The sequence below is a fragment of the Lathyrus oleraceus genome, chromosome 2 (genome assembly GCF_024323335.1).
Source record: "Lathyrus oleraceus cultivar Zhongwan6 chromosome 2, CAAS_Psat_ZW6_1.0, whole genome shotgun sequence".
NCBI lineage: Eukaryota > Viridiplantae > Streptophyta > Magnoliopsida > Fabales > Fabaceae > Lathyrus > Lathyrus oleraceus.
Window position 1 is genome coordinate 247,303,574 of NC_066580.1, and position 72,089 is coordinate 247,375,662.

Consider the following 72,089-nt stretch of genomic DNA (forward strand, 5'->3'; position numbering starts at 1 on the left):
AACACTCCAAGTGCATGGTTTTGAATTAAAATGACATACAGATATACATATTACTCAGCTACTTAATATATTTGTTTAACCTAGAAGCCTTATCTACATTTATTACACCAAATAAACATTGGTAGAATGATTTATACACTTTTTTTTTACATTTTTATAAACTCAAATATATGTTTTAAACACTAAAACAAGAGAATATGTTGATTTTTTATGATTAATTTTATTGACTTAAATTGTAATATATTGATATCTGAGTTTTTTTTAAATCTATAATTCTAAAAAATAATTTTTTGATATTATTAGATGTTGTTTTAAAAAGATGACCGTGAAAAAAAGAAATAAAGAAAATGACAGTTTATATAGAAAAAAATTGGTTAAACTTATGAAAAACAAAACAAATTGTGAAAATAACGAAGAGTTACTTTTATTAGAAACACGGATCCTATTACATGGATACATGACAAAAGAGATAAATTTACTTTGAAAATTATAGGATGGGTTGAAACACTCGAAATGCATGTCTTTGAATTAAAATGAGATATACATATACATATTACTTGACTACTTAATGAATTTGTTTAACATAATAATCATCTCTATATTTTCTTCACTAAATCAACATTGGTAGAATTAGTTATACTTTTTTTATACATTTTTAAAAAATCAAATATATGTTATAAACCCTAAAACAAAAGAATATGCTGCTTGTTATGATTAATTTTACTGACACAAATTCTAATGTATTGATATCTGAGTTTTTATTTTAAATCTAGAATTCTAAAGTATAATTAATTGATATCATTATATGTTGGTTTATAAAAGTGACCATTAAAAAAGAAATAAAGAAAACGATAATTTATATGGAAAAAGATCTTTTCAACTTATGAAAAACAAAACAAATTGTGAAAATAACATAGACATAGGTTTATTATAAACATGAAACCTTTTAGATGGAAACATGTAAAAAGATATAAGTTTGCTTTGAACATTATTGGATGGGTTGAAACACTCCAAATGCATGGTTTTGAATTAAAATGACATACAGATATACATATTACTCAGCTACTTAATATATTTGTTTAACCTAGAAGCCTTATCTACATTTATTACACCAAATAAACATTGGTAGAATGATTTATACTCTTTTTTTTACATTTTTATAAACTCAAATATATGTTTTAAACACTAAAACAAGAGAATATGCTGATTTTTTATGATTAATTTTATTGACTTAAATTGTAATATATTGATATTTGAGTTTTTTTTAAATCTATAATTCTAAAATATAATTTTTTGATATCATTACATGTTGTTTTAAAAAATGACCATGAAAAGAAGAAATAAATAAAATGACAATTTATATAGAAAACGATCGGTTAAACTTATGAAAAACAAAACAAATTGTGAAAATAACGTGAGTTACTTTTATTAGAAACACGGATCCTATTACATGGATACATGACAAAAGAGATAAATTTAATTTGAAAATTATAGGATGGGTTGAAACACTCGAAATCCATGTCTTTGAATTCAAATGAGATATACATATACATATTACTTGACTACTTAATGAATTTGTTTAACATAATAATCATCTCTATATTTTCTTCACTAAATCAACATTTGTAGAATAATTTATACTTTTTTATACAATTTTAAAAAATCAAATATATGTTTTAAACCCTAAAACAAAAGAATATGCTGCTTGTTATGATTAATTTTACTGACACAAATTCTAATGTATTGATATCTGAGTTTTTATTTTAAATCTAGAATTCTAAAGTATAATTAATTGATATCATTATATGTTGGTTTATAAAAGTGACCATTAAAAAAGAAAACGATAATTTATATGGAAAAAGATCTTTTCAACTTATGAAAAACAAAACAAATTGTGAAAATAACGTAGAGTTACTTTTATTAGAAACACGGATCCTATTACATGGATACATGACAAAAGAGATAAATTTAATTTGAAAATTATAGGATGGGTTGAAACACTCGAAATCCATGTCTTTGAATTCAAATGAGATATACATATACATATTACTTGACTACTTAATGAATTTGTTTAACATAATAATCATCTCTATATTTTCTTCACTAAATCAACATTTGTAGAATAATTTATACTTTTTTATACAATTTTAAAAAATCAAATATATGTTTTAAACACAAAAACAAGAGAATTGCTTATTGTTATAAATAATTTTATTGAGTTAAATTCTAATGTATTGATATCTGAGTTTTGCTTTTAAATCTAGAATTCTAAAGTACAATCAATTGATATCATTATATGTTGGTTTATAAAAGTGACCATTAAAAAAGAAATAAAGAAAATGATAATTTATATGGAAAAAGATCTTTTCAATTTATGAAAAACAAAACAAATTGTGAAAATAACGTAGAGCTACGTTTATTCGAAACATGAAACCTTTTAGATGGATACATGTAAAAAGATATAAGTTTGCTTTGAACATTATTGGATGCGTTAAAACACTCCAAGTGCATGGTTTTGAATTAAAATGACATACAGATATACATATTACTCAGCTACTTAATATATTTGTTTAACCTAGAAGCCTTATCTACATTTATTACACCAAATAAACATTGGTAGAATGATTTATACACTTTTTTTTTACATTTTTATAAACTCAAATATATGTTTTAAACACTAAAACAAGAGAATATGCTGATTTTTTATGATTAATTTTATTGACTTAAATTGTAACATATTGATATCTGAGTTTTTTTTAAATCTATAATTCTAAAAATAATTTTTTGATATTATTAGATGTTGTTTTAAAAAGATGACCGTGAAAAAAGAAATAAAGAAAATGACAGTTTATATAGAAAAAATTGGTTAAACTTATGAAAAACAAAACAAATTGTGAAAATAACGAAGAGTTACTTTTATTAGAAACACGGATCCTATTACATGGATACATGACAAAAGAGATAAATTTACTTTGAAAATTATAGGATGGGTTGAAACACTCGAAATGCATGTCTTTGAATTAAAATGAGATATACATATACATATTACTTGACTACTTAATGAATTTGTTTAACATAATAATCATCTCTATATTTTCTTCACTAAATCAACATTGGTAGAATTAGTTATACTTTTTTTATACATTTTTAAAAATCAAATATATGTTATAAACCCTAAAACAAAAGAATATGCTGCTTGTTATGATTAATTTTACTGACACAAATTCTAATGTATTGATATCTGAGTTTTTATTTTAAATCTAGAATTCTAAAGTATAATTAATTGATATCATTATATGTTGGTTTATAAAAGTGACCATTAAAAAAGAAATAAAGAAAACGATAATTTATATGGAAAAAGATCTTTTCAACTTATGAAAAACAAAACAAATTGTGAAAATAACATAGAGCTAGGTTTATTATAAACATGAAACCTTTTAGATGGATACATGTAAAAAGATATAAGTTTGCTTTGAACATTATTGGATGGGTTGAAACACTCCAAATGCATGGTTTTGAATTAAAATGACATACAGATATACATATTACTCAGCTACTTAATATATTTGTTTAACCTAGAAGCCTTATTTACATTTATTACACCAAATAAACATTGGTAGAATGATTTATACTCTTTTTTTTTACATTTTTATAAACTCAAATATATGTTTTAAACACTAAAACAAGAGAATATGCTGATTTTTTATGATTAATTTTATTGACTTAAATTGTAATATATTGATATTTGAGTTTTTTTAAATCTATAATTCTAAAATATAATTTTTTGATATCATTACATGTTGTTTTAAAAAATGACCATGAAAAGAAGAAATAAATAAAATGACAATTTATATAGAAAACGATCGGTTAAACTTATGAAAAACAAAACAAATTGTGAAAATAACGTAGAGTTACTTTTATTAGAAACACGGATCCTATTACATGGATACATGACAAAAGAGATAAATTTAATTTGAAAATTATAGGATGGGTTGAAACACTCGAAATCCATGTCTTTGAATTCAAATGAGATATACATATACATATTACTTGACTACTTAATGAATTTGTTTAACATAATAATCATCTCTATATTTTCTTCACTAAATCAACATTTGTAGAATAATTTATACTTTTTTATACAATTTTAAAAAATCAAATATATGTTTTAAACACAAAAACAAGAGAATTGCTTATTGTTATAAATAATTTTATTGAGTTAAATTCTAATGTATTGATATCTGAGTTTTGCGTTTAAATCTAGAATTCTAAAGTACAATTAATTGATATCATTATATGTTGGTTTATAAAAGTGACCATTAAAAAAGAAATAAAGAAAATGATAATTTATATAGAAAAAGATCTTTTCAATTTATGAAAAACAAAACAAATTGTGAAAATAACGTAGAGCTATGTTTATTCGAAACATGAAATCTTTTAGATGGATACATGTAAAAAGATATAAGTTTGCTTTGAACATTATTGGATGCGTTAAAACACTCCAAGTGCATGGTTTTGAATTAAAATGACATACAGATATACATATTACTCAGCTACTTAATATATTTGTTTAACCTAGAAGCCTTATCTACATTTATTACACCAAATAAACATTGGTAGAATGATTTATACACTTTTTTTTTACATTTTTATAAACTCAAATATATGTTTTAAACACTAAAACAAGAGAATATGCTGATTTTTTATTATTAATTTTATTGACTTAAATTGTAATATATTGATATATGAGTTTTTTTAAATCTATAATTCTAAAAAATAATTTTTTGATATCATTAGATGTTGTTTTAAAAGATGACCGTGAAAAAAAGAAATAAAGAAAATGACAGTTTATATAGAAAAAATTGGTTAAACTTATGAAAAACAAAACAAATTGTGAAAATAACGAAGAGTTACATTTACTAGAAACACGGATCCTATTACATGGATACATGACAAAAGCGATAAATTTACTTTGAAAATTATAGGATGGGTTGAAACACTCGAAATGCATGTCTTTGAATTAAAATGAGATATACATATACATATTACTTGACTACTTAATGAATTTGTTTAACATAATAATCATCTCTATATTTTCTTCACTAAATCAACATTGGTAGAATTAGTTATACTTTTTTTATACATTTTAAAAAATCAAATATATGTTATAAACCCTAAAACAAAAGAATATGCTGCTTGTTATGATTAATTTTACTGACACAAATTCTAATGTATTGATATCTGAGTTTTTATTTTAAATCTAGAATTCTAAAGTATAATTAATTGATATCATTATATGTTGGTTTATAAAAGTGACCATTAAAAAAGAAATAAAGAAAACGATAATTTATATGGAAAAAGATCTTTTCAACTTATGAAAAACAAAACAAATTGTGAAAATAACATAGAGATAGGTTTATTATAAACATGAAACCTTTTAGATGGAAACATGTAAAAAGATATAAGTTTGCTTTGAACATTATTGGATGGGTTGAAACACTCCAAATGCATGGTTTTGAATTAAAATGACATACAGATATACATATTACTCAGCTACTTAATATATTTGTTTAACCTAGAAGCCTTATCTACATTTATTACACCAAATCAACATTGGTAGAATGATTTATACTTTTTTTTTTACATTTTTATAAACTCAAATATATGTTTTAAACACTAAAACAAGAGAATATGCTGATTTTTTATGATTAATTTTATTGACTTAAATTGTAATATATTGATATTTGAGTTTTTTTAAATCTATAATTCTAAAATATAATTTTTTGATATCATTACATGTTGTTTTAAAAAATGACCATGAAAAGAAGAAATAAATAAAATGACAATTTATATAGAAAACGATCGGTTAAACTTATGAAAAACAAAACAAATTGTGAAAATAACGTAGAGTTACTTTTATTAGAAACACGGATCCTATTACATGGATACATGACAAAAGAGATAAATTTAATTTGAAAATTATAGGATGGGTTGAAACACTCGAAATCCATGTCTTTGAATTCAAATGAGATATACATATACATATTACTTCACTACTTAATGAATTTGTTTAACATAATAATCATCTCTATATTTTCTTCACTAAATCAACATTTGTAGAATAATTTATACTTTTTTATACAATTTTAAAAAATCAAATATATGTTTTAAACACAAAAACAAGAGAATTGCTTATTGTTATAAATAATTTTATTGAGTTAAATTCTAATGTATTGATATCTGAGTTTTGCTTTTAAATCTAGAATTCTAAAGTACAATCAATTGATATCATTATATGTTGGTTTATAAAAGTGACCATTAAAAAAGAAATAAAGAAAATGATAATTTATATGGAAAAAGATCTTTTCAATTTATGAAAAACAAAACAAATTGTGAAAATAACGTAGAGCTACGTTTATTCGAAACATGAAACCTTTTAGATGGATACATGTAAAAAGATATAATTTTGCTTTGAACATTATTCGATGGGTTGAAACACTCTAAACGCCTGGTTTTGAATTAAAATGACATACAGATATACATATTACTCACCTACTTAATATATTTGTTTAACCTAGAAGCCTTATCTACATTTATTCCACATAATAAACATTGGTAGAATGATTTATACTCTTTTTTTTTACATTTTTATAAACTCAAATATATGTTTTAAACACTAAAACAAGAGAATATGCTGATTTTTTATGATTAATTTTATTGACTTAAATTGTAATATATTGATATCTGAGTTTTTTAAATCTATAATTCTAAAAATAATTTTTTGATATTATTAGATGTTGTTTTAAAAAGATGACCGTGAAAAAAAGAAATAAAGAAAATGACAATTTATATAGAAAACGATCGGTTAAACTTATGAAAAACAAAACAAATTGTGAAAATAACGTAGAGTTACTTTTATTAGAAACACGGATCCTATTACATGGATACATGACAAAAGAGATAAATTTAATTTGAAAATTATAGGATGGGTTGAAACACTCGAAATCCATGTCTTTGAATTCAAATGAGATATACATATACATATTACTTAACTACTTAATGAATTTGTTTAACATAATAATCATCTCTATATTTTCTTCACTAAATCAACATTTGTAGAATAATTTATACTTTTTTATACAATTTTAAAAAATCAAATATATGTTTTAAACACAAAAACAAGAGAATTGCTTATTGTTATAAATAATTTTATTGAGTTAAATTCTAATGTATTGATATCTGAGTTTTGCTTTTAAATCTAGAATTCTAAAGTACAATCAATTGATATCATTATATGTTGGTTTATAAAAGTGACCATTAAAAAAGAAATAAAGAAAATGATAATTTATATGGAAAAAGATCTTTTCAATTTATGAAAAACAAAACAAATTGTGAAAATAACGTAGAGCTACGTTTATTCGAAACATGAAACCTTTTAGATGGATACATGTAAAAAGATATAAGTTTGCTTTGAACATTATTGGATGCGTTAAAACACTCCAAGTGCATGGTTTTGAATTAAAATGACATACAGATATACATATTACTCAGCTACTTAATATATTTGTTTAACCTAGAAGCCTTATCTACATTTATTACACCAAATAAACATTGGTAGAATGATTTATACACTTTTTTTTTACATTTTTATAAACTCAAATATATGTTTTAAACACTAAAACAAGAGAATATGTTGATTTTTTATGATTAATTTTATTGACTTAAATTGTAATATATTGATATCTGAGTTTTTTTTAAATCTATAATTCTAAAAAATAATTTTTTGATATTATTAGATGTTGTTTTAAAAAGATGACCGTGAAAAAAAGAAATAAAGAAAATGACAGTTTATATAAAAAAATTGGTTAAACTTATGAAAAACAAAACAAATTGTGAAAATAACGAAGAGTTACTTTTATTAGAAACACGGATCCTATTACATGGATACATGACAAAAGAGATAAATTTACTTTGAAAATTATAGGATGGGTTGAAACACTCGAAATGCATGTCTTTGAATTAAAATGAGATATACATATACATATTACTTGACTACTTAATGAATTTGTTTAACATAATAATCATCTCTATATTTTCTTCACTAAATCAACATTGGTAGAATTAGTTATACTTTTTTTATACATTTTTAAAAAATCAAATATATGTTATAAACCCTAAAACAAAAGAATATGCTGCTTGTTATGATTAATTTTACTGACACAAATTCTAATGTATTGATATCTGAGTTTTTATTTTAAATCTAGAATTCTAAAGTATAATTAATTGATATCATTATATGTTGGTTTATAAAAGTGACCATTAAAAAAGAAATAAAGAAAACGATAATTTATATGGAAAAAGATCTTTTCAACTTATGAAAAACAAAACAAATTGTGAAAATAACATAGACATAGGTTTATTATAAACATGAAACCTTTTAGATGGAAACATGTAAAAAGATATAAGTTTGCTTTGAACATTATTGGATGGGTTGAAACACTCCAAATGCATGGTTTTGAATTAAAATGACATACAGATATACATATTACTCAGCTACTTAATATATTTGTTTAACCTAGAAGCCTTATCTACATTTATTACACCAAATAAACATTGGTAGAATGATTTATACTCTTTTTTTTACATTTTTATAAACTCAAATATATGTTTTAAACACTAAAACAAGAGAATATGCTGATTTTTTATGATTAATTTTATTGACTTAAATTGTAATATATTGATATTTGAGTTTTTTTTAATCTATAATTCTAAAATATAATTTTTTGATATCATTACATGTTGTTTTAAAAAATGACCATGAAAAGAAGAAATAAATAAAATGACAATTTATATAGAAAACGATCGGTTAAACTTATGAAAAACAAAACAAATTGTGAAAATAACGTGAGTTACTTTTATTAGAAACACGGATCCTATTACATGGATACATGACAAAAGAGATAAATTTAATTTGAAAATTATAGGATGGGTTGAAACACTCGAAATCCATGTCTTTGAATTCAAATGAGATATACATATACATATTACTTGACTACTTAATGAATTTGTTTAACATAATAATCATCTCTATATTTTCTTCACTAAATCAACATTTGTAGAATAATTTATACTTTTTTATACAATTTTAAAAAATCAAATATATGTTTTAAACCCTAAAACAAAAGAATATGCTGCTTGTTATGATTAATTTTACTGACACAAATTCTAATGTATTGATATCTGAGTTTTTATTTTAAATCTAGAATTCTAAAGTATAATTAATTGATATCATTATATGTTGGTTTATAAAAGTGACCATTAAAAAAGAAAACGATAATTTATATGGAAAAAGATCTTTTCAACTTATGAAAAACAAAACAAATTGTGAAAATAACGTAGAGTTACTTTTATTAGAAACACGGATCCTATTACATGGATACATGACAAAAGAGATAAATTTAATTTGAAAATTATAGGATGGGTTGAAACACTCGAAATCCATGTCTTTGAATTCAAATGAGATATACATATACATATTACTTGACTACTTAATGAATTTGTTTAACATAATAATCATCTCTATATTTTCTTCACTAAATCAACATTTGTAGAATAATTTATACTTTTTTATACAATTTTAAAAAATCAAATATATGTTTTAAACACAAAAACAAGAGAATTGCTTATTGTTATAAATAATTTTATTGAGTTAAATTCTAATGTATTGATATCTGAGTTTTGCGTTTAAATCTAGAATTCTAAAGTACAATTAGTTGATATCATTATATGTTGTTTATAAAAGTGACCATTAAAAAAGAAATAAAGAAAATGATAATTTATATGGAAAAAGATCTTTTCAATTTATGAAAAACAAAACAAATTGTGAAAATAACGTAGAGCTATGTTTATTCGAAACATGAAACCTTTTAGATGGATACATGTAAAAAGATATAAGTTTGCTTTGAACATTATTGGATGCGTTAAAACACTCCAAGTGCATGGTTTTGAATTAAAATGACATACAGATATACATATTACTCAGCTACTTAATATATTTGTTTAACCTAGAAGCCTTATCTACATTTATTACACCAAATAAACATTGGTAGAATGATTTATACACTTTTTTTGTACATTTTTATAAACTCAAATATATGTTTTAAACACTAAAACAAGAGAATATGCTGATTTTTTATGATTAATTTTATTGACTTAAATTGTAACATATTGATATCTGAGTTTTTTTTAAATCTATAATTCTAAAAAATAATTTTTTGATATTATTAGATGTTGTTTTAAAAAGATGACCGTGAAAAAAGAAATAAAGAAAATGACAGTTTATATAGAAAAAAATTGGTTAAACTTATGAAAAACAAAACAAATTGTGAAAATAACGAAGAGTTACTTTTATTAGAAACACGGATCCTATTACATGGATACATGACAAAAGAGATAAATTTACTTTGAAAATTATAGGATGGGTTGAAACACTCGAAATGCATGTCTTTGAATTAAAATGAGATATACATATACATATTACTTGACTACTTAATGAATTTGTTTAACATAATAATCATCTCTATATTTTCTTCACTAAATCAACATTGGTAGAATTAGTTATACTTTTTTTATACATTTTTAAAAAATCAAATATATGTTATAAACCCTAAAACAAAAGAATATGCTGCTTGTTATGATTAATTTTACTGACACAAATTCTAATGTATTGATATCTGAGTTTTTATTTTAAATCTAGAATTCTAAAGTATAATTAATTGATATCATTATATGTTGGTTTATAAAAGTGACCATTAAAAAAGAAATAAAGAAAACGATAATTTATATGGAAAAAGATCTTTTCAACTTATGAAAAACAAAACAAATTGTGAAAATAACATAGAGCTAGGTTTATTATAAACATGAAACCTTTTAGATGGATACATGTAAAAAGATATAAGTTTGCTTTGAACATTATTGGATGGGTTGAAACACTCCAAATGCATGGTTTTGAATTAAAATGACATACAGATATACATATTACTCAGCTACTTAATATATTTGTTTAACCTAGAAGCCTTATCTACATTTATTACACCAAATAAACATTGGTAGAATGATTTATACTCTTTTTTTTTACATTTTTATAAACTCAAATATATGTTTTAAACACTAAAACAAGAGAATATGCTGATTTTTTATGATTAATTTTATTGACTTAAATTGTAATATATTGATATTTGAGTTTTTTTTAAATCTATAATTCTAAAATATAATTTTTTGATATCATTACATGTTGTTTTAAAAAATGACCATGAAAAGAAGAAATAAATAAAATGACAATTTATATAGAAAACGATCGGTTAAACTTATGAAAAACAAAACAAATTGTGAAAATAACGTAGAGTTACTTTTATTATAAACACGGATCCTATTACATGGATACATGACAAAAGAGATAAATTTAATTTGAAAATTATAGGATGGGTTGAAACACTCGAAATCCATGTCTTTGAATTCAAATGAGATATACATATACATATTACTTGACTACTTAATGAATTTGTTTAACATAATAATCATCTCTATATTTTCTTCACTAAATCAACATTTGTAGAATAATTTATACTTTTTTATACAATTTTAAAAAATCAAATATATGTTTTAAACACAAAAACAAGAGAATTGCTTATTGTTATAAATAATTTTATTGAGTTAAATTCTAATGTATTGATATCTGAGTTTTGCGTTTAAATCTAGAATTCTAAAGTACAATTAATTGATATCATTATATGTTGGTTTATAAAAGTGACCATTAAAAAAGAAATAAAGAAAATGATAATTTATATAGAAAAAGATCTTTTCAATTTATGAAAAACAAAACAAATTGTGAAAATAACGTAGAGCTATGTTTATTCGAAACATGAAATCTTTTAGATGGATACATGTAAAAAGATATAAGTTTGCTTTGAACATTATTGGATGCGTTAAAACACTCCAAGTGCATGGTTTTGAATTAAAATGACATACAGATATACATATTACTCAGCTACTTAATATATTTGTTTAACCTAGAAGCCTTATCTACATTTATTACACCAAATAAACATTGGTAGAATGATTTATACACTTTTTTTTTACATTTTTATAAACTCAAATATATGTTTTAAACACTAAAACAAGAGAATATGCTGATTTTTTATGATTAATTTTATTGACTTAAATTGTAATATATTGATATATGAGTTTTTTTAAATCTATAATTCTAAAAAATAATTTTTTGATATCATTAGATGTTGTTTTAAAAAGATGACCGTGAAAAAAAGAAATAAAGAAAATGACAGTTTATATAGAAAAAAATTGGTTAAACTTATGAAAAACAAAACAAATTGTGAAAATAACGAAGAGTTACATTTACTAGAAACACGGATCCTATTACATGGATACATGACAAAAGCGATAAATTTACTTTGAAAATTATAGGATGGGTTGAAACACTCGAAATGCATGTCTTTGAATTAAAATGAGATATACATATACATATTACTTGACTACTTAATGAATTTGTTAAACATAATAATCATCTCTATATTTTCTTCACTAAATCAACATTGGTAGAATTAGTTATACTTTTTTTATACATTTTAAAAAAATCAAATATATGTTATAAACCCTAAAACAAAAGAATATGCTGCTTGTTATGATTAATTTTACTGACACAAATTCTAATGTATTGATATCTGAGTTTTTATTTTAAATCTAGAATTCTAAAGTATAATTAATTGATATCATTATATGTTGGTTTATAAAAGTGACCATTAAAAAAGAAATAAAGAAAACGATAATTTATATGGAAAAAGATCTTTTCAACTTATGAAAAACAAAACAAATTGTGAAAATAACATAGAGATAGGTTTATTATAAACATGAAACCTTTTAGATGGAAACATGTAAAAAGATATAAGTTTGCTTTGAACATTATTGGATGGGTTGAAACACTCCAAATGCATGGTTTTGAATTAAAATGACATACAGATATACATATTACTCAGCTACTTAATATATTTGTTTAACCTAGAAGCCTTATCTACATTTATTACACCAAATCAACATTGGTAGAATGATTTATACTTTTTTTTTTTACATTTTTATAAACTCAAATATATGTTTTAAACACTAAAACAAGAGAATATGCTGATTTTTTATGATTAATTTTATTGACTTAAATTGTAATATATTGATATTTGAGTTTTTTTAAATCTATAATTCTAAAATATAATTTTTTGATATCATTACATGTTGTTTTAAAAAATGACCATGAAAAGAAGAAATAAATAAAATGACAATTTATATAGAAAACGATCGGTTAAACTTATGAAAAACAAAACAAATTGTGAAAATAACGTAGAGTTACTTTTATTAGAAACACGGATCCTATTACATGGATACATGACAAAAGAGATAAATTTAATTTGAAAATTATAGGATGGGTTGAAACACTCGAAATCCATGTCTTTGAATTCAAATGAGATATACATATACATATTACTTCACTACTTAATGAATTTGTTTAACATAATAATCATCTCTATATTTTCTTCACTAAATCAACATTTGTAGAATAATTTATACTTTTTTATACAATTTTAAAAAATCAAATATATGTTTTAAACACAAAAACAAGAGAATTGCTTATTGTTATAAATAATTTTATTGAGTTAAATTCTAATGTATTGATATCTGAGTTTTGCTTTTAAATCTAGAATTCTAAAGTACAATCAATTGATATCATTATATGTTGGTTTATAAAAGTGACCATTAAAAAAGAAATAAAGAAAATGATAATTTATATGGAAAAAGATCTTTTCAATTTATGAAAAACAAAACAAATTGTGAAAATAACGTAGAGCTACGTTTATTCGAAACATGAAACCTTTTAGATGGATACATGTAAAAAGATATAATTTTGCTTTGAACATTATTCGATGGGTTGAAACACTCTAAACGCCTGGTTTTGAATTAAAATGACATACAGATATACATATTACTCACCTACTTAATATATTTGTTTAACCTAGAAGCCTTATCTACATTTATTCCACATAATAAACATTGGTAGAATGATTTATACTCTTTTTTTTTACATTTTTATAAACTCAAATATATGTTTTAAACACTAAAACAAGAGAATATGCTGATTTTTTATGATTAATTTTATTGACTTAAATTGTAATATATTGATATCTGAGTTTTTTTAAATCTATAATTCTAAAAAATAATTTTTTGATATTATTAGATGTTGTTTTAAAAAGATGACCGTGAAAAAAAGAAATAAAGAAAATGACAATTTATATAGAAAACGATCGGTTAAACTTATGAAAAACAAAACAAATTGTGAAAATAACGTAGAGTTACTTTTATTAGAAACACGGATCCTATTACATGGATACATGACAAAAGAGATAAATTTAATTTGAAAATTATAGGATGGGTTGAAACACTCGAAATCCATGTCTTTGAATTCAAATGAGATATACATATACATATTACTTAACTACTTAATGAATTTGTTTAACATAATAATCATCTCTATATTTTCTTCACTAAATCAACATTTGTAGAATAATTTATACTTTTTTATACAATTTTAAAAAATCAAATATATGTTTTAAACACAAAAACAAGAGAATTGCTTATTGTTATAAATAATTTTATTGAGTTAAATTCTAATGTATTGATATCTGAGTTTTGCTTTTAAATCTAGAATTCTAAAGTACAATCAATTGATATCATTATATGTTGGTTTATAAAAGTGACCATTAAAAAAGAAATAAAGAAAATGATAATTTATATGGAAAAAGATCTTTTCAATTTATGAAAAACAAAACAAATTGTGAAAATAACGTAGAGCTACGTTTATTCGAAACATGAAACCTTTTAGATGGATACATGTAAAAAGATATAAGTTTGCTTTGAACATTATTGGATGCGTTAAAACACTCCAAGTGCATGGTTTTGAATTAAAATGACATACAGATATACATATTACTCAGCTACTTAATATATTTGTTTAACCTAGAAGCCTTATCTACATTTATTACACCAAATAAACATTGGTAGAATGATTTATACACTTTTTTTTTACATTTTTATAAACTCAAATATATGTTTTAAACACTAAAACAAGAGAATATGTTGATTTTTTATGATTAATTTTATTGACTTAAATTGTAATATATTGATATCTGAGTTTTTTTTAAATCTATAATTCTAAAAAATAATTTTTTGATATTATTAGATGTTGTTTTAAAAAGATGACCGTGAAAAAAAGAAATAAAGAAAATGACAGTTTATATAGAAAAAAATTGGTTAAACTTATGAAAAACAAAACAAATTGTGAAAATAACGAAGAGTTACTTTTATTAGAAACACGGATCCTATTACATGGATACATGACAAAAGAGATAAATTTACTTTGAAAATTATAGGATGGGTTGAAACACTCGAAATGCATGTCTTTGAATTAAAATGAGATATACATATACATATTACTTGACTACTTAATGAATTTGTTTAACATAATAATCATCTCTATATTTTCTTCACTAAATCAACATTGGTAGAATTAGTTATACTTTTTTTATACATTTTTAAAAAATCAAATATATGTTATAAACCCTAAAACAAAAGAATATGCTGCTTGTTATGATTAATTTTACTGACACAAATTCTAATGTATTGATATCTGAGTTTTTATTTTAAATCTAGAATTCTAAAGTATAATTAATTGATATCATTATATGTTGGTTTATAAAAGTGACCATTAAAAAAGAAATAAAGAAAACGATAATTTATATGGAAAAAGATCTTTTCAACTTATGAAAAACAAAACAAATTGTGAAAATAACATAGACATAGGTTTATTATAAACATGAAACCTTTTAGATGGAAACATGTAAAAAGATATAAGTTTGCTTTGAACATTATTGGATGGGTTGAAACACTCCAAATGCATGGTTTTGAATTAAAATGACATACAGATATACATATTACTCAGCTACTTAATATATTTGTTTAACCTAGAAGCCTTATCTACATTTATTACACCAAATAAACATTGGTAGAATGATTTATACTCTTTTTTTTACATTTTTATAAACTCAAATATATGTTTTAAACACTAAAACAAGAGAATATGCTGATTTTTTATGATTAATTTTATTGACTTAAATTGTAATATATTGATATTTGAGTTTTTTTTAAATCTATAATTCTAAAATATAATTTTTTGATATCATTACATGTTGTTTTAAAAAATGACCATGAAAAGAAGAAATAAATAAAATGACAATTTATATAGAAAACGATCGGTTAAACTTATGAAAAACAAAACAAATTGTGAAAATAACGTGAGTTACTTTTATTAGAAACACGGATCCTATTACATGGATACATGACAAAAGAGATAAATTTAATTTGAAAATTATAGGATGGGTTGAAACACTCGAAATCCATGTCTTTGAATTCAAATGAGATATACATATACATATTACTTGACTACTTAATGAATTTGTTTAACATAATAATCATCTCTATATTTTCTTCACTAAATCAACATTTGTAGAATAATTTATACTTTTTTATACAATTTTAAAAAATCAAATATATGTTTTAAACCCTAAAACAAAAGAATATGCTGCTTGTTATGATTAATTTTACTGACACAAATTCTAATGTATTGATATCTGAGTTTTTATTTTAAATCTAGAATTCTAAAGTATAATTAATTGATATCATTATATGTTGGTTTATAAAAGTGACCATTAAAAAAGAAAACGATAATTTATATGGAAAAAGATCTTTTCAACTTATGAAAAACAAAACAAATTGTGAAAATAACGTAGAGTTACTTTTATTAGAAACACGGATCCTATTACATGGATACATGACAAAAGAGATAAATTTAATTTGAAAATTATAGGATGGGTTGAAACACTCGAAATCCATGTCTTTGAATTCAAATGAGATATACATATACATATTACTTGACTACTTAATGAATTTGTTTAACATAATAATCATCTCTATATTTTCTTCACTAAATCAACATTTGTAGAATAATTTATACTTTTTTATACAATTTTAAAAAATCAAATATATGTTTTAAACACAAAAACAAGAGAATTGCTTATTGTTATAAATAATTTTATTGAGTTAAATTCTAATGTATTGATATCTGAGTTTTGCGTTTAAATCTAGAATTCTAAAGTACAATTAGTTGATATCATTATATGTTGTTTATAAAAGTGACCATTAAAAAAGAAATAAAGAAAATGATAATTTATATGGAAAAAGATCTTTTCAATTTATGAAAAACAAAACAAATTGTGAAAATAACGTAGAGCTATGTTTATTCGAAACATGAAACCTTTTAGATGGATACATGTAAAAAGATATAAGTTTGCTTTGAACATTATTGGATGCGTTAAAACACTCCAAGTGCATGGTTTTGAATTAAAATGACATACAGATATACATATTACTCAGCTACTTAATATATTTGTTTAACCTAGAAGCCTTATCTACATTTATTACACCAAATAAACATTGGTAGAATGATTTATACACTTTTTTGTACATTTTTATAAACTCAAATATATGTTTTAAACACTAAAACAAGAGAATATGCTGATTTTTATGATTAATTTTATTGACTTAAATTGTAACATATTGATATCTGAGTTTTTTTTAAATCTATAATTCTAAAAAATAATTTTTTGATATTATTAGATGTTGTTTTAAAAAGATGACCGTGAAAAAAAGAAATAAAGAAAATGACAGTTTATATAGAAAAAAATTGGTTAAACTTATGAAAAACAAAACAAATTGTGAAAATAACGAAGAGTTACTTTTATTAGAAACACGGATCCTATTACATGGATACATGACAAAAGAGATAAATTTACTTTGAAAATTATAGGATGGGTTGAAACACTCGAAATGCATGTCTTTGAATTAAAATGAGATATACATATACATATTACTTGACTACTTAATGAATTTGTTTAACATAATAATCATCTCTATATTTTCTTCACTAAATCAACATTGGTAGAATTAGTTATACTTTTTTTATACATTTTTAAAAAATCAAATATATGTTATAAACCCTAAAACAAAAGAATATGCTGCTTGTTATGATTAATTTTACTGACACAAATTCTAATGTATTGATATCTGAGTTTTTATTTTAAATCTAGAATTCTAAAGTATAATTAATTGATATCATTATATGTTGGTTTATAAAAGTGACCATTAAAAAAGAAATAAAGAAAACGATAATTTATATGGAAAAAGATCTTTTCAACTTATGAAAAACAAAACAAATTGTGAAAATAACATAGAGCTAGGTTTATTATAAACATGAAACCTTTTAGATGGATACATGTAAAAAGATATAAGTTTGCTTTGAACATTATTGGATGGGTTGAAACACTCCAAATGCATGGTTTTGAATTAAAATGACATACAGATATACATATTACTCAGCTACTTAATATATTTGTTTAACCTAGAAGCCTTATCTACATTTATTACACCAAATAAACATTGGTAGAATGATTTATACTCTTTTTTTTTACATTTTTATAAACTCAAATATATGTTTTAAACACTAAAACAAGAGAATATGCTGATTTTTTATGATTAATTTTATTGACTTAAATTGTAATATATTGATATTTGAGTTTTTTTTAAATCTATAATTCTAAAATATAATTTTTTGATATCATTACATGTTGTTTTAAAAAATGACCATGAAAAGAAGAAATAAATAAAATGACAATTTATATAGAAAACGATCGGTTAAACTTATGAAAAACAAAACAAATTGTGAAAATAACGTAGAGTTACTTTTATTAGAAACACGGATCCTATTACATGGATACATGACAAAAGAGATAAATTTAATTTGAAAATTATAGGATGGGTTGAAACACTCGAAATCCATGTCTTTGAATTCAAATGAGATATACATATACATATTACTTGACTACTTAATGAATTTGTTTAACATAATAATCATCTCTATATTTTCTTCACTAAATCAACATTTGTAGAATAATTTATACTTTTTTATACAATTTTAAAAAATCAAATATATGTTTTAAACACAAAAACAAGAGAATTGCTTATTGTTATAAATAATTTTATTGAGTTAAATTCTAATGTATTGATATCTGAGTTTTGCGTTTAAATCTAGAATTCTAAAGTACAATTAATTGATATCATTATATGTTGGTTTATAAAAGTGACCATTAAAAAAGAAATAAAGAAAATGATAATTTATATAGAAAAAGATCTTTTCAATTTATGAAAAACAAAACAAATTGTGAAAATAACGTAGAGCTATGTTTATTCGAAACATGAAATCTTTTAGATGGATACATGTAAAAAGATATAAGTTTGCTTTGAACATTATTGGATGCGTTAAAACACTCCAAGTGCATGGTTTTGAATTAAAATGACATACAGATATACATATTACTCAGCTACTTAATATATTTGTTTAACCTAGAAGCCTTATCTACATTTATTACACCAAATAAACATTGGTAGAATGATTTATACACTTTTTTTTTACATTTTTATAAACTCAAATATATGTTTTAAACACTAAAACAAGAGAATATGCTGATTTTTTATGATTAATTTTATTGACTTAAATTGTAACATATTGATATCTGAGTTTTTTTTAAATCTATAATTCTAAAAAATAATTTTTTGATATTATTAGATGTTGTTTTAAAAAGATGACCGTGAAAAAAAGAAATAAAGAAAATGACAGTTTATATAGAAAAAATTGGTTAAACTTATGAAAAACAAAACAAATTGTGAAAATAACGAAGAGTTACTTTTATTAGAAACACGGATCCTATTACATGGATACATGACAAAAGAGATAAATTTACTTTGAAAATTATAGGATGGGTTGAAACACTCGAAATGCATGTCTTTGAATTAAAATGAGATATACATATACATATTACTTGACTACTTAATGAATTTGTTTAACATAATAATCATCTCTATATTTTCTTCACTAAATCAACATTGGTAGAATTAGTTATACTTTTTTTATACATTTTTAAAAAATCAAATATATGTTATAAACCCTAAAACAAAAGAATATGCTGCTTGTTATGATTAATTTTACTGACACAAATTCTAATGTATTGATATCTGAGTTTTTATTTTAAATCTAGAATTCTAAAGTATAATTAATTGATATCATTATATGTTGGTTTATAAAAGTGACCATTAAAAAAGAAATAAAGAAAACGATAATTTATATGGAAAAAGATCTTTTCAACTTATGAAAAACAAAACAAATTGTGAAAATAACATAGAGCTAGGTTTATTATAAACATGAAACCTTTTAGATGGATACATGTAAAAAGATATAAGTTTGCTTTGAACATTATTGGATGGGTTGAAACACTCCAAATGCATGGTTTTGAATTAAAATGACATACAGATATACATATTACTCAGCTACTTAATATATTTGTTTAACCTAGAAGCCTTATCTACATTTATTACACCAAATAAACATTGGTAGAATGATTTATACTCTTTTTTTTTACATTTTTATAAACTCAAATATATGTTTTAAACACTAAAACAAGAGAATATGCTGATTTTTTATGATTAATTTTATTGACTTAAATTGTAATATATTGATATTTGAGTTTTTTTTAAATCTATAATTCTAAAATATAATTTTTTGATATCATTACATGTTGTTTTAAAAAATGACCATGAAAAGAAGAAATAAATAAAATGACAATTTATATAGAAAACGATCGGTTAAACTTATGAAAAACAAAACAAATTGTGAAAATAACGTAGAGTTACTTTTATTAGAAACACGGATCCTATTACATGGATACATGACAAAAGAGATAAATTTAATTTGAAAATTATAGGATGGGTTGAAACACTCGAAATCCATGTCTTTGAATTCAAATGAGATATACATATACATATTACTTGACTACTTAATGAATTTGTTTAACATAATAATCATCTCTATATTTTCTTCACTAAATCAACATTTGTAGAATAATTTATACTTTTTTATACAATTTTAAAAAATCAAATATATGTTTTAAACACAAAAACAAGAGAATTGCTTATTGTTATAAATAATTTTATTGAGTTAAATTCTAATGTATTGATATCTGAGTTTTGCGTTTAAATCTAGAATTCTAAAGTACAATTAATTGATATCATTATATGTTGGTTTATAAAAGTGACCATTAAAAAAGAAATAAAGAAAATGATAATTTATATAGAAAAAGATCTTTTCAATTTATGAAAAACAAAACAAATTGTGAAAATAACGTAGAGCTATGTTTATTCGAAACATGAAATCTTTTAGATGGATACATGTAAAAAGATATAAGTTTGCTTTGAACATTATTGGATGCGTTAAAACACTCCAAGTGCATGGTTTTGAATTAAAATGACATACAGATATACATATTACTCAGCTACTTAATATATTTGTTTAACCTAGAAGCCTTATCTACATTTATTACACCAAATAAACATTGGTAGAATGATTTATACACTTTTTTTTTACATTTTTATAAACTCAAATATATGTTTTAAACACTAAAACAAGAGAATATGCTGATTTTTTATGATTAATTTTATTGACTTAAATTGTAATATATTGATATATGAGTTTTTTTAAATCTAAAATTCTAAAATATAATTAATTGATATCATTATATATTGTTTTAAAAAAATTCCCGTGATAAAAAGAGATAAAGAAAATGACAGTTTATATTGAAAAAAATCGGTTAAACTTATGGAAAACAAAACAAATTGTGAAAATAATGTAGAACTACTTTTATTATAAACACGAAACCTTTTAGATGTGTACATGGCAAAAGAGATAAGTTTTCTTTGAACATTATAGGATGGGTTTAAACACTCCAAATGGATGGTTTTGAATTAAAATGACATATACATATACATATTACTTAGCTACTTAATGTATTTGTTTAACATATAGCCTTCTCTAGGTTTACTACACCAAATCAACATTGGTAGAATTAGTTATACTTTTTTTATACATTTTTAAAAAATCAAATATATGTTTTAAACCCTAAAACAAGAGAATATGCTGCTTGTTATGATTAATTTTATTGACACAAATTCTATTGTATTGATATCTGAGTTTTTCTTTTAAATCTAGAATTCTAAAGTATATTTAATTGATATCATTATATGTTGGTTTATAAAAGTGACCATTAAAAAATAAATAAAGAAAACGATAATTTATATTGAAAAAGATCTTTTCAACTTATGAAAAACAAAACAAATTGTGAAAATAACGTAGAGCTAGGTTTATTATAAACATGAAACCTTTTAGATGGATACATGTAAAAATATATAAGTTTGCTTTGAACATTATAGGATTGGTTGAAACACTCGAAATGCATGGTTTTGAATTAAAACGACATACAGATATACATATTACTCAGCTACTTAATATATTTGTTTAACCTAGAAGCCTTATCTACATTTATTACACCAAATCAACATTGGTAGAATGATTTATACTCTTTTTTTGAAATTTTATAAACTCAAATATATGTTTTAAACACTAAAACAAGAGAATATGCTGATTTTTTATGATTAATTTTATTGACTTAAATTGTAATATATTGATATATGGGTTTTTTTAAATCTATAATTCTAAAATATAATTTTTTGATATCATTAGATGTTGTTTTAAAAAGATGACCGTGAAAAAAAGAAATAAAGAAAATGACAGTTTATATAGAAAAAAATTGGTTAAACTTATGAAAAACAAAACAAATTGTGAAAATAACGAAGAGTTACATTTACTAGAAACACGGATCCTATTACATGGATACATGACAAAAGAGATAAATTTACTTTGAAAATTATAGGATGGGTTGAAACACTCGAAATGCATGTCTTTGAATTAAAATGAGATATACATATACATATTACTTGACTACTTAATGAATTTGTTTAACATAATAATCATCTCTATATTTTCTCCACTAAATCAACATTGGTAGAATTAGTTATACTTTTTTTATACATTTTAAAAAAATCAAATATATGTTATAAACCCTAAAACAAAAGAATATGCTGCTTGTTATGATTAATTTTACTGACACAAATTCTAATGTATTGATATCTGAGTTTTTATTTTAAATCTAGAATTCTAAAGTATAATTAATTGATATCATTATATGTTGGTTTATAAAAGTGACCATTAAAAAAGAAATAAAGAAAACGATAATTTATATGGAAAAAGATCTTTTCAACTTATGAAAAACAAAACAAATTGTGAAAATAACATAGAGCTAGGTTTATTATAAACATGAAACCTTTTAGATGGATACATGTAAAAAGATATAAGTTTGCTTTGAACATTATTGGATGGGTTGAAACACTCCAAATGCATGGTTTTGAATTAAAATGACATACAGATATACATATTACTCAGCTACTTAATATATTTGTTTAACCTAGAAGCCTTATCTACATTTATTACACCAAATAAACATTGGTAGAATGATTTATACTCTTTTTTTTTTACATTTTTATAAACTCAAATATATGTTTTAAACACTAAAACAAGAGAATATGCTGATTTTTTATGATTAATTTTATTGACTTAAATTGTAATATATTGATATTTGAGTTTTTTTTAAATCTATAATTCTAAAATATAATTTTTTGATATCATTACATGTTGTTTTAAAAAATGACCATGAAAAGAAGAAATAAATAAAATGACAATTTATATAGAAAACGATCGGTTAAACTTATGAAAAACAAAACAAATTGTGAAAATAACGTAGAGTTACTTTTATTAGAAACACGGATCCTATTACATGGATACATGACAAAAGAGATAAATTTAATTTGAAAATTATAGGATGGGTTGAAACAATCGAAATCCATGTCTTTGAATTCAAATGAGATATACATATACATATTACTTGACTACTTAATGAATTTGTTTAACATAATAATCATCTCTATATTTTCTTCACTAAATCAACATTTGTAGAATAATTTATACTTTTTTATACAATTTTAAAAAATCAAATATATGTTTTAAACACAAAATCAAGAGAATTGCTTATTGTTATAAATAATTTTATTGAGTTAAATTCTAATGTATTGATATCTGAGTTTTGCTTTTAAATCTAGAATTCTAAAGTACAATTAATTGATATCATTATATGTTGGTTTATAAAAGTGACCATTAAAAAAGAAATAAAGAAACAACAAAACTCGTATTCAAGAGATTTAACACTATTGCATCTTTGAAGATGAATTTGAATCTAAAATCACTTATTAATTCAAAAAAGATATTTGACATCTCATCCCATTTTTTTAAAAGATGATATGAATGATTTGAATTAAGGTATGTTTATAATAAATATTTAATTTTATGTTTAAAATGAGTTTTAATTTTTCAAAAAATTTCATAACTCAAAATTGAAAACTGACTTTGTTTTTTTTTTTTAAATTTTAAAGCTCAAAATAAAATCTAATTTAATTTAAAAAAAATTCAAAACATAAAATACAAAAACAATCCCAATTGGAACTTTAATAAATTATTTTTATCGATTAAAAAAATAAAATAATATTTTTTTAACAAGAGAAAACTAATGCTATGATTAGTTAAGAATAGTTATATCTTTTTTTACATTGTAAATAATAAAATAATTTATCAAATATATTGGGATGAAATTAATTCAACAAATTAATTTTTTTTATAATCTTCCGTGTTTCGTAATTAAATATTTTATTTTATTATAAATTCATCTCACTTATTACATAGTTGTAAATTTTAGATTTCTTTCTTAAAAAAATTGATTTTGTTGTTTTTATTTTAAAAATATGATAATAAAATTTAAAAATTATTTACAAACATAATTAAAAAGATATGTTATTTTGACAAGTAAATTAAAAATATGTTACTCACCTATTATACAATCAAATACAAATGAGTATATTCTTAAACCATCATCAATTATCATCATTTAAGAAAAAGGATAATGCACGATATAAATTATTTTTACATTGTCATTCACTAACAACCATATATCATGTTAAGTCGGTATATAAATTTAAAATTATTTATATGATTTGATATTTTAAAATATTTTAATTAAATATATGTGTAATACTTTTTTTATACCGATAATATATTATCATTAAATTCTTATCAATTTATTTTTTAAATTATAAAAAAAATTAAATGTTTTAAAACTAATTTTATCTTTCACGAGTTAGTTGAAGGAGAAGATGATTAAATAGTTAGATAAATAAAGTAGTAAGAAAGTGATAGTTTATGGATTAAATTGACTTTTTATTTTTGTAAAAATTCCCCTTATAAATACTATTTTCTCTTCTATTATATTTTTAAATTTATTTTATTTGTGTCGGTAGTTAAGTGTATATATTGATTATTATGTAAATAATAATTTACTTTCCTGATTTATATTTTTTAAATGATTTGAAACTTGTATACCTATTAAAATACTTGATAGTATAATTAATATGTATAATTTGAATACAATTATTATCCACGTACAATATTTGCATAAATACATTTAATATTGATTTTTTTATTCCAAATGCAAAATAGTAAAAATTATATTTAGAAAATGACTATGAACTTATCCAAAAAATTATAGATAATCTCATATTTAAATTCTATTTAATATATTAAAATAAATGACGCAGAATGAGTTTTAGAATAATAGAAAATAATGATTTTTTTAAAAATTATTTGAATAACTCATAATGGTGATAACATACTTTTTCTCTCTATCCAAATTCGATGATAAAAAATTGAATATCAGCTTATTCTATTCCATTCTATTTTATTTTAAAGAATTCATATAATAAAAATTTATTTATATTGCATAAAGAAATAAATATTTCGAAAATAGTTTGTAATCGGGTTAGAGGATGTGTCTTTGTATAAAAAAAATAAAATAGATTCTATATGTAATTGTTGAGAGTTGGCGACAAGAAAGAATGATTCTTCTATTCTTTCATTTCTTCACCTGCAAAATTACATTTGATTTATATTTTTCAAATCATCGAAAGTAAAATCAAAATAATTAAAACAAAAAGAATAGAACCGTAAATCCATCTTATTGGCAGGGATACAGCCGTAATTTAAAGTTGCCGCGTAACTTCCTACGACTTTCCTAACATACCATCATAGCAAGACCAATCTCAACCGTTTGATAATCATTCCTGATTCTCAGATCTCGAAACCCTAGACCCTTTTTAAATCACAATTCAAATCCCCTCCCCCCCTCTCTCTCTCTTTCTCTCTCTCTCTCTCTCTCTCTTCCCCATTCATGTTCTTTCTTCTGTATATATATCTTTCAGATTTCAGACTACAATAACGTCTGCGATAAACGCACAGAGTATTTCGTCGTTTTCTAACAGTTTTTTGAATTATGGCTTTGAAGGAGAGATTTTCTTCATCGGCTGAAACGTCGTCGTGTGAAGAACGTTACGTAAGCTGGGAAGAGGTAGTGGTGTCGATGGATAAGGGTAGGAGGGAGGTTCGGTATTTTCTGAAAAAGGAAGGTGGTGGTTCGGATCTCGCTCTTATAGGTAAAGAGAAGAGTCCCAGGTATATGTCTTATCACTATGCCATAAGAGACTCTTCTCTGGGTCCTTTTTTAAAACTCAAATCGCGTAGACACGTTCTTGATTGGTTGGATTCAATAGTTTCAGGCATGTTCTGTTCATAGCCTTATTCATCTTCTTAATTAATTATTTATTTTCTGTTTGTTCATTATTTATTTTCTCTTTGTTCATATATATATATTTTTCTATTCTATTTGATTTATTTTCTGGATCTCTTGCATGTTAAGGGTTTTGGATTTGTATCTCTGATTATTTTTTTCCTTGTTTGTTTATTATTGATTTTTGTTTTGTTTTGTTTTCTGGGTGTTCCTATTAATCTTTCTCTCTAATTGAATTGAAATTAAGTCTGTTCTGTTTACCTGAAATTTTCAGATTCTTCTTCCAGGGAAGCGACTATGGTTGTTGGGAAGTTTGGTTATGAACATGGGATTGGAACCTTGAAGGTATTGATGGATTCGTTGTTTTTATGTTTACTCCCTTTGCCTGTTCTTTTGAATCTGTTACCCTGCTTTCATGAATCTCTAATTTGATTTGAATCAAATCATATTACTTATTGCATTATTCTGTTGTTTTCTTTTCAGGATAATTGCACCCAGAAGCTACGCAATTGTACACAAGAATTCTCATGGGTAGGGTTACCGTGGACATGTAGGAAAAGAAGAAATCACTATCAGTCATTTAAGCGCAACGGTTTTCAGATATTTGTGAGTCATCATATCTAGCCTTCATCTTTTCTTTTTTAAGAGTAATTTTTATGCATTTTAGGCTAGATATTTTTAAGAGTAATTTCCATTGGTTCTATGACTTTTAGGCTAGATATGATGAAGGTCAAAATTTTGGAATGAATCTTTGCATGTGCATATGAATTAAATATTTTCATTTTTATCTCTTTGTGTTCACCACATATGTTTTGTAATCTGACTTATAAATTTGTTTCTCTCTGCTGCCGTTTCAAATTGCTTTCAGGCGAATGATTTTGTCTTTGTTTTAGCAGAAGAGAACAAACGTCTGGTTGCCTACTTGGAAGACCTGTACGAGGATTCCAGAGGCAACAAGATGGTTGTAGTTCGCTGGTTTCATAGAATTGATGAGGTTGGTATTGTTTTACCTCACAGTTTTAGTGACAGAGAAGTTTTGTTTTCTCTTTTTCTTCAAGATCTGAGTATTGAATGCATAGATGGTTTGACTTCCGTCCTCAGTCCCCAGCACTTCGCAAGTTATTGGAATAAAGTTCGTCACCCCTGTCCAGAACCATTTGTGTGCAGCAAGAAGTTTGATAATGATGATGTCAAACCCTTTGATATAACTCAAATTAAGGGTTATTGGAGACAGGAAATACTGAGGCATGTGTGTGTCAACTCTGACTCAAAGTCTAATGGGAGTTCAGGGCAATCAGAAGATGGCCCAGAACTTGAAGAAAATCTCCAGTCCTCTTCTGGGATCAGACCTATGAAGAGACAGCGTTTCACAAAAGTTGACGGAACAGATGCGGTTGAGTTAGTTGCCCTTTGCACAAAAGTTGATGGAACAGATGCGGTTGAGTTAGTTGCCCTTGAATCGGAAAATTTGAGTAATTGTAAGATTGATGCCAAAACCAGCAGTGGAAACAATTCCTTAAAACTTGCCGGGTCCACCAAGATGGCCACCATCAAAGAGGCAAATGAACCTGCTTCACATTATTTAGCCGTAGGTTCCGAAGTTGAGGTCCTCTCTCAAGACAGTGGAATTAGAGGATGTTGGTTTAGAGCTTCAGTTGTCAAGAAGAGCAAAGATAAAGTGAAGGTGCAATATTACGACCTCCAGGATGCTGAGGATGAAGCTAAGAAGCTTGAGGTGTGTTAAAATATCTTTTACCCTTTTCATAAGTATTGAAATACTGACTAGACTAACATTTATTATTATTTTATTGAAGGAATGGATTTTAGCTTCTAGAATTGTGGTACCTGATGATCTGGGTCTCCGACTACCTGAGAGGACCAGGATCCGACCACAGTCGAACAAACGAGGAAATTCATTTGTGGCTGATGTTGGTTACATTGTTGATGCCTGGTGGCATGATGGATGGTGGGAAGGCATTGTGATTCAAAAAGAGTTTGATGCCCGATATCATGCCAAATATAACGTTTATTTCCCAGGTACGGCCTTTTTGTTTATTTTTTTGCATCTTAGTTACAAATGTAAACTTGTTAGCAGTTTTTGTGGTTCATGATATTTTAGGTGTTGTATTAATTCCCAAGTTAATGTCTTTTGCAGGTGAAAAGACAGTCTCAGTTTTTGGTCCTTGTAACTTACGGCATTCTCGAGATTGGACGGGGAATGGGTGGGTGAAATTAAGAGGAAGGCCAGATATTGTTACTTCTAACTTATCATTATCAACATTATCAAGCTTGAAAACAAAACAAGATTTATGCAAATCTTATATAAAAAAATCAAACGCAGCACCTATAGGGGCTGGAATACAATCTAAGCATACTGATATTTACTTAGGTTCTTCTGAAAAGGATAAACTTATTAGAAAGCCCGAGGTTGTTCCAGATCTTTTGAAGGATGTTTTGTTATCTCAGTTAAGGTGGAAGTCATCCCGTAAAAGGAATCAAGGTCGTACCTATCCTCTGAATCAAAAATACTGTGATAGACAGAGGAAATTGTCCCCATCGTTTCTGGAGTCTGATGATTCAGATAGTTTTGTGATTCCAGCTTCATTGAAAGTTGACCATGACGACTACAAGTACCAAGGAGATCCTTCCATTTTCAGTTCCTCTGTCGTCCCATCTTTAACCAACATGGTTATGTGTAGATGACCTCATCATCCCATTTAGCAGAAACAGAGTATATTTATTTATTTTATTTAACCCATAAATCTTTGTTTCATCCATTCCATCCTTTTTTTCCGGGGTTTCTTCAACTGTTTTCTTCCTAACTCAGGAGATAGTCTTTTGTCCCCCTTTTTTGTGTGGGTATTTTGTGGCATCGGTGCCTCGTTTTATTTGGGTTCTTGCATCCCTTTGAAGCAAGGATGTTGGCGTGCACAAGTTTTTGGACAGGAAAGTGTAACTTAGTGGAATAACCGACTATGGCTTTGACTTTAGGGATAGTTTTTACCTCTGTTTGTAGTGCAAACGATGTCTAACTTTGGGCAATAATATAAAGTTTACCTTTCCTGTTCTATTTTATCTTGTGTGAATATTTCAGTTGATGGGACGCCTTTTGTTGTCTCTGCATCTGTTAACCCCCAATTTTTGGTGATATAGTAGTAATCCTTTTTTTCTTCCAAATTTTATTGTTTTGTTGGTACTTGGTTAACTCACACGTTGAGCCTGAAAAAGGCGGTGTCCTGCACTTGTGAATCCAACAGTGCTTGACTAGCAGCAGTCAAAGCCGGCTAGTAGAATATTTTTTGTTTTTTGTTTTGTTGTTGTACAATAGAAATAATAAAAATAACGCGTAGTAAAGTTGATGATTGTTTCTTTGCCGTTTTGAGTTTGATTACATATTAAATATATAAGACTGCCAGCTCATCCGGAAATTGACCACCTCCCTTGGATATATTCAGATCAGGATACCATCATGGTACAATAAAGGGAGCCACTTGTTTGACTTTAGCATCTACGAGGCCCGGCCCTACGGCCGTGGATCAGAGGGTCCAATGCTCTATTTGTTTAGGGAATGCTCTTTCTAGAAAATACTTTTTTCATCTTTAAGGTTTTAAAATGTTTTTTATATATTTGGAGATACATTTCTTAACGCATTTAAAATTATATTAGTCTGTATTTTTTTAGTTCACCTCATTTAAATAAAAAATAGTCGGGAGATATGTCTTTGTATAGTATTTAAGTGTATTAGGATATGGTGTTTTTATTCATTAAATTTGATATTTTTTAGGTTAATATATTTTAGGTCACAAATTAGAAAAAAAACACATACATTAATTGTATATAAATTAGTTATTCTGATAATACAAAATAATATATAAATTACTCTGATAATACAAAAAAAATATAACCAATCCTATGTATATAATACAAGACATTTCATGCCTCGACAATCATGCCTTCTACAAAGGTCAACTGCAGTCTGTCTTTCTATAAAAGTCGTGCCTCTATACCTAATCTTCCCATCTTTACAATGCGTTGATAGACCGCCGACATGTCCTCGGTGGTCATCCTAGTCTCAAGTACCTAATAATTAGTTGGTCTAGATAGTCTTCCGATAGCGTCTGATGTCATTATAGGATGTGACACCCTATATAATCATGTAATATTGCTGTATGCATATGTCCTACAATACTCTAAAATCCATGGTAATTTTGTTTTCTTAATTTATAAAATAATTATGGAATATGATAGAAAATTTGAATCCAAAACATAATATTAGGACACAATTATTCAGTTTAAAACGAAATAAAGAACATAACAATTATGTCTAATTCCGATGTTACAATGTTAGAGCTATTTATTCTAAAAATTACTAATGGCCGACTTATGATTCGGTGAAACATAAAAATAGGTAATGGAAGTGAACATATACATCATCTCCTGTAAACAACCCGCAACAGTCACTCTTCAGTATTAACTTGAGAATCATCTGTACAGAGATACATATACATGAACATGAAAGCACAGGGGTGAAAAATACATTTTATAAAATAAACTGTATAATAACAGGGAGGAAAACATTTTATATATTAACACGGTATTCACAAACAATTTCAATTCACGCAATGTCACATAACACGTGTCGCGCTACGAAAAATATAGAGTCGCCATCAAACTTTATTTATTATAAAGGAAAGGGAGAATATCGATAAAACATTAAAAAGAAAAAGAAGATGGTCATCGCAACTAAATTCAGATTCAGGAGTCGATTATGTAATAGGAAGGTATTAGCACCCTTATATATATGTTGTACTCAACAAAAACCATTTTGATTATTTTGCGCGGATGATTGTTATTATCTAAATGTTACTTGCGATTGGTTTTAATTAAGGAAAGTAACATGTCTTTTATGAAAGTTTTTGAATGCCCTAAGGCGGAAATTTGAATTTGATATGTTATGATTGTTTTTTAGTCTGAAGGCGAATATTTAGATAAGGAGCTCTACAACAGTGTCTGAACATTCATGGAAAGATAGCTTACATCCTCATCCTTTTTCTTCCTTTAATTATGAAAATTGTCTTGATTTGAATTCCAAAGATATTCAGAATAAATATAGAAATATACTCTCTTATTCCTTCTCCATTTCTTAAGGCTCATGACGCATAATTCGCATTGTATTTTTTAAAATATTTTTGATTTATTTGCAAAAAGAATCTTAATTTTATTATAATGCAAAGGAAAGAAAGAATATTGCAAAGTATTAGATGAAATATCAAAACAATTGCAAGTTAGCCTTTATAACACCAAAAGAGTATTAAAAACATATAATTCCATCTGAAATTAACCAATAGATTCAAAATCTAGCCTGGTAACCAAAAGGATTAACCAAAGCTACACTCATAAGGGTTCATGTTTAATAAATTAATGAATTGACCAAGCAAGGATGAAAAACATTATCCATACTATCTAAGCATTATCCAACACACATTTTAATTCACAAGTTAACCAAGTCATAAATAAAAGAATATAATCAAAATTAAAGTCATAAATCAAACATAATCCTAATTAATCAAAAGAATTAATATTCTATTTTTATTACAAACACTATTAACTCTACGTGAGTTAAACAAAAATTAGATCCTAAAAATAATTTTTATACGGAGTACTACATACGATTATTGGTTCTAAAACATAATCCAATTTCCAATCAAGATATAACCTGTGTTATTATTATAATGAATTAAGTAAAATTAATATACCATATTAATAATAATATAAACATGTATGATAGAAAAAGAAAGAAAAAGTAGCAGTAATACAAAATAAATGCATGTGGGAAGAGACTGGAGATAGTTTAAGGGGATATGCCACCAAGAAGTCACATGTGCATACATACTTTACAGCCATCACTAAAAGAATAAAATTAGACTCTAGCCAGAATTAAGCAAGGAGAATAGTCTTGTAATGAAAACTCATCTGCATGCGTTAAATTCAAGCATATCATGCTCACCAAGGCGTGGTTTCAATTACGGCTGGTGATTGGCGGTCTAAAACGGAATGCGTAATTTGAAACAAATGAATCTCAGAAGCTAGTTGATTGTACTGTAGCGATTTGTTCCATGTCTAGCCCAGTAATCTTTAAGACTCGATGGTATAGATAAATCATGGCCTTCTGATGCCAACCTACTGAGAAGTCTTGTAAAAACACGACCGCTCATTTTCCGCCCTCCAATGCGAGCATGGTGCTTGTTTAGAAGCTGTGGTAGCAGAATGGTTAAAATTGGAGAAAAATATGGAACCCGTTCTTGCTCTTGCTCGTAAGGTGCTCAGTAAAATGATTCATCAATCTTTTTGCTTCTTTTCGATTCCGTTTAATTTATTTATGACCGCTACCTGTTATTGATGATTTGGCTCAATTCAGTTGGTGAATTGGAGGAGAATTGTTACCGTAATCACTGTTTTGTAACTTGCTCACCACATGCTCGATGATATGCTTCAACCAATCTTCTTCCTTTTTTTGCTTCTTGCTTTCTTGCTATTTAGATTATGATTTTTTGTTGTGTATTTGATGTTGCGAGGTGCTGAATTTTTTATGTTGTTGTTGTTTTGAATTTGTGAAGGTGATGGTGATGATGGAAAATAATTGATAAAGATGCTTGAAGATTGATGATAGATTGAGGTTACGGTTCAAGAATGGAGAGGAAGATTGGTGAGCTCATGAATTGTTCAAGGTTGAAGGTTGGTTGAATAATGGTGAAGAATTTGTGACTTTGTGATTATGGAGGTTGAAGAAATTTTAGAATGAAGGATGAAGTGGTGAAGATGATGAAATTGGGATATGATAAAATTTGGTGAATTGAGATTATGGAAGAACGAAGATTGAAAGAATTTTGGTTTTGGAGGATGTGAAGTTGTGGATTTTTTTTGAGTTTGTAATGTGTGATTAGCCTTTTCATGGTGAGAATAATGAAGTTTAGATAGAAAAAAAATGGAGGGAAAATTAGTTATGGAAGATGATTCAAAGCTATTGTAGTGATCCTTGTGATGATGGTTTTAATAGTGGCTAGGATTGAATTGTGTTAGTTTGGATGGATTAAGGAAGTTATGGATAGTTAAAATAGTTAGAAATAAATGTAAATTTTGTGTTTGTTTAAAATGAAAATGAATTTCACTTGGTTTACTTGAAATGTAATATAATTGCAAATGTGAATTAAATTTCAATTGGGATACAAATGCAAATGTAAATGTATGTGAAGTTGAATTTTAAGAAGGAAATTGGAATTAAAATATGATTTTATGTATCTGACTTATGATATGAATAAAAATCAAAACAAATTAGCTTAACAACTAAATAATTAGACTAAAAATAAATTAGTCATGGATTAAAAAATAAAGCTTTGACTTTTTGATATAATACTAATAGAAATGCAATTTATTTTATTTTGTTTTAATTTGTATCTTATTCTTATTTTTACTCCAATTTTCATTAAAGAGTTTAGAATAAAATCAAGTTATAAGACGTCAATTTTAAACCATAAAGCAAGAAAAATAAGAAATTTAAATCAAATCAATACAAATGAGATGACAATAAAAATTAACAAAGTCAACATTTGAACCTCTGAATAATATAATGAAATGAGTGATATACTGTACGATAAAATGGAATGCATGCCATGCTGATGCACATGAAACAAAGGAACCTTTTATCTAAAATGTCACATATAATATAGATGCAACGAATGTGAATGATCCCTAAATGGATGATCAAGAGAAGCATGCTTGAAAGTGAACAAAGCAATAAGTCAGATGAAAAATGAAAGAGGTATGACAAATTTTGGGGTATGACAAATTTTGGGGTATGACAACACATACATGTTAAATATGCAATACTCATCTCCTCTACTCCCACGCATGTGGTACCATCATCAGATTCAGAGTTATTTTTATAGAAATGCTAAAAATGTCGGACTGAAGACCTATAACACCAAACCGAAGTCTTAACATCGGACTAAAGTCCTAACGCCAGATTGAAGTCCTAACATAGCTCTGAAATACATGATGCATGATTATTCAATTAAATGCAAATACATACTTGAACCTCCAACACCAATATTAAACACCGCCAGTTAAGGCTAATACTGGTTCTTACGAATCTAAATAAATCAATATAAACACCGCCTATTAAGGCTAACACTGATTCTTGTGAACATAAAAATATCAATATGAAACACATCCATTTAAGGCTAACACCGATTATTGTGAACCTACTAACGCCGCCAATTAGGCTAAACATCAGTTCTTCTAAACCAAAACAAAACCAACATCTGTTCTTATAAATCCTCAGGTATTAACACAATCACTCATAGTACCCCATTATATCACATAAACACCAGACTTACGTCCTATTCTTATTAACTTAACTCATATACATGTATCAAGATGTTGGACTAAGTCCTAACATTGACAACTAGATCCACATAACTTCTTATTCAAGTAGTAACCCATCTTTTACAAAATTCACAATTTAGGTTACACACTTACTCATTGAATACTAAACTTATACAATTAATCATTTTTGACCTCATTGTTAATAGTATACCTTAATAAAGATGACCAACATCATACTTATACAATAGTATCTTTTACCTTCATGACAAGAAAGGTTATCGCGACAACTTTCCAATGCGACTGACCGCACGTCAAACGGACTTACGAAAATCAAGTTATGCGCAAAATAAGACAACTAATGCCGATTGAGACTCAACTATGCTCCTGGTATAACTTTGGAATTTATACTTTCTTAGCGCTTCCAAACCATATTTCCAACAAATTTTTTATCGTGTTAGCTTTCCAACGCAATTAACTGCACTTCTGACGAATATACGATGCTTAAGTTATGCGTGAAACAAGGTGACCAATACTGAAAATCCGACAACGACCCGAGCCGACCATGTTAGTTGACACATGCCGTGTCAGCCCCAAACTCCCCCATACTAAAATCCCAAAACGACACGACCCATCTAGTCAGTTGACACGGGACATGTCAACTTCAAACCCCAAAATTGTCTTTTCGATCTTTTGACGAGAAATTCACTCCTAAGCTCAATTTCTTCATCCTAGACATATTTCAATTCAATTTTAATTACTTGTTATCATTGCCAAACATCATATACTATTGAATTAGCATCTAACTCATCAACTAACCTATCATCATCCATCAATCTCATGATTATATCAATTAGTAACAACAACATGTCAACAATACAATGCAATTTCACCATCAATTCATACTCATATCTCAACACCATCACAACATAATAATTTCACATAAACTCATGGCACAAAAACATTGCATAACAGAAAACTACAAACAACATGTGAATTCACTCAACCGTGAATGTTTTACTTAACACTTAAAGTCATCAATCAACACCTAATGGGATTAAGGGAAACCTCATTATCCCAATGATAAAAATACCAATATAGAATAATCTCCCCTACCTCGATTATGCTGAATTTTCTTGAGTTTTATGGTGATGGATGAACTTTTCCTTGTACACCCTTCTCCTAGGATTTTCCTATTTTTTTCCTCTTTCTCCAAAAACAAATATCTTTTCTTTTTCTCCCTTTCTCATTCTTTTCTTCTTTATTTATAATAAAACTACACTTAATTGTATTTTTAATTTCTTTGTGACTCCCCAACTTTTCAACTTTCCCATTCATTTTTATTAATTTTTTTTCACTAACCTTTAACATTTCAATTATTAATTTTTTACTAATAAATTCAGTAATTATATTTTATTTTTCTAACTAATAATATAATGATAACAATTCAATAATCACACCAAAAATAAAACTTAAGGAATTTAAATAAAAATTTTAGGGTGTTACAACTCTCCCCCACTTATTTTTCGTTATAATTTTTTTACCTGAAGAGAACAAATATGGATAAGACTCCTTCATCTGGCTCTCTAGCTTCCAAGCCACACTACCCTTAGCGAATATTTCTCTTAAGTGTTTTACCTCAAGATCTTCAATTCACATGGGTAATGTCTCATAAGTTAGTTTATCTCTTATTTTCACATCATTAAATTGAATCACACGAGACGTGTTAGGAACATACTTACAAAGTTGAGATACATGGAAGACACTATGGAGATTTGAGAGAGATGTGGGTAATGTAACTTGATAGGCAAATTTGCCGACTCTTTTCAGAATTTGATAAGGACCAATAAAATAATGAAATTCTAGTTATCAGACTTTCGATGTCACACGGGTTGTTATGACATCCAATTCTGCGCAGACAAGAATTATGCAGAACTTAAAAAGTAAGTGCAGTAAATAACACAAGTAATTGTTTACCCAGTTCGGTCCAACATGACCTACGTCTGGGGGCTACCAAGCCAGGGAGGAAATCCACTATTAGTAGTATTAATTCAGACCTTAAACCAACTGTTTAACCCTATCACTTAATACCTACCTAATGCAATTTCAATCTTACACTAAGATCAGAGTTCCTACTCATTCCCCCTCAATCACCTCAGTGATTACAACCTTTAATTAAGATTAAAGACAATTTTGAAGTCACACTTCAAACAACTCTTGATTGTGCTTAACAGCTTTAATCAAGATACACAACACTCACGCTTAAAAGCTTAGAGTGACACAACACTTACAACTCAATGAACACCCTATACCAATGCAATCATCTCAATGATAACAACTTGGCTTACAAGTTACGTCTAATACAAGACTCACAAAAATACAACAGTGAAGTATATTGGACACATAAAATCTTCACGCCTAAAAAACCTAAGTTCTAAAGGAAGGATTGCCATCCTTTTATATTGCAGCACTTGGGCCTTGTACTTGTATTTCCTGAATTTAAGGTCAAGCGAGATAACCTAAATTCCACAACTAGGTTACTAACAAATAGGCTATTTGTTAGGTTCGTTAATTGTAGCTTAGTTGTTGGTTTCCTAGATTTTAGCTCAGCTGTTGACTTCCTGAAGAATAGACTGAGAAAAATGCTGAAACAGAAAAACTAAACAACCTACAATTTAGCACACGCTGTCAGGAATGAATGTCACAACATTCAGTTTGACGTCCAAAACATAGACCATGTGCTAAGTCTGTTTTTCCTTAACACAGACTGTACAAAATTGCTGTACTGTACAGAACCAATATGTCCATACTTCAGTATCAGCGTACATTAATAAATGTCAAAATATCCAATTTGACATTCACACATAGAGCCTTACATCAGGTCTGTTATCCTCTTGATAAGCAGACTGAGCTGCATACTGAAATGTAGCAGAAAACCAATATGCCTATTGTTCAGTATAAGTTGTCAATGATGAATGTCATAACATCCAGTTTGACATTCAGACAGTAGGCCTTATGCCAGGTCTGTTATTTCCTTGATAAACAGACTGAAAATAAATATTGAGTTATAGCAGAACACCAACTGTCCTATTCCTCAGTATCTGTTGACAGGGATGAATATCATAACATCCAGTTTGACATTCAATAAATCCTGTATTAGCTAAACCTGCAGTATACTACTCAGAATGTCATGACATCAGCCAAGACAGCAGAGTACAACTTGATATTCTAACATACAATGCAATCAAACAAACATCTCCACAGCATGTCATGACATCAGTCAAGACATTAGAATCCAGCTAGTGTTTTACCATACAATGCAGCCAATTAAACATCTACAAACTCCCCCTTTGGCAAATTTTTGGCTAAAACACTTTGGTCTCACAACAGAGTCCATAACAGCGGAAATCTCACATCTAGCAGGAAATTAACCTAGCTAATACACTCAGAGTGGCAGCACACTCACACACATGGAAGTTAAATAAAAACTTCACAAAACAGCATACATACAGAAGTTAAATAAAAACTTCTAATTGTAGCACACATAAACACACTCACACTCATGGAAGTGGAACATCAGCTGCAACACAACCTCTGGAGTAGAGGATCTTGAATATCTGTCCTGAATATCTGTTTAACAAACCAATATGTTGTCCTGGGGCATCACAGGTGTTACTCCCCCTTTTTGTCAAAAATGTTGCCAAAGCAACACATTAAATTACAGACCAACATAACATAAACAGAATTACACACAAATGTCAGAATTACAGAAATGATTTATTCATCTGACTTAGAGTCAGCCTCATCATTAGTGTCATCATCAGAAATGTCCTCCTTCTCACCCTCTGAACTTTGCCTTGCAGCTCCATCTGTAACCTCAGCAGCTTCACCAAGCACACCATCATCAGACCTCTCCAACTGGATAATCAGCTTTTCCAATGTGACCTTCCTAGCCTCCGGCTCTTTGCAAGTCTCTCTGAGTACGGCAATAACAACAACTTTATCTGGTTGGTTGCCAACACTGGATGTTTCTCCAGTTGTCATGACAATGTCAGGGACATGCTTACCCAGGAACAGTTTGTAATTGAAGGCCAACGGACTCTCTCTTCTTTTCACAAAGTCATTGTCTGTCAAGATGTTTGGGAATTGATTCAGCACAATGCCACATATGAGAGAAGGAAAGGCTATAGGTCCCTTCACACTGAAACTCCCAGCATGTTTCATAGTCTGATCAAAGATGTAGGTTCCATAGTCAAACTTTGCCTTGGTTCCAACAGCATAGATGAACTTTCCAAGCATCACAGACACAATTGACTTGTGATTTGTGGGCACCCAGTTGGCAGCTCCAACTTTGTGTAGCATAGCATACTTCACACTGAGTTGGCTGGCCACCAGCTTACCTTTAAGAGGCCACTTCCTGACTTGATTTGCAGTGATGACTTGACAAATTCTGTTGTCAGTCACTTCAAGCTCAGATTGCACTATATCAGCTCTTCCCAAATACAGATTGATTACTGAGGGAGAGAAGTTCACACACTTGCCTCGCACACAGACCTTTCTGAATTCTCTGGACTTCCCATCTGCACATTCCTCAGACACATTGACAATGAACTCCTTCACCAAAGTCTCATAGCATTTTGGGAGTTGAGTTACAGTTCTCATTAGCCCTGCCTCTTTAATAAGGTCCACAATCTCCTTACACTCCAGGGCATTCTGAGCCAGTTCCCTCTCCAAGGCCAGCCTCTTGTGATAGACATACTTCCACCTGTTCACACTAGAGGCAAAATGGAATGACACATTGTCAATAGGTACCTCTGGAACACTAGCAGCCAGCTTGCTAGTGGTTGGCTTCTTCTTAGACAGAGATGTTGTGACATCACATGGGACATCTGAATCAGACTCCACCATAACAGTCTTGGTCTTCATTTTCTTGGGCACCTCTTTGCTCCAAGATTTTGCAGGTCCATGTCCTTTCCTTTTGAGGGAACTCTCTGTCACCTTTTGATTGGGAGAAGTTGTCACATCAACCTCCTTAGTCGGGGACCTCTGCACCACAGTCTTTTTCTCCCTCCTAGTCCTAACCCTTTTTGCTATGCTAGGGACAACTGAGGTTAACAGTTCATTATCAGAGAACTCTTCCAGATTCACTGTGTCAGCCTTAGGGTTGTCACTGACATCTTGAGTGACACCGACCTTCTCACCTCTCACATTGTCTAAGGGTTTTTCAATCTTTGAACCCTCATGAGCATCAGGTTGCTCAGCATCGTCAGAAACATTCTTTCTTAAGACGACTGCGTTTTCTTGACATGCAACATTATCAGGTATGATAGTGTTCAAGGGAACGGAAACCCCAGGAACATTCTGATTACCAGATAGTATCTTAGTGACAATAGTTGCAATGGTATTATGCACATACCTCGAGCCTTCCCTGGTTGGTTCTTCAAGAGCGATTGCAGAGGAGAATCCGGAGACCGTTTCTTTCGGTCTTCTTGCATGAGAAGAAGTTGCAGCGTTGGCAGCAGAATCCTCCCGGTTAGGGTTGCAAGACTCAGTGCTGGGGGAATCGGACAGGGTCGTGTAGGAGGTTGAGTCGGATTGGTGCGACATGATTACTATCTCAGGGGAGAGTTGAACAGTTTCTCTAGGAGAAGGTTTGCAAGACTGAAATTTGAAGCGATGGAATAGGAAACGCTTGTTGCACGAGTAATGTCTATTATTTGTTGACCACTCAGAGTGCACTATTAATTGTTTAATAAGTTGACTTACTAAACAGTAACTAACTGACATCATTAGTTGCTATAATTTCTCAGAAGTGCACATTCCCTCTTTGCCCCTAACTTTGTCAAACTGAGTAGCATCCAATGTCATGACATTCTGAGTGACATTGTACTCAGTCTGCATCAGGTTTATCCATACCAGTGATGAACACCTGATACCAGAAGCTAGGTACTTAGCTTCTGCAGAGGACAATGATACACACATCTGTTTATCCCTTGCCACTGCACCGTTTGAATGATGACCAATAGGTGACAATGCCTCACTGCTTTCAATAAGACGTTTTCCACAGTCTGTTCTTTTATCCATAGGCAGATTTGGGATTCCTCTAATTGCTCCCTTGGATATGATCTTCTTCATTCCTTTTAAATGAAGTTGTCCAAGTCTTCCATGTCCCAGCTTCACTTCCTGCTCTACCTTGACTAAGGGGCACTTGGAGGAGTAGATTGAGTCTTTAGATTCCCATAGATAACAATTATCTTTGGATCTGGCTCCTCTCATCACTTCCTGATTGCAACCATTCAACACCACACATCCTCCCCTAGTGAATTTCACATTGAATCCTTGGTCACATAGCTGGCTTATGCTGATGAGATTAGCAGTTAGTCCTTTTACTAACAACACATTACTCAGTTTTGGAACTTCAGGATAATCCAGCTTACCAACACCCTTGACTTCTCCTTTAGCTCCATCACCAAATGTCACATACCTGGTGGCATGGGGTTGTAGATCCACCAATAGGTTGCTCATCCCAGTCATATGTCTTGAGCAGCCACTATCAAAGTACCAGTCTTGTCTGGTAGATGCCCTTAGAGATGTGTGAGCTAGTTTAGCAACACATTGTTGATTCTCACTGGGGAGATTAAGCTTAGATGCCTGCTGCTTAGGTATGACTTGAGGTGTCTGATTCGCAGCCCATTTTTGTTTCTTAATGGGGGCATTATGTTTAGAAGCCTTCTGCTTAGGTCTGACTTGGGTGGCCTGGTTAGGATAACCATGCAGCCTGTAGCAAAAGGGTTTTATGTGACCAAATCTACCACAGTAATGACATCTCCATCTCTGAAATTTCTTCTTCTGATGATTACTCATTCTGGTTCCCTGATGTTGAGACATCGGTTGTGACTTCTGCTTGAATTTCTGAACTTCAGCCTTTGATCTTTTGAGTTCAGTGGAAGATTTCTTAGCAAAGCCTAAACCAGACATGGTTCCCGACTTCTGTCCCACCTTTAGAATCTCTTCCAAGGTGTCAGTTCCTTTATTTAACATTCTGATGGATTTAGTCATTTGTTCTAGCTTAGATGTCAGCAAAGATATCTCACCATTCAGACCATCTATGACTTTCAGCTGCTTCTGTTTCTCAGCTTCCAGCTCTTTGATGAGTTTCTTCTGCTTTTCTCCTTGGATACACACTTCTGCACTTTTAACACATAGTTCTTTATATGAAGCAGCAAGTTCATCCAAGGTAAGCTCATCTCCGCTTGAGTCATCATCTGAGGCACAAACACTAGTCAGAGCAGTGACATGTTTGGCAGATTCTCCTTCAGATTCACTCTCAGAGTCTTCTTCTGACCAGGTGACAAATAGCCCTTTCTTTTGCATCTTGAGAAAGGTAGGGCATTCAGCTTTAATATGACCATACCCTTCACATCCATGACACTGGATTCCCTTGCCTTGAGTGACCTTTTCTTCGTATTTTGACTTTCTACTGATGTCATATGAAGAGTTCTTGACATTAGGTCTACCCTGTTGATCAACCTTCTTTATGAACTTGTTGAATTGTCTTCCAAGCATGGCTATGGCTTCTGAAATGCTTTCATTTCCTCCAATGTTTCCTTCTTCTGAATTCTCTTCAGTATTTGATACAAAAGCTATGCTTTTGTTCTTCTTTTCAGCATCCTCACATAAGCCCATTTCAAAGGTTTGGAGAGAACCAATGAGCTCATCCACCTTCATACTGCAGATCTCCTGAGCCTCTTCTATAGTAGTGACCTTCATGGCAAATATCTTAGGTAATGACCTGAGAATCTTTCTTACAAATTTCTCTTCAGCCATTTTTTCACCTAAGCCACCACAGGTGTTGGCAATTTCAAGAATATTCATGTGGAAGTCATGAATAATCTCATCCTCTTTCATCCTCAGATTTTCAAACTTGGTGGTCAGCATCTGAAGTTTAGACATCTTCACCTTGGATGTGCCTTCATGAGTTATCTTGAGGGTATCCCAAACTTCCTTGGCCAGCTCACAGTGGTGCACCAGCCTGAAGATGTTCTTACTGATTCCATTGAACAATGCATTCAAGGCCTTAGAGTTTCCAAGGGCTAATGCCTCTTGCTCCTTGTCCCACTCTTCTTCAGGAATTTGCACACTGACTCCATCTTCACCTGTCTTCGTTGGATGTTCCCATCCTTTGTTGACAGCTCTCCAGACTTTGCTATCTAGAGACCTTAAGAAGGCTATCATACGAGGCTTCCAGTCATCATAGTTAGAACCATCCAACATGGGTGGTCTATTTGAGTGTCCTATATCCTTGTCCATGGTACTAGAAAGTAACTTCCCTAGATCTCACCCAGAAATTAACAGGCAGGGTGCCTGCTCTGATGCCAATTGAAATTCTAGTTATCAGACTTTCGATGTCACACGGGTTGTTATGACATCCAATTCTGCGCAGACAAGAATTATGCAGAACTTAAAAAGTAAGTGCAGTAAATAACACAAGTAATTGTTTACCCAGTTCGGTCCAACATGACCTACGTCTGGGGGCTACCAAGCCAGGGAGGAAATCCACTATTAGTAGTATTAATTCAGACCTTAAACCAACTGTTTAACCCTATCACTTAATACCTACCCAATGCAATTTCAATCTCACACTAAGATCAGAGTTCCTACTCACTCCCCCTCAATCACCTCAATGATTACAACCTTTAATTAAGATTAAAGACAATTTTGAAGTCACACTTCAAACAACTCTTGATTGTGCTTAACAACTTTAATCAAGATACACAACACTCGCGCTTAAAAGCTTAGAGTGACACAACACTTACAACTCAATGAACACCCTATACCAATGCAATCATCTCAATGATAACAGCTTGGCTTACAAGTTACGTCTAATACAAGACTCACAAAAATACAGCAGTGAAGTATATTGGACACATAAAATCTTCACGCCTAAAAAACCTAAGTTCTGAAGGAAGGATTGCCATCCTTTTATATTGCAGCACTTGGGCCTTGTACTTGTATTTCCTGAATTTAAGGTCAAGCGAGTTAAACTAAATTCCACAACTAGGTTACTAACAAATAGGCTATTTGTTAGGTTCATTAATTGTAGCTTAGTTGTTGGTTTCCTGGATTTTAGCTCAGCTGTTGACTTCCTGAAGAATAACCTGAGAAAAATGCTGAAACAGAAAAACTAAACAACCTACTATTTAGCATACGTTGTCAGGAATGAATGTCACAACATTCAGTTTGACGTCCAAAACATAGACCATGTGCTAAGTCTGTTTTTCCTTAACACAGACTGTACAAAATTGCTGTACTGTACATAACCAATCTGTCCATACTTCAGTATCAGCGTACATTAATAAATGTCAAAATATCCAATTTGACATTCACACATAGAGCCTTACATCAAGTCTGTTATCCTCTTGATAAGCAGACTGAGTTGCATACTGAAACGTAGCAGAAAACCAATCTACCTATTGTTCAGTATATGCTGTCAATGATGAATGTCATAACATCCAGTTTGACATTCAGACAATAGGCCTTATGCCAGGTCTGTTATTTCCTTGATAAACAGACTGAAAATAAATACTGAGTTATAGCAGAACACCAACTGTTCTATTCCTCAGTATCTGCTGACAGGGATGAATGTCATAACATCCAGTTTGACATTCAATAAATCTTGTATTAGCTAAACCTGTAGTATACTACTCAGAATGTCATGACATCAGCCAAGACATCAGAGTACAACTAGATATTCTAACATACAATGCAGTCAAACAAACATCTCCACAGCATGTCATGACATCAGTCAAGACATTAGAATCCAGCTAGTGTTTTACCATACAATGCAGCCAATTAAACATCTACAAATAAGGAGTAAGCTTTCGAGACTTCAATACCCGACCAACCCATGTCACCAAAGTGACTCTCAAGAACACATGATCTCCTTCCTGAAATTCGAGGGTCTTTCTCTGCTTATCATGATAAATATTTTGTCTGCTTTACGACGCCCTCATCTTTTACTAAATCATCCTAACTTTTTCGGTAGTCTGCTGCACTATTTCAGGCCCTAGCATAACTCTTTCCCCAAATTCATACCAACACAACGACATTTAACACCGTTTACCATATAAGGCCTCAAAAGGTGTTATTCTGATACTAGAATGGAAACTATTGTTATAGGTAAACTCGATCATCGACAAGTAACTATCCCAACTGCCTCCTTGTTCTGGCACACAAGCCCTCAAGAGACCTTCTAAGGACTGAATAGTCCTCTCTGAGTTACCATCTGTTTGTGGATGGTAAGCAAACCTCAAAATCTTGAAGTAAACCTCCAATCTCTATCAGAAACTATGCTAGAGGGAATTCCATGTAACCTTACTATCTCGCTTATATAAATCTCAACTAGCTTCTAAAATGGGTAAGTGATCTTTATCGGGATAAAATGAGATGACTTAGTCAACCTGTCCACTATAACCCAAATCTAATAACTTCCTTTAACGGTTCTAGGCAAACCCACTACACAATCCGTAGAGATATTATCCCACTTCCACTCAGGAATACTCAAAAGCTGCAACAATCAAGATGGATTATGATGTTCGATTTTGACTTCTGACAAATCATGCAAGAATACACGAATTATGCAACACCCATCTTCATACCTGGCCACCAAAATATTCTCTGAAAGTTCTAATACATCTTAGTGGCTCTTTGGTGAATATTCAAACCACTCATATGATCTTCTTCTAAAATCCTCTTTTTAAGTCCCGATATATCTGGAACACAAACTCTATCCTGAAACTTCATAATCCCATTATCATCTACTTTTAAGTCCACCCCTTTACCTTGTTTGATTAGTACCAATTGGTGTATCAAGTGCAAATCCAACTTTTGGCCCTCTTTAATTTCCTCTAGTACATTTCTAGTTAACTTCAACATACCCAGTTTCACACTATTTGAAGTTATCTCACACACCAAGCTCAAATATCTAAACTGCTCAATTAAGTCCATATGCTTAACCATTAATGCCGACATACACAATGACTTCCTACTTAATACATCTACTACCATGTTAGCTTTACTCGGGTGATAATTCAACTCGAAGTCATAATCCTTCTTTAATTTCAGCCATTATCTCTGCCTTATATCCAATTCCCTCTGGCCAATCAGATACTTTAGACTCTTATGATCACTAAAAACTCAAATCTATACCCATGAAGATAATGCCTCCAAACATTAATCACATAAACTACTGCTTCCAACTCCAAGTCATGGGTAGGATAATTTATTTCATGAGTCTTGAGTTGTTTAAAAGCATAAGCCACAACTTGACCTTTTTGCATAAGCATACCACCTAGTCCCTATTTAAATGCATCATAATATACCACAAAAGACTCACTTGGATTTGGTAGAATCAAGACTAACGCTGATGCCAATCTCTTTTTGATCTCTTAGAGACTTTCTTCACACTGAGTATCCCAAACATAAACTTTACCCTTCAATATCAACTGAGTCAAAGGAAAGGCCAAGTTCGTGAAACCTTCTATGAATCTCCTACAGTAATAAACCAAACCCATAAGACTTCTGATCTTAGTCACCGACTTAGGCGTCTCCCACTACAACACTGCGTCCACTTTAGACATATTCACTGTTATTCCCCCAATAGAGATTACATGTCCATGGAAACTTACCTTTCTTAACCAAAATTCACACTTGGACAACTTAGCATACAACGTTTTGTACTTCAAGGTCTTTAACACGACTCTTAGATGCTCTGTATGCTCTTTATATGACTTAGAATATACTATAATATCATCTATGAACACCACGAAAAACTGATCAAAGTAAGGGTGAAAAATCCTATTCATATATTCCATGAATACTCCTAATGCATTAGACACATCGAAAGGCATAACTGAATACTCATAATGGCCATAACGAGGTTTGAATGCAATCTTAGGAGCGCTGGTGCTATTGGTTAAGAAGAAAGATGGGAGTATGAGATTGTGTATCGATTATAGGAAGTTAAGTAAGATCACTATTAAGAACCGGTATCTGCTTCTGAGGATTTATCATCTTATGGATCAGTTTGTGGGAGCTCACGTGTTTAACAAGATTGATCTGAGGTCATGATACCATCAGATTCAGGTGAAGTCAAAAGATTCTCCCCAGTGAGATATGCTAGGATTGGAAAATTTCTTCTCTAACAACCCCTATAGTTGTTTCTTAAGCTCACTTAATTCTGATGCGAAAATTATGTACGGTGCCATGGATATAGGTCTACTACCAGATACTAAATCTATTGCGAACTCGAACTAACTCTTATGCATCAAAATCGTTAATATCATCAGGGAATTCATAAACAACAGGAAGATTAGTGATCGAAGCTTCGCTCTCTACTTTCAGGGAAGCTATCATCATGAGCACTTGAGCATCCTATTTCAAGGATCTTTCTACATGGTTGGAGGATATAAATCTCGAATCCATACTCCTTTCTGATTCAGGAAATAACATAGTCTTATTAAAGAAACTTATATGAACATGATTGAATGATAACCAATTCATTCCCAAAATAACGTCTAGTTGACTTAGGGGTAAACAAATAAGGTCAACTCTAAAGTCTGTACCATAAGTGGACAGGAGGAAATTTAGACAGACTAAAGACCTGGCTACAAAACCACCAGATGGCGTCTCAATAATCATATTAGATTTCATAGGGAACATTTATAGTTTTAGACTGACAACACAATCATGTGATATGAATAAGTGAGTTGCACCAATATCGATGATAATAATGAAAGGAATACCATTTATAAGACATGTACCTTGAATAAGTTTATCCAATTCTGAGACTTCAACAAGATTAAGAGAAAAAACTTTCCCATAGGTTAGAACATGCTAACCTCTATCTTGTTCTCTCATTGGCTTTAGAAAATAGGTGCTGATAAGACCCTGTTCCCTACAATTGAAACATGTCAGAGATGCATCATTGTACTCAGAGAAATGATGACCTAACTTTCCATATTTTCCAAATCTCAAAGGAGATGAGCTCCTTGTAAGACCCCAATTTTGACCCTAAGATCCCTCATGCAATTCCATCATAAGCATTAGCATTGGGATCATGCCTTGACATCCTCCTTACCCCTTTTCATTGGGTTTGTTTTGGGAGAGATCACCAAGAACTTTGTGATTATATCATACTTGTATTTTATCATTTCACTAACCAAAAATACCAAAAATATGTCTTTGTATTTACCTAACTCTCCTGTAGGTAGGGCATGATCTCATTGATTCATCAAGATCACATCTAGGGTTTGAGACCCTCATGAACAAAGAGCACAACCAATAATTGATCCAAGAATGGTTATGAACATCATATATGAGTCCCAATGATCTCTACATGTTATATTTATCAAGTTTGCTTCAAGAGTTTGAGGGTGATTTGCCTTGGAAACCCTAGTTTGACTAGGTATCTTAAGTAACTTCTCCAACAAGCTATCTCACCAATTGATCAAATTTATCAAGGGACACTTCAAATTTCATCATCTTATACATATATGATCTACCATGAGCCAATAAAGTCAATAGAATTGGAAGTTAGCAAGTTGGTTGATGGTGGTTGGCCAGATGGATTCATCTGATCAAAACTGGGTCTCCCTAGACCATATCTCCTATAATTTTCACCATATGAAAATTATTCCAAGATAAAACTTACTCTAAATGACATTATAAACAACTTTCATGTTGATACCTAGAGCTAGTTTTTCTTGGAAAATCATTTTCTAAGTTGAAACATTATAGGTCATTTTGTCTAAATCCTAATTTGAAAGTCAACTTCCCAAGGCCATAACTTGCTCAATGTTTATGAGATGAAATATTTACAAGTTGAAAAATCAAATTCAATGTGTCTACTTAAACTTTGATGTTTGGAGTGGGAGCTACTTCAACTTTTTTGAGCATGTGATAAGAGGCTACATTATAGGTCACTTTTGACCTATACCATTGATCAAGTGATTTTTCCAAACTTCAAAAATGCATAACTCTATCATTTCAAATCCAAATGACCTGAAATTGGTAACCATTTTGAAGGTCTTTGAGAGAGATACAACTTAGATGAAGACAATTTTCTCATTTGAAGCTCCCATAAAAAGTTAAGCAAGGTGGAATATTGAGACATATGGCTTGACACTTAGAAAATTTTTGATATGTCAAATTTTTCCAAACTTCCACCTCAAATATATCCAAGTTCCAAGCTCCAAATGAAAAAGTGTTCAACATCAAACTTGTTCCGCTTGATCTCACCTTTCCAAAGAGCTCAAATTCATTCATTTTGGACTTGAAATGCATAGGCCGCACATGGCTTAAACAGGCTGATATCATTTGGCATGGATCCAACTTCAAGCATCAATGTTCAATTGCCTTGCATTCCAAGCTAGCTCCAACACATTTGATCATTCATTTTGGACTTCAAGCTATCATTTCATGGGCCTATGCGCGCCCATGCATATGCTATCATCATTTGCCAAATTTGGATGGTTGAAAAGAGTGTGCAAATATCACATGGATTTGGCTATATATACAACTGTATTTGCTCAGAATTAACACACACATTGCGCTAACTTTGAATCCCCACTGAAAACCCTTCACTCTCATAGGATAACCTTGATAAATTCATTTGAATTTAAGCCTGAATCTCCACTGTTTTGGAATTCAATTCTCCAGGAGTCCATTGCTTCTAAACCTTTCCTTTCCTCTCCTGCAAGCAATTGAAGTGAAGCCAAGCACAATTCAGATCAAGATCCATCATGTTCTGACCTCCATTGAAGGTAATTTGCATAAATTTTAAACTCTTCGATTCTCTCAATTTATTGCTCAATTCCATTGATTCTTTGGTTGTTTGAAGTCCTACCAATGTAGGCAAGAAGATTGAGTTGCTTTAAGGTCAAATCGAAGCAACTCAGATCATGCACCTCATTTTTCAATTCCACATATCTCTTAACATATTTGGAATTGGAGGAATTGGAGGTCATATTCGAGCTCAGTGATGTTTTTTCTTTAAGATCATGTCCCTGTTTCTTTTTTTGGTGATGGTTCATGTTGACCAGTCCGACGAAGCTCACTGGAGAAGACAACCGGAGCTCTGGCTCCGGTGATGATGTGTCTTGAGTCTGAACCATGAGATCCATCCTCCACGTTTTAATCTTGATCGTCCCTTATGAATACCATGTGTACAACGCTGTTGACTTGGACATATGTGGAACGCGCGTTTTGGATCATCAGTTGCTACCTCAATAATGAGGGAGATCTAATGGTCCACGTAATTTTGAATTTCTGATATTTTATTTTAATTGCATTTTCTTCAATAATTCATATTAAATTTAATATTGATCCAAAAAATATAGGACTTTCACCAAAAAATTTCAAATATTTTTCTCTTCCATATTCTGAATTAAAATCATTTTTTGGATCATTATTAATATTTTTCATGAATTAATTGATTTCTCATTTGTTTTTAATTGTTTAAAAATATTATTAAGTGTCCAAAAATTATGAATTTTTTTCTCCAAGGTCCTTTGACCTTGTTTGACCTATGATAAATCTCATGGCCATTTATTTGGTGTTTTGATGAGATTTTAGGATTTGGACAAAACATATTTGAATTTAATGCATTATTTTACTATTTTTAATTGAATAAATGCCATTTTAATTGTGTTGACCATTTGTATTGACTTATTTGAGTTTCTTGTTTGCTGTTGGGCCTTGGTCAAGGTTGATTTGACTTTGTCAAGTTAATATCATTGGATTTAGGAGACTAATGGAATGTACATTCCATCTCCCAAAATGAATGAATGATATTAATTTGGTAAAAGCCCTCCTTTGACCAATTTGTGATCTCATTCATCCCCTTCCCTCTTCATCTAATTCCCCTTCTTCATCCATTCATTTCCATTTGGGCCAATGACATCTCAAAGTCCTAATGCTAGTTGATTGAAAGATTAACATGAGTATGGATGAGATTAGGCCACACCTTTTGCATATTTTTTGTGTGTGTGGTATGTTTAATGAGCATAGTTCATAATACTATGCCTCCAACATGCATTAACACCAAAAGTTTATTGCTCGGCCTCAAATAGTTGTGACTTCTACATAAGTCCAATTACGATTGCTTAACATAGCGCTAAATTTTAACATAAAAGGCATAAGCATTCTAGTTAGTGAGATTGTAAGTCTCCCCTCTTCCATGGTATTGTGTGGAAACTTGGTCTTCTTTCCTTCCTTTGGAAGATGTTTTGGTTCAAGGATCCATGCTTGTGGCAAGTGGGTTGAGTGTTCTCCAAAGAATGTCTTGAAATCAAAAGCAAAGCAAAACTAACCTCTAACCTACTAACTATTAACTTTTAATTTCAAGTCTTTACTTTAATGCAATTTACTTTTAGCACTTTATATCATTTTCCATTATATGTATCATTCTAATTGTTTATGTTAATGTAATTTTCACTCTGTGCACTTGGACCATACTGTGTGATATTATTTTGTTTGTGTATACTTTGCTTGTTTGTATGGTCTTTGACCATTAATGCACATAATAATAACAAAAACCCTAAAAGATTTTGAATGGACTATTGGTTTGATCTTGCCCAATTGGACTTAGAACTTAGGCACCACTCCTTTGCTAATGGACTTGGCCAATGCCAATTTGTTGAAGAACCAAATGCCTGCAATTTGAAATTCATCTGATACATCATTCAAGATCTCTCCAGTTCATCTGCAACATTGATCATTGTTAAGCTGTTATGTTGAACTTGTGACTTGTGGAATTCATCTGCTACATGGGCTATTTTGAAGAAGATCATGAAGTGGATAAGCCAGGATGAGGCCATCTTTATTTGATGCCCTTGCTCTTCAAGATTGATAATTGTGCATTTGTGTGTTGTTTGATTCTAAAAAGTCCAAGGGAATTCTGGGTTTCTATTGACATACTTGTCTATTGGATTGCTACCCATTTGGTCAGATCTTTTCAACTTTAAACTTTTAATTTTGTGCATAGGATAGTCTCTTCATCTTCTCCCCATTTCTTTAATTTCAAAATCTCTCCCTCCATTTTAAAAAACTTCTTTGTGTGAACTACTTTTGTTCTAAACCTTGACCACTTTTGCAAGAGATAGAAACTTTGGCCTTATGCCATTGCCTTTTCAAACTTATTTTCTTAAATCAAACTTGTAAATAAACTTAACTATACTTGACTTAAACTTTCAAAAAGACAAAAAGAACTAACTCATTCAAATCATTTTCAGGCCTTTATGCCTTTCAAACTTAATTTTTTTTGTTAAAACCAACACACTCATTTTGAAATTTATAGCACGAACTACGAGGTTTTGATCCCTCATTTTTATGTTGGTACGTAGGCACAAGACCGAAGGTATTGCCAAACACAAAAAATGTAATTAATGAATTCTTTTCTCATCCCCCCATTCTATTTATTTGTAAACATCACTTTGTACAAAATACATATGCACACAAAAAGGGCTCCCTAGGAGTACCTAGGACACTTTGGGTGCTAACACCTTCCCTCTGTGTAACCAACCCCCTTACCTGTGATCTCTGACTTTTTATTAGTTTTTATTTGAAAACTTCTTACTATTTGGGTTTTGTTCGTACTTTTTCCTTTTTCCCTTGGAAACAATAAAAGCACGGTGGCGACTCTTGTTAATTGATCGCTATCTTGTCAATAGCTTGATGATCATGAATCTCCCGCTACACTCCTCCCCCACTATTCGCATTCCCAGTTGCATCTTTCTGATTTCCTTTGTCACTTGAGGTTGCATAAGGTTTGCCACAATTTTGATTACCCAATTTCTTCTCATTTTCACTCTTATAGTGAGTAGATCTTGCCATACTGTCTTCATCTTAAATCTTGCACTTGTTGACCAACACTAAAGCAGAGAATCTCTTGATATCTAATAAGCTGCTTAATCTTAGGGTGCATACTTTCAAATTTCAAACATTTAAAACTTTCAGTATCCTCACCATTATAGTGAGAAAAAAACCTAGACAACTCTTCAAACTTGGCTACATAGTCAGCCATAGAGATGCTACTCTACTTCAGCTACAATAATTTAATTTCTTTTCAGTTATGAACATCCGCTGAAACACTCTTTTCCAAAAAATCTTTCTTAAAATTTTCCCAAGTAATAGTAGTACCAACGACCTCTAATCTTTGGAGAGTATTCTCCCACTAGTACTTAGCTTCCTCAAAAAACATATGAGGTCCAAACAACACTTTTTGAGCATCAGTGCATGCCATGACCTTGAAAATTTTCTCAAATTCTTGAATCCAAACCTGGGAACCTTCAGGATTATATCTTCCTTTGAATGTAGGCGAGGTATTCTTTTGAAATTTTCCCGATCCACCAAACTCATCAACCCCCCATTATGATTAGATTGCAAGGCTTGATTAGCTTGAGCCATCACCCGAGCCGTTGCCTCAAGGGCATCGATGGTCACACAATCATTTCTACTAGACATTTCTTCCTGAAGATCCAACCATAAATAAGTTAACCAATTGTAAACAGTAAAACAATTAGCATTTAAAGGAGTAAAGTATCGACAATGTTAACACAAATGTCAAACACTAGGATATAATAAACTTTTAACACCTATAGCTAGATGAACCGACCTGCTCTGATACCAACTATGTAACACCCTAAAACCCATGGTAATTTTTTCTTAATTTATAAAACAATTGTGTAATATAAAAAAATAACACAAGGATGTCACATTAACGCACCTCAAAAAATGAGAACATGACTTAGCGAAGCGCAATCGCAAGCTCGCGGGATGGACTAAGCAGAGTCGCCACCAAGGTTTATTTATTCCTAAAAAGGAAAGGGGAAATATCTATAAAATCTAAGAAAGAAAGACAATGATATTGATCATCACAACGAAATAAGGGTTCAGGAGTCGATTACGCAAGAGGAAGGAATTAGCACCCCTCACGCCCGTTGTACTCAACGAGAATCATTAAATTAGTTGTGTGCATTAATGTTAAATTAAAAATGTTAGGCTTCTCGAGTTATTAAAAGGGAAAAAAGAAAAGGGAAAATGTTTTTGGATTTTTTATTAATGTGCTTGACAAGATTTATAAATCCTTCTCCTACGTATCTCCGGGTGCAATAGAGAACTCAAGGCTTACGTAGTTCTGGGTAGAAGATGTTTGTTTATTGGTCGATTTTAGTGAAAGCTACTTTGTGTCAATCGACAAAAATATTGTTGGACTACCCGAAACAAGTGGATAAGGAGACATTTGCATCACAACCGAATGGATTTACAAATCAACATTTATGGGCAACGTCGCAAGCTTACTCACACACTCAAGTGGACGAAATATTGTTTTGCATCATCTTGAAACAAAATACCTTTTGTTTACAAAAAGGGTTTAAGGATCAATCGCGCAACAGCGAGAAAAGAGTTTGATTGGTTTGAAGTATTTTTGGATGATGAGTGAGTTCGGAGTGACGATAACTATATCTCGGTTCCTAACTCTCGGGAATTCGTGGATTACACCCCGCTCCTTTTTCATCTTATTTGCAAAAGAGTTTTAATATTTTTTAGATGTTTTTAAAGTTTGCTTGAGAAAGCGTACTCGAAATTAGTCGAGGTTTATTAAGCATTATGGAATTGATTTGAGGATTATGAGAGTTGGGATTGACGAGAACTACATCTCAGATCTAACTCTCAGGAGCTTGTTGATAACACCCCGTTCCTTTCATCTCTCTTATTGTTTTTTTTTGAATAATTGTTAAGTATTTTGATTTTTATTGAGAAAATGGCTTGACGTTGGGTCAAGCATTTGATGATCGATTGAAAAAGAGTTTGAGTGAAATGGTTTGCAAGAAGATGCAATAAAAATAAATGGATTGAGTTTGAAATATATTGATTTGTTATTGGGAAAATACTCGACGTTGGATCGAACTTTTATTTTTGATTTTTTTAAAGAAAGGGTTGATTTTATTCTGGTGTTAGAACTAGCTAAACTAGCAAGCAAACAAATAAATATAGTGATACAAATTATTACACATAATGGGAATGGGGGTACATTTTATCGAATGGGGATATAAGATAATGAAACAATTAAGTCGAGCATAATCAACAAGCAATAATAAATGAGTTTAAGTGCAAGAGAATGGTCTCATTGTAATAAGGCCTAAAATTAAGCCATGTGAAGAAAATAGCAACACACAAAGTATATTTACAAAACATTCAAAAATTAAATCGAAAGAAGTAAAATCAAAGCGTGCAAGGATTAAAATCAGGATGCAAGGATGCGAATCAAAGTCACATAATTCAAGAATGTGCAAAGCGAAATGAATTTGAGAAGTGCAAGAGAAACCCTAAGTAATGTGCTCAAAGCCGGTTTGTGCATATTATCAACAACGGAAATGTCGTATGTGACGAGTCAAAACGCGTCGAAATACTATCAATGTATCAATAGAATAATTAGTGGAATAACGACATGAGAAGTGTCAAATCCATGGATTAAAATCCAATGTTTAACCATGAAAATATTCAAAGAAACAAAACAAAAATCCCACAAGTATTTCATTTTTTAAACATTCATAAGGCGCTTTTACAATGGTTGTAGTCGGGGTAAAATAAGTGGGAAAAAATCAAAATTTGAAGATAACGTCACAAATAACAAATAAGCATCACAAAAAATCAGAAAGAAACTCATTAGGATGGCTACAAAAATGGGAAAGAAAATAAAAAATAAGGGTGAATAAGAAATGAAAAAAATTGGAAAAAATGAGGAAAAGTGGCAATAAGGGATTGAACCCAGGACATGGGGGCAGGACGATGCTCCAACCATTCTACGATGGTCCTATTGTTGCTATATAATTACAACCATAAATATATAATATATGACGTGTTCTAAAATAGGAAATAAAAGAAAAAAACATGAAAACATGTGGAAATGAGCACGCTTGGTATCAAACTCAGGACCTGGTGGTTGGGAGACCAATGTCTCAACCACTCCACCAAGTCCACTTAGTTGTTATTATCATGCAACCACCAATGTATATAAAATGAAAATGTTAAATTCAAAACAAAAATGAAAGAACAAAACAACATCAACAATATTCTACACATATTCATCTTCTTCACCAACTTGATTTGAAAACAACTAAACACAAAACTAACATCAATGTCATGAATAAAAATAATGCAAACTAGATTCCATAGAGACATCATTACAAGCAATAACCAGGAACCAACAATAAAAAAAGAGATCGAAATAAGAACTCATGTTATTACCAAAACATTTGGTGTAAAAATATGGAGGTTAAGTTGTTGTCGTGATATGGGAAGGTCGTGGTCGTGATGGAGATTCACGCGGACATTGACAGAGGGGATGAATATGAAGGATGTTGTAGCGTATGGAGGATGCCGTGGAGTTGAGGGTGTCACATGGTTTGGAGTTTGGTGGTTGTTTTGTTGTGTAACCTCGTGTGAAAGGTTTGTGAGTGGAAGAATAAAGGAGGTGTGTGGCGGTATGGTGTTTTATGGAGGAGAACAAAGGGAATTTTGAAGATGTGATGTGGAGTTGAGGTTTGTGGAGCTGTCGTGGGAGAAGTTTGGAAGGTGGTTCTTTGAGGGAGTTGTTTATGGAGAGTGTGCGAGAGTTGAAGAGGTGTTGTATAGATGTGAGAGAGATGAGTTTTTTTAAGTGAGGGAAAATGAGTATGGTATTTTTTAGAAAAAAATTAAGAGGTCTCTTTTTCTGCATTTTAAAAGAAGAAATATATCGAATTGTTTCTCTTTTATTTTCGTGGTTTTGCGTTTTTCGAACAAAAAGGAGTGACAAGTGGCTGTGGTGAATTTGTCTCCTCCCATGAACATGCAATGTAATGTGAACATATACTAGGGTTTTAAAATTTCTTTTGACACTAATGCCATTGTCATGTATTTTAAGTGTAAAATAAAGTAAAAAAAACTAATTAAAATCAATAAAATCAAACATATCAAAATAATTAGGATAAAATAGAAATGAGACTATAACTAATTTTATTTAATCATGTCAAATATTTTGAGAAAAAGATAAAAATAAGCCAACCTAAAATGAATAAAAATTGGACGCAAAAGTGCCCACAAAAATAAAACGTTTGCACCACAATGATTAGTGCGAAACAAACTTCTCGAAAACATACATGTTTTTGCCAAATTTTAAAATAAAAAGCGTTCAGTTAGAATGCTCAGATGGATCAAAGTGTGACAAAAAAATTACCAAAAAAATAAAATTGATGTCTGCAGGCTTTATTTTGAATTTTGTTGCCCACTATTTTGATGCACATTTAGCAATTGATTCATCCGGTTTTCCTGTAGATCCAAAAATTTATTTCGACTGATATTCTAGGCATTATGCGGTATGGAATGCATATTATGCTATGTAGAGATGCAACAACTATGATGAATGTATTTAATTGATGATTCAGGGTCAAAATCAGGGTGTGACAGTTGCCCCTATTTAAGTATCTTCAACTAGAGAATATGAAACAAGACACCCTTCATATGATCATAATGGGATATATTTAGATACTAAGAAGACCTAGATTTTGATCTTGAAATGCAAATGTCATGATACAATATGATATGCATGGATGCATGATTCTCTTTTTGGTTGATTTTGATTTACTAGGGATATGATGAACCCTAACAGGATATTTCATATGAGATGAAAACAGACAGATCTGTGGGAAAAAACAGACACAAAGTATTGTCGCATTACGCGAAAAACCGGCGGGAAACGAAACAACAGAGCCGCCACCGTCCGTTATTTATCCCAAAAGAGGGAAAGGAAACGCTCGAAGTAAACCTGGAAAAGACATGGTCTCGCGACCAGAGAGATGGGATCGGGAGTCGGTTATGCGAAGGGAAGGTATTAGCACCCCTACGCATCCGTCGTACTCGACGGGATCCACGCACAAAAGGAAGGAAAAAGGTTGCTAAACACTGCTCACAAACACAAACATACACTGGCTGAAAGAGACACAGAAAACAAAAGAAACTAACTCGGCAGGACATCGCATCCTGGGCCTACGTAGTCTGTCAGGCACAGACATCAGAGTCGACATAGTTCGGGACAGGGGGAAACGTGCTCGCTAGGATGTCGCATCCTATGCATACGTATCTTCTTGGACTAAAGAAGAATCAGAGCACTCGTAGCTCGGCTAACGCACGCCAAACAAAACCACACGGGAAATCGACTGCCAATCGCTGGGCTTACGTCAGACTCCACACAAAACAGGCAAACATGGAAACCGAATGCCAATCGCTGGACTTACATCAGACTCCGAACCAAACACACACACACTGGAAACCAAATGCCAATCGCTGGACTTACATCGGACTCCAAGCACACAACAAGAGGATACGGAATGCCAATCGCTGGGCTTACATCCATCTCCTAACACACACAAAGACAAAACAAAAAGGGCGCCCGGAGAGATCAGCTCATCTCCTGCCTACGTACCTCATCTGGTATGAGGATCAGGGCGACGTAGTTCCCCTACGCAGGGAAAGAACTTCTAACCTAACCAGAGACTGGGAAATGACAAACTAGAAGGGAGACTAACTCGAGCCTAATAGTTATCATGTAAATTCACCATGGTCCTAGGTTGAAGTTTCTACCTAACTTGCACAGGGAGCAAGCTATCCTAACAGCACAAACAGTCATACAGAAGCACAAAGCAAGCACACACTATATACAAGCAAAGTGGGCTCACATAGGGTTAAGCTTTAGTCAAGGGGTCATGTCAACCTCGACAAACAAGCCACTGTAACAGGGTGATGTTAGCTCTTAACCCTAACATTGAGAGTTAGGGTGAAGTAAATGAAATGGGAAGTGAAGATAAGACTTCACAGCTCTTATCCCTGGCCTGAGAGAGCTTTCAGACAGATGAAAGTGTGGGTTCAGAAAGTTGGAACCCTTCTACACATATGACTGACTCAACAAGGATCTTGGGTTAGTATCCACAATGCATCAACATGTAATGTGAGCAAAGGGATGACACACTGAATAGCAGGAGATGGATTGCACATCTCTTTTATCTGCCAATTGCCTTATCAAAGGTCTTTTCCTGCTTGGCACAAATATAAACAATCACAAGCATTGCCTCTTAAGGAGGACTTCAGACAGGTGCCTGCCCAAGTAACAGGACAGGTCTTCCAGACTACATGGAGTTAGTGGAATTATACCTCAGTGCTTAAGCTATCAAGCAAAGCAAAAGCAAGTTCACAAAGGAACTATAACAACTAAGGTACCTGAAAACAATCCAACACAATCAGTACACAACTCAAAAAGAAAGTCAACAAACAGTTAATAACCAATGGTCAACAGACATAGTCAAACAGACAAGCAAGCAGTGTATCAAGGCAAAGCACAAGCTTAACTCAAAGGAGCTAATCCACCTACAAAACAACTCAATGTTAATCAACATCAATCAAATATCAATCCAAATGAGCAAATGAATCAATCTCCTCAAAGCCATATGCTTCTTGTCCTGAAAACAAAACTCAAACATAAGCACAAACCACTAGGACAAGGCCTAGGGTCAAAGAGGGGGAAATAATTCAAAACAGAACATGAAAATTGACAAGAATCAAGCTCAATCAATTAAGAACAATATCCAAGTGGTCCCATGTCAATAACATCAACCAAGTTCATTTCACAAAGCAATCATGGCAAGACATGCAAGTTCAAAGCTCATTGAAGCAACAGAATGAACAAATCCACATTAATTCCAAAATGGATCAATAAATCTCAAGAAAAATCATGGCTAAACAGCACTCATCACATGATCATCATACCAAAAATCAAAGCATTTGGACAAGTGGAAGTATGGAAAAGAAATTCCCTAAGGCAAGGTAAGCATAAACAAGCTCAAAGAAGGCACAAATTGATACATCAAGTTCACACAAGCCTAAAACAGAATTCACACATGATAAATGACTCAAACCAAAGCCAAAACAAACTTCAAAGTGTCTAGAATCAATGTACCAAATTTCAAGTTCATATGATAAACATCAAGCATTTCACAAATCATCTAAATTCATGACTCTCCAAAAGTCCACAAATGACCAATCAGCAAAGAAAATCCCAAACAAATCCAAATTGAATCCAAAAATTCCATAAAAATTCATAAGCAATACTAACATCCAGAGGAAGCATCATGAAAAAAATCTCATCAATTGGCATTTAAATGGCATGGCAAAAAAAATCCATAAGTTGAGCAAGCAATGGTGTGACACACATTGTCACACCTACGTTAACCACATCATATCTCCATAACCAGAAATGAGAAAAATGCAAACTCTATACCAAAATGACCATTAGGTTGTCTATTTTAAGCATGCAAAATTTCACAATCATTGGATTAAAATCCATCATTTCATGATCAAAATGGAAACCAAGGTACAAGATAGCACATGTATACACATTCCCTAAGCAACATAAAAATCCATGCATGCACAATTTCTAGAAAAATAACCATAAAATACTATACATCTTGAGGAACATCATGCAAAAAATCCCATCTCATTTGGACAATTATTCATGGACTTATGAATTTTTGAAATGGAGAAAAAATTAAAAAAACAATGAAGCACAAAGCATGAACATGGAGGAAATAATGACCAAAAATGCTAAAGCATGGTTTGAAATGTCCAGAGCGGGGAATCGAAGTGTGTTGGGATTTGAAACTAGCGCGTTTACAATGAAACGCCGCGTTTCATTAAAGTTGAGGTGGCAAGGTGAGTGACTGAGAACCAATCAAGACGCCATGTAACTGCCACGCTGTACCACTACATGAAGATTAACATGAAAATCCATGCAAACGCGCGCCTGTTGGATCAAAAGCAATCTGGAAACTAAAAACCCTAGGATGTTCATCGTGTTCATCACAAATTTCCAGGCTCAAGAACAAATTGTCACAGAAATCATAAACTCTTATATCATTGGAATCCTCTTCTAATGTACATCACTAATCTAAGATCAATTCAACCTAATTCTCAATGACATGCCTGGATCGAGCAGAATAAGTTTCATGTATCAAACTTAAATTCAACATAACTAAGCCATTTCTTGATGAAAATACACGATACAAAGCTCAGTGCAATCTGTAACACCCTTCTAAAATACCCCAATAATTAATTAAAATAACAATATATAAATCAGAGTAGATATGCAATTTCAGGGTGTCACACTTGACACTTCACACCATTCACCAAAATATCTTGTCATGCTCATTTATTAATCAAAACAAGGCATTGCACAATCCGCAGCGGATAGAAATCTAACAACATGCAAACCATGTAACACATTACATGTAAAGTTGTTCAACAACCAAAATGGAAATAAAGTAAAACATCCCGTCCCGATGTTACATAGACCAGAGCATGACCCACTAAGGAACTACACTAGACTCCAAGCACTAGCTTCTACTCAATCACTGCTCGTTACCTGAAACATAGTTGTAAGGGTGAGTTCCTCAATCGATATAATAAGCATTATGAAATATCATGTAATGCTAAGTAAATTAACACATTCATCACCCTAATCAGATCACACATTCAGCAACGACAACATTAACTCATAATCATACTCGACACAAACACAAAACACACGTATAATATTGGAATACATCCATTCATATTATACGCCATACATACATTATGCAATGAGACTCCATGCATGCGGTACCGACTATTCGTGAACACATAGTTCAACCTCACCGATCAAACCCAGATACGGCTACCAAGCTCACTAGTCCCACTCATTTGAGACCTAGTGACTCACTCACTAATTCCTCACCATGGGAATTAGCTACCACCATAAAGGCCATGCTATGCACGCTAAATCACCTAGCATGCAAACATCAACAACAATCCACAATGGACATATGCTCACACTCTAAGCCATAAACAACTCACTAATTCCTCACCATGGGAATTAGCTACCACCATAAAGGCCATCCACAATTGCATACATAATAGATATATTCACAGCATTATGCATACCATCACACATCATCAGCATATTTATCACATAATCATATCATGTCATGCCAAATAATAAATCACAGTATTAGCACACTCTACTAATACCTATACTGCTCAAAACAACGGGAAATGATCCCTACTATATCATACATCAGCTAAATTACCTCATTCAGCTGAAACGACCAAAACTGCACAACAACAGCTCAAAAGAAATCAAACTTCTGCCCATACGCGTATGCCTCATGCCCATACGCGTACGACATAATTCCTAGCCAAGCCCATACGCGTATGGCCTGTCTCATACGCGTATGCTACGCGTACCACTTCTCCCATACGCGTACCAACAGAGACAAAACCACGTTTAAAACATCATCTTCTTCATTCATACGCGTATGGCCTCACCCCATACGCGTACCAGGCCATCTCATACGCGTATGGCCTAGTGTCATACGCGTATGACCAGAAACCAAATTTCAGATCTGCTATGGGTTTTTCTCTGCTACGAGATTTCTCAAATCCAACCTTCCACAGTCCAATTTTTACACAGCATTCGTTCATATTATCTAACACAGATCATACCTATTCAATTTCAAAACTTCTAACCTTATTACATCTAATTCCTACGAATTTCTTCAATTATAGACCCATATCTCATTCATCCAGAAATTCACAATTTGCAACATTCATCATCCAAATTAGAGTCGATTCAATGGCTTATTACTACCCATTACATGTTAACCCATAATACCCATTAAACAACGATAAACCCCCTTACCTGAGTTAATCCGACAAATCCTTTAGCTTCAAGCTTTTCCCTTCTTCAACCCTTCTTCTCTTGCTCTTCCTTTCTGCCCTTTTTCCACCTTTGAGTCGTTTCTCCCTTTTCACGTGAAAAAAACCCTTTTTACCGAATGGGACTCTTTACTGATTCCAACTCTATTATTCCAATAATAATAATCCAATAATATTTCAATTATTTAATTAAATTAATAAATATACTAATAATAATATATATGAATGGTTTATCTTTTATTTTGAAAAATAATACCCTCTCATTCATATTATCATCATAATATACTATTAAACTTAAATTAAATAATTATCATATTTTATCGGGGTGTTACAATTCTCCCCCACTAAAAGAGTTTTCGTCCTCGAAAACATACCTCAAGCGAATAACTCTGGATAAGACTCCTTCATCAGACTCTCAAGTTCCCAAGTCACATTGCCACCTGCTGGTCCTCCCCAAGCTACCTTTACCAAAGCAATCTCTTTACCCCGCAACTGCTTCAACTCTCGATCCTCGATCCTCATAGGTGATGTCTCAACAGTCAGGTTATCTCTCACCTGTACATCATCTACTTGGACCACATGCGACGAATCAGGAATGTACCTCCTCAACTGAGACACATGAAAAACCTCATGCAAATTCGCAAGTGACGGCGGTAAAGCGATACGATAGGCTACCTCCCCTATCCTCTCCAAAATCTGATAAGGACCAATAAATCGAGGTGTCAACTTCTTCGACTTCAAAGCTCGACCAACCCCAGTTATCAGAGTAACACGAAGAAACACATGATCTCCCTCTTGAAACTCAAGTGACTTCCTTCTCTTGTCGTGATAACTCTTCTGACGACTCTGAGCAATCCTCATCTTCTCCTGAATCATCTTAATCTTTTCCGTAGTTTGTTGAACAATCTCCGGTCCAACCACAACACTCTCACCGGACTCATACCAACATAAAGGTGTCCGACATCTCCTACCATACAAAGCTTCAAACGGTGCCATACCAATGCTCGAATGAAAACTATTGTTGTAGGTAAACTCAATCAAAGGTAAATAATAATCCCAAGCACCTCCCTTTTCCAAAACACAAGCCCTCAAAAGATCCTCCAGTGACTGAATCGTCCTCTCAGTCTGACCATTAGTCTGCGGATGATATGCAGAACTCAATCTCAGCTTAGTTCCCAAAGCCTTCTGCAAACCTTCCCAGAACTTCGATGTAAATCTAGGATCTCTGTCCGAAACAATACTCGACGGAATACCATGCAAACTTACAATTTTCTCAATATACAACTCAGCTAATCTCTCTAACGGATAATCCATTCTGATCGGAATGAAATGAGCTAATTTTGTCAATCTGTCAACAATCACCCAAATAGCTTCAAAATTCTTAATTGTCCTCGGTAAACCAGAAACAAAATCCATACTGATACTATCCCACTTCCACTCTGGAATAGCCAACGGTTGCATTAGCCCAGACGGCTTCTGATGCTCAATCTTTGACTTCTGACAAGTCAAACAAGAATAAACAAAACTCGCAATTTCTCTTTTCATTCCCGGCCACCAAAATAACTTTTTCAAATCATGATACATCTTCGTAGCCCCAGGATGAATACTCAGGCCACTACGATGTCCTTCCTCAAGAATACTCTTCTTAAGTTCGGTAACATCCGGAATACACACCCGATTACCAAATTTCAAAACACCATTCTCATCAACTCTGAATTCACCACCTTGACCTTGATTCACTAGAGTCAACTTATCAACCAAAAGCACATCGGATTTCTGACCCTCTCTAATCTCATCCAGAATACCACTCGTTAACTTCAACATTCCCAATTTAACACTATTGTGAGTACTCTCACACACCAAACTCAAGTCTCTAAACTGCTCAATTAAATCCAATTCCTTAACCATTAACATAGACATATGCAATGATTTCCGACTCAAGGCATCAGCCACTACGTTTGCTTTACCCGGATGGTAATTCAAACCAAAGTCATAATCCTTCAGAAACTCTAACCATCTCCTCTGTCTCATATTCAGCTCTTTCTGATCAAACAAATACTTTAAACTTTTATGGTCACTGAAAACCTCAAATCTTGACCCGTACAAGTAATGCCTCCATAACTTCAGAACAAATACCACAGCTGCCAGCTCTAAATCGTGTGTCGGATAGTTCCTCTCATGAACCTTCAGTTGTCTCGAAGCATAAGCTACAACCTGCTTATTCTGCATCAAAACACCACCCAAACCCAATAATGAAGCATCACAGTAAACCTCAAATGGTTCCGACGGACTTGGTAATATCAGAATAGGAGCAGTAGTTAACCTTCTCTTTAACTCTTGGAAACCTTCTTCACATTTTGAGTCCCAAACAAACGCTTGCCCCTTTCTAGTCAACATCGTCAACGATAACGCCAACTTAGAAAATCCCTCAATGAACTTCCTATAATAACCTGCAAGTCCAAGAAAACTCCTTATCTCAGAAACTGACTTCGGAGCTTCCCACTTAGATACCGCTTCTATCTTAGAAGGATCAACAGCAACACCACCTCTTGAAACCACATGACCAAGAAAACTAACCTCTTCTAACCAAAATTCACACTTGGACAGTTTAGCAAATAACTTCTTTTCTCGTAGAACTCCTAAAACCACTCTCAAATGTTCAGCATGCTCTTCTTCAGATTTTGAATACACCAAAATATCGTCAATAAACACCACAACAAACTTGTCTAGGTACGGATGGAAAATCCTATTCATATACTCCATAAATATCCCAGGTGCATTAGTCACACCAAAAGGCATTACAGAATACTCATAATGTCCATACCTTGTTCTGAAAGCAGTCTTCTGAATATCCTCAGTTTTCACACGTATCTGATGATACCCCGATCTCAAATCTATTTTGCTGAACACACTCGCACCAACCAACTGATCCATCAAATCATCAATCCTCGGCAAAGGATACCGATTCTTGATCGTCACTTTATTCAGTTGCCTGTAGTCCACACACAACCTCATAGTACCTTCTTTCTTCTTAACCAATAACACTGGTGCGCCCCACGGTGACACACTCGGACGAATAAATTTCTTATCTAACAGATCTTCTAGTTGACTCTTCAATTCAGTTAACTCAACAGCAGACATACGGTACGGAGCCATCGATATCGGCCTAGTACCAGGTACCAAATCAATCGAGAACTCAACTTCACGCTCTGGCGGTAATTCATTCACTTCTTCAGGAAACACATCAGGAAAATCACACACCACGGCTAGATCGCAGATCACCAGTTTATCTTTAGCCTCCAAAGTCGCTAACAACATAAACAACTCTGCCCCATCTGCTACTGCCTCATTCACCTGCATTGCTGATAGAAACAAACTCTTTCCTTCCTCAATCTCAGGAAAGATCACAGTCTTATCAAAACAGTTGATATAAACTCGGTTAAACACCAACCAGTTCATACCCAGGATAACATCAATCTGCACTAGTGGAAGACACACGAGGTCCATCCCAAAGTCTCTACCAAAAATACTCAAAGGACAATTCAAACAAACTGAAGTAGTAAGCACTGAACCCTTCGCAGGAGTATCAATCACCATACCCCCATGCATCTCAGATATCTCTAATTTAAGTTTCACAGCACAATCCAAAGATATAAAGGAATGAGTCGCACCTGTGTCAATAATAGCTACAAGAGGAAAGCCATTAATATAACACGTACCTCGGATCAAACGATCATCTGCAGAAGTCTCAGAACCCGATAAAGCAAAGACCTTGCCTCCCGACTGGTTCTCTTTCTTCGGCTTAGGACACTGTGGACTGATATGACCCACCTCTCCACAGTTGAAACAAGTCATAGTCTTCAACCGGCACTCTGCAGCCAAGTGACCACCTTTCCCACACTTGAAACACTTCTTCTCAGCACTGGTACACTCATGGATACGATGTCCAACCTGACCACATCTGTAACACTTAGCAGGGGCACTGGAGTCTCCCCCACTAGGTCTCTTCATCCCACTCTGTCTCTGGAAACCTTTGCCAGCTGCATATGGTTTCCCACGATCATTCTGATTCTTGCCTTTCCTATCAACCCTCTGCTGATAGCTCTCCGCTCTGGCCTTGGTATCCTGTTCAAAAATCCTGCAACAGTCAACCAAGTCAGAAAACACTCTAATCCGCTGATACCCAATAGCCTGCTTGATCTCGGGACGTAACCCGTTCTCAAACTTCACACATTTTGAAAATTCCCCAGTAGCCTCATCATAGGGAGTGTAATACTTCGACAGCTCTGTGAACTTAGCAGCATACTCAGTAACAGACCGGTTGCCCTGCTTCAATTCTAAGAACTCTATCTCTTTCTTTCCTCTGACATCCTCTGGAAAGTACTTCCTCAGGAATCTCTCTCTGAACACCGCCCAAGTGATCTCAGCACTTCCAGCAGCTTCCAACTCAGTGCGGGCAACAACCCACAAATCATCTGCTTCCTCTGACAGCATATGCGTACCGAACCTGACCTTCTGGTTATCGGCACACTCAGTCACTCGGAAGATCCTCTCGATCTCCTTCAACCACTTCTGAGCACCATCTGGATCATATGCTCCCTTGAACATTGGAGGATTGTTCCTCTGGAACTCACTCAGTTGACGAGCAGCTCCCAATCCCACAACATTCGGATTCCCTCCAAGTACTTCAGCTAGCATACCCAGAGCCTCAGCAATCGCAGCATCGTTTCTACCTCTTCCAGCCATCTCTATTCTGAGTTAATCCAACAAACTAAAATAATAAGTACTGATAGGGTTACACAACACCTATCACATACAGGGAAACGGAATAATTACGACTCGACTCGACCGACTATGCTCTGATACCACTAATGTAACACCCTTCTAAAATACCCCAATAATTAATTAAAATAACAATATATAAATCAGAGTAGATATGCAATTTCAGGGTGTCACACTTGACACTTCACACCATTCACCAAAATATCTTGTCATGCTCATTTATTAATCAAAACAAGGCATTGCACAATCTGCAGCGGATAGAAATCTAACAACATGCAAACCATGTAACACATTACATGTAAAGTTGTTCAACAACCAAAATGGAAATAAAGTAAAACATCCCGTCCCGATGTTACATAGACCAGAGCATGACCCACTAAGGAACTACACTAGACTCCAAGCACTAGCTTCTACTCAATCACTGCTCGTTACCTGAAACATAGTTGTAAGGGTGAGTTCCTCAATCGATATAATAAGCATTATGAAATATCATGTAATGCTAAGTAAATTAACACATTCATCACCCTAATCAGATCACACATTCAGCAACGGCAACATTAACTCATAATCATACTCGACACAAACACAAAACACACGTATAATATTGGAATACATCCATTCATATTATACGCCATACATACATTATGCAATGAGACTCCATGCATGCGGTACCGACTATTCGTGAACACATATTTCAACCTCACCGATCAAACCCAGATACGGCTACCAAGCTCACTAGTCCCACTCATTTGAGACCTAGTGACTCACTCACTAATTCCTCACCATGGGAATTAGCTACCACCATAAAGGCCATGCTATGCACGCTAAATCACCTAGCATGCAAACATCAACAACAATCCACAATGGACATATGCTCACACTCTAAGCCATAAACAACTCACTAATTCCTCACCATGGGAATTAGCTACCACCATAAAGGCCATCCACAATTGCATACATAATAGATATATTCACAGCATTATGCATACCATCACACATCATCAGCATATTTATCACATAATCATATCATGTCATGCCAAATAATAAATCACAGTATTAGCACACTCTACTAATACCTATATTGCTCAAAACAACGGGAAATGATCCCTACTATATCATACATCAGCTAAATTACCTCATTCAGCTGAAACGACCAAAACTGCACAACAACAGCTCAAAAGAAATCAAACTTCTGCCCATACGCGTATGCCTCATGCCCATACGCGTACGGCACAATTCCTAGCCAAGCCCATACGCGTATGGCCTGTCTCATACGCGTATGCTACGCGTACCACTTCTCCCATACGCGTACCAACAGAGACAAAACCACGTTTAAAACATCATCTTCTTCATTCATACGCGTATGGCCTCACCCCATACGCGTACCAGGCCATCTCATACGCGTATGGCCTAGTGTCATACGCGTATGACCAGAAACCAAATTTCAGATCTGCTATGGGTTTTTCTCTGCTACGAGATTTCTCAAATCCAACCTTCCACAGTCCAATTTTTACACAGCATTCGTTCATATTATCTAACACAGATCATACCTATTCAATTTCAAAACTTCTAACCTTATTACATCTAATTCCTACGAATTTCTTCAATTATAGACCCATATCTCATTCATCCAGAAATTCACAATTTGCAACATTCATCATCCAAATTAGAGTCGATTCAATGGCTTATTACTACCCATTACATGTTAACCCATAATACCCATTAAACGACGATAAACCCCCCTTACCTGAGTTAATCCGGCAAATCCTTTAGCTTCAAGCTTTTCCCTTCTTCAACCCTTCTTCTCTTGCTCTTCCTTTCTGCCCTTTTTCCACCTTTGAGTCGTTTCTTCCTTTTCACGTGAAAAAAACCCTTTTTACCAAATGGGACTCTTTACTGATTCCAACTCTATTATTCCAATAATAATAATCCAATAATATTTCAATTATTTAATTAAATTAATAAATATACTAATAATAATATATATGAATGGTTTATCTTTTATTTTGAAAAATAATACCCTCTCATTCATATTATCATCATAATATACTATTAAACTTAAATTAAATAATTATCATATTTTATTGGGGTGTTACACAATCAATGATGAAAGATCTACAACATGCATATCACAATTTCAAGAATTAGAACACGCGAATCCTAACCTTGTTGGAAGTGAAGAAGTGAAATCAATGCTTTCAGGCTTGGTAAGGCGCAAACAGAAGTTCCTCAAGGCTTAGGTAGATAAATGGATGAAGGATTGTGGCTCAATTGTGCTCGATGTTGCTCAAATCCTCAACTGCAATGGATGATGCAACTTGCTATAGTTCCAAAATCTGCTCGAAAATGATGGATTCTTGCTTCCAAAAGTATCCAAATATGCTTGTGGATGATGGAACAATCAAAGACAAGGCAAGGTTTGTGCAAAATTTTGATGAAAAAGTTTGAGAGAAAAGTGGAGAAAATTTCTAGATCTGAGATTTGTGAAGTGTTAATGCTGAAATCTGTTAGGGTTTCACTTTATATATGAGCTGCTAATGATTCTCTTAATCACAATTAGCCAAATGCAAGTGTATTAAGTGAAATACAAGTGTAAGTGCAAATTGGAAATTCACCCTCATGTGCATGAAATGGATGCTATAGTACACGAATTTGGGCCTAAATCCACTCAAGATTCTGTTTGTAAGCCAATGGAAGTGTTGCCATGTGTAAACAATGCATTATTTGAAAATTTGAGAATTCCATCCAAAAATCAAGTGAAAAATCATATGATTATGTGATGGAAATACATGGCTTATGATGCATGATTTGGATAGTATATGTCAAGACATGAATGTACAAAAAAGAACCACTCCATTTGGCCTTTTGGTTTGAAAGTTATGCATGTTTGAAGTTCAAATTGACTTGGCAATGATTGATCCATATCTTTTCAACCATACATGAGAAATTCATGTTCTTGGACTTTTTGGAAAGGTGAGAGCAAGATCTTCAACTTTCATGTTGGACAAAATTTCATTTGGAGCTTGCTTGGCCATGTAATCTTGAGGAGAAGACCTTTCCATTTTTGGCAATTTCAAATTACAGGTCACTTACTATTTTTGGCAAGTTTTGATCTGACCTCAAATCCTTCAATGTTGATGTTTGCAATGTCAAATGAGACTTGTATGGATATGAATGAGGCATCTCTAACCATTTCCCACCTTCAAATCCATGGTTGAATGCACAGTTGACTTTGGTTGACTTTCTAGGGTTTCAGATGAATTGATCAATGACTGATGAGCTTTGAGCCTCCAACCTTTGGCCAAACCACTTCAAAATGACCCTTGAATCATATAAACTCCTTGCACCAACCCTAAGGCTTTGATCTCAAGGAAAATGCACTTGCTTGCTTGCTCAGCTGAATCTCCTGACCAGTCTTGACTGATGAACTGATGACTTGGCAATGGGCAATGCAATGCAATGCAGTGGACAATGCAATGCTAATGACTTAAAATGAAAATGAATGTACAAAATGGTGGGTGCAAATTTGAGGTGCTACAAGTATTGGTGGCCCACAGGAAGCAACAACAACGAGGGTGAAACTCGTTGGGGATAACAATCCTGCTGGAGAAATAGACACACATTGGGGAATATTCAAGGTAAAAGTTGATAAACCACACTTTAGAATACAGGAGACCTCAAAATTTGGAGATTTCTGACAAGAAATACATCCTACACAAAGATCTGGAGCTTTCTAACAAGAAAAGCATCCAATCAAACAAAAATAGTGACCCTAACCAGGAAATACAACCAAGACAAAACTGGGATCTCTCTCTCAAGAAAAGCATCCACACAATGGAAAGTTGGAGATTCTTCACAAAGAAATCATCCAAAACAAAATTCAGGAGTTTTTTTTGACAAAACAAACATCCAATCAAACAAAGGGATTCCTAATAAGGAATTCAAAATCAGGACAAAGACGAGAACTTTCTTACAAGAAATTCATCCACATAGAAAAACAACATGGAGATTCTTCACAAAGAAATCGTCCAAGGTAAAATTCGGGAGTTTTCTGACAAGAAAAACATCCACACAAAAGGATATGATGATTCTTTACAAAGAAATCAATCGAGACAAAAAGTCTGAGTCTATTAACAAGAACGACATCCACAAATCTGGAAATTCCTTAGAATAAGGAGTCATACATGACTTTCTAGGAAACATCAGGACAAACAAGGTATAAAACTCTCTGTAGGTACCAATAAC

The 72,089-nt window shown here is 31.6% G+C and overlaps 1 protein-coding gene and 1 long non-coding RNA gene across 3 annotated transcripts; both read left to right on the forward strand.

Moving 5' to 3' along the window:
* Positions 1 to 26,357: 26,357 nt before the first annotated feature.
* LOC127119040 (uncharacterized) lies at positions 26,358 to 29,907 on the forward strand. Of its 2 annotated transcripts, none has more exons than XM_051049257.1 (6): positions 26,358 to 26,826; positions 27,112 to 27,182; positions 27,321 to 27,443; positions 27,706 to 28,572; positions 28,652 to 28,874; positions 28,993 to 29,907. In XM_051049257.1, exons 1-6 carry the CDS (start codon positions 26,544 to 26,546, stop codon positions 29,538 to 29,540), a joined length of 2,115 nt encoding a protein of 704 aa, XP_050905214.1. In that variant the 5' UTR covers positions 26,358 to 26,543; the 3' UTR covers positions 29,541 to 29,907. The 2 variants fall into 2 exon arrangements, with proteins under 2 accessions (XP_050905214.1, XP_050905215.1); XM_051049258.1 differs by having other exon boundaries at positions 26,619 to 26,826; positions 27,125 to 27,182.
* A 2,716-nt stretch (positions 29,908 to 32,623) lies between these two features.
* On the forward strand, positions 32,624 to 34,014 carry LOC127119041 (uncharacterized). Its single transcript, XR_007802564.1, has 2 exons — positions 32,624 to 33,156; positions 33,455 to 34,014. It is a non-coding gene; the product is annotated as an uncharacterized LOC127119041 (long non-coding RNA).
* The last annotated feature ends 38,075 nt before the right edge of the window (positions 34,015 to 72,089 follow it).

Excerpts from the sequence above, each read along its gene's own strand:
- LOC127119040 (XM_051049257.1), top strand. The coding sequence starts at position 26,544 with ATGGCTTTGAAGGAGAGATTTTCTTCATCGGCTGAAACGTCGTCGTGT. Across the intron at positions 26,827-27,111 it reads GTTGGATTCAATAGTTTCAG|ATTCTTCTTCCAGGGAAGCG; the intron begins GCATGTTCTGTT and ends TGAAATTTTCAG. Across the intron at positions 27,183-27,320 it reads ATGGGATTGGAACCTTGAAG|GATAATTGCACCCAGAAGCT; the intron begins GTATTGATGGAT and ends TTTTCTTTTCAG.